The sequence below is a fragment of the Cetorhinus maximus genome, chromosome 29 (genome assembly GCF_964194155.1).
Source record: "Cetorhinus maximus chromosome 29, sCetMax3.hap1.1, whole genome shotgun sequence".
Taxonomy (NCBI): Eukaryota; Metazoa; Chordata; class Chondrichthyes; order Lamniformes; family Cetorhinidae; genus Cetorhinus; species Cetorhinus maximus.
Window position 1 is genome coordinate 528,948 of NC_135907.1, and position 72,089 is coordinate 601,036.

A 72,089-nucleotide genomic window follows, 5' to 3' on the forward strand; every position below is an offset into this window, starting at 1 on the left:
TCCTGATTTTGCTACCAAAGTGGATAACCTCACATTTATCCACATTATACTGCATCTGCCATGCATTTGCCCAGTCACTCAGCTTGTCCAAATCACACTGAAGCATCTCTGCATCCTCCTCACAGCTCACCCTCCCACCCAGCTTTGTGTCATCTGCAAATTTGGAGATATTACATTTAGTTCCCTCATCTAAATCATTAATATATATTGTGAATAACTGGGGTCCCAGCACCGATCCCTGCGGTACCCCACTAGTCACTGCCATTCGGAAAAAGACCCCTTTATTTTTACTCTTTGTTTCCTGCCTGCCAACCAGTTTTCTATCCATCTCAATACACTACCCCCAATCCCATGCGCTTTAATTTTACTCGCCAATCTCTTGTGTGGGATCCTGTCGAAAGCCTTCTGGAAGTCCAAATAAACTGCACCCACTGGCTCCCCCTCATCAACTCTACTAGTTACATTCTCGAAAAATTCCAGTAGATTTGTCAAGCATGATTTCCCTTTCGTAAATCCATGCTGACTCTGTCCGATTCTGCCACTGTTTTCCAAGTGCTCAGCTATTAAATCTTTTGCCATGGACTCTAGAATTTTCTCCACTACCGACGTCAGGTTGACTGGTCTATAATTCCCTGTTTTCTCTCTACCTCCCTTTTTAAATAGTGAGGTTACATTAGCTACCCTCCAATCTGTAGGTACTGTTCCAGAGTGGAACGTGTTCCACACGCCTGCAGAATGTGCTCCACACGCTTACAGAATGGGCTCCACACACACACACACACACACACGCCTGCTTGCTTTATTTAATTCTTAGATACAAAAAAGTTTTTTTTGTTTTAAAACGTGAAATCTTGTGGCGTCATTCCGTTGGTTGTTTGGTGGGTTTTTGCGTTTCTCTCTAAACTTTAACAGTCCCTGACAGGATCGTAACTAAATTGGGAGCTTTTAGCGGGATTTCAAATCCACAGACTGACCTGAGAGCGCTGGCCTTGCTGAAGTTTAAGCGAACAGGATTTCATGGTGACTTTTACTGTACTTATTGAGAAGTAGAATGGCATTGTGAATTGCTTGGGCTTTTCTTGAGTGGGATGATTTGTCCATGGGTACCTTGCAACAGTTAACAAAGCTGAGGTTAATAACATTAACAGAAACGACTGCGGGATTAACAACATTTAAATCTTAAGGAGGCAGCTTTGAACTTGTTTCTCCTGAAGGAGAATCTTCAACGTTTAAACCTTAGGAATGGAGTTAAGATAGAAAAACACCTGGAATAGAGCCAGAGGAAGATGGTGGAACCTGGGAGTTGGCTGATTTTGCCACTACAGAGGACAGTGAGGTTCAGAAGCTGAAGTCTGAACAGACTGTTTTAAAAACTGAGCCTGCAATTTTACACATGAATAACAATGAAACATTTGAAATGGGTTATAATTTTGTATTATAATTATTGTAAGATGAAAACTTTCCATAAACACCATATAAAGTAATATTTTACATCTTAAAAGTGGATATGGATTCAGCAATGTGCTACTTCTGCGAAGGACTCGCGAATTTATTTGGATGATGGAGGGATGATTATTGTGTGTCTTGCATGTGGTAGGACAGTTGTTAAGATATACAATATACTTGTAAGTTGTAATATTTTAATTGGATAAATTGGAACACGTGACGAGAGTTCATTTTCTTTCGGAGATTGGGGGAGGGGGTGGGGGGGTGGTGGGGGTGGGGCACGGGAATATCTCCTTCATAGTTTATATGTTTTTTATATGTTTTAGAATATAACTTTTGGTTTTGGGAATTAAAGTTTTAACATTAGAAAATGGGGACATCTGATTGAGAAACTGGTAATAAATTTGATGTAAATGCAACTCAGACAAGCCTATGTTTATTGCACTTAACAAGTAAACTGTGTTTTTCTTCCTATGTCAGAGATGATGGTGGAAAAAAACGTAAAACAATGTAATCCATGGCATCCACATCTGCAGTAGGTAGTGTCTGCAGCTCAAGGAACTTTGGCTCAGAGTTGACGAGTTGGAGTCTGAGCTTCAGACAGGGAGGGGGAAAGTTACCTGACACTGTTCCAGGAGGCAGTCACACCCCTTAGGCTAGCTACTTCAGATTTGGTCTCTGGTCAGTTGCAGGAGGGTGTGACTACGAGTGTGGCAGGTACAGGGATGTAGAAGATAGCGCATGAGGAGCCCCAACCCTAGTAATCATCCAGCAGTTTTGAGCCTGCGTGGATAGGGCCGCTGGCGCAGGAGGCCATTCATGTGGGAGGGAGTGCAGTAAAAAGGAATGTTGTTTTAGTAGGGGACAGGGGTAGGTACTGTTCTCTGCAGTCAAGAGTGAAAGTCCCAAAGGCTGTGTTGCCTGCCCAGTGCCAGTGTTAAACACATCTCCTTGAGGCTGGAGAGGAACTTAGAGTGGGAGGGGAAGGATCCAGCGATCAACCTGGCTACCAACAACATGGGTAGAACTAAGAAAGAGACTCTGCTAAGGAATTAGCAGTGGGCAGGTGTCCAGCTAGTTTAGATTTAAGCATGTAAAGGATGGTAAATGTTCTGTGCAGACTCTCCAGAGATTGTTGTTCATTTGTACATTCGCTTTTAAAGGGAGATAGTGTGGGAAAAGATTTTGGAGAATTGGATAGATATTAGATGGAGCAGATGTTTGAGAGGTATTAGCTTTTAATGTTGGCCATATCATTGTCAGAATTTTTGCTGAACCTAGAGTTTCCTGTGTCCCTATCTAATCATCAATTTGACTGATAGATTGTCTTTTAGTACGCAGCTTAGATGACTGAAGTAATTCATATCTATATTATATTAGAAAGCTTGTGTCTGTCTGGATTCTAGTTTACAAAACCTCCTTTCCTCTTGTGATATTTTTGTTACACTTGAATGTCAATTTTTACCATCGTAAATCACTCTATCCACATTTTGAATGTCAACAGCCCGTGTAAATTAGTCACACTGTTATTACAGCCTCCCACTAGGGGCAGAATTTTCCTTTGGCGAGCTGGGGGTGGGGCCCGCTTGCTGACGCGAGAATGACATGGGCCTCCCGATGTCATCCCGCCCCATTTAAATATTTAGGAAGGCGGGCAGATCAGCCGTCCGCCCATTGACCTGTCAATGGCTAATTGAGGCCATTGGCAGGATAATTAAGCCAATTAAAGGCCCTGCCTGTCCAACCTTAAGGCTGGCGGACAGGCCAGGAGCCCCGGCGGGTAGGAGAAAGAACATGAAACCTCATCCACCGACGGGATGAGATTTCATGTCTGTTTTAAAAAACTTCAATAAACTTTATGTGATATTTATTGACATGTCCCATCTCGTGTGACATTGTCACATGAGGGGGACATGTTAATAATTTTTTTTATATTTAATGGCCATATTTAATGGCTGCCTCTGCAAAGAGCTAGTACTCTTTAAGGGATAGGGAGCTGCTGCAAAGTCATAGCTGCCAAGGAGAGGAAACATGCTGCCCCCAGATTCACCGACGCCTCCCTCAAGCGCCTTCTGGACACAGTGGAGGCCCGCTGCCATGTCCTCTAGCCCTGCCCTGGGCAAAGGCCAGCAAGCAAAGTGGCATGGGAGGTGGTGGTCAGTGCCAGGGCCCTGCAAAAGAAAACAGCCACTGAGTGCCGAAAGATAATGAATAATCTCCTTCATCCTGCCAGGGCAAGTCACCCTTCTCATCACTCTCAACTCACACTCACAAACCAGTCACACATCCACAGGGATCTCACTCACTGCCAGTTCAAGGGACATCGCCATTCACTCTCTCACACACACCTTCATTGTACTCACCACCCACCCACACATGCCAGGCATAATTATCATCTGGCCTGGCAGGAATCCTGCTTACACTCTGTCCATTGCTATTCATGCAGGACAAGCTGGCACACAACAAGAGGGAGAGGTCGTGGACTGGTGGAGGAATGCCCGACATCAAGGCCCTCACGGACTTTGAAAATAGAGTCGTCCAGCTGGCCGGCGAGGATTTGGACTGTTCCTGTGCTGACGGTGAGGTCGATGCTGCTCTACCAAGTGAGGATCCAGCAGCGCAACATCCATCAGGCAACCACACCGTGAGTGATGTGTCCTGTTTCACAGGCCACTACCATGCACTAATTATCTCTCCCTGCTTTCACAGGCACATCTGGGAAACAGCCGATGCAGCCCACAACCCAGGGCCTCGACCCAAGCCCCAAAGACACCTCAGAAGAGGAATCTGCTGAAACCCTCATTGAAGTCCCATCACAGCGCTCACCCACACTCTCCACCAGAGACACGGTGGGACCTAGTTCTGGATTAGCCTCGGGGCCACAATCTGAGTACATCGCACTGTCTGATCCACAGCAGGCGGCTGCAGGGACTTCCCAGGTCCCCGGCACTCGGAGGGCTGCTGGAGGCCAGAAATTTGCTGAGTCCGAGTCAGATGATGAGCCTCTGGACTCGGTCATCCCTCAGTTGCTGGAGCTGTAAAGGCAAACTCGGGAACATCAGGAAGGGATGTCCGCTGCACTCCTCAGATTGCAAGGCACGATGGAGGAGTCCGTCTGCCTTCAGTCTGAGGTGATAGCGCTGGTATACCAACACACTGAGGTCAACACTGGTAGGATGGCGGCTGCCATGGAGACCTTGGTCCAGGACATTGGTCCTGCACTGCTGCGCGGGCTGAACTCCGTCGCTGATGCCATAGTTGGCCTCCAACAGTGTCAACACGAGAGGGGTGCTGGGCAGCTCAGTCTCACTCCAGCTTCCCCTTCTCCTCAAGGGGTCAGCCAGGGGTCCTCGGGCACCCATAGGGAGGAGGATCAGCAGATGCAAACCCTGGGGCCATCCACCCAGCTGACCCAGGGCATGTCCGGCCCATCTGAATCCCCTCTTCCTCTGACCCCAGCAAATTCAGCTCAACAGGCCGAGGCGGGTGCCACTGCCACACAGCAGGACCCCGAAAGCTGGCCAGGACCCTCCAGGTCTTGGCCCTCCAGAGGATGTCCATCAAGGTCATCACAGACTGGGCGTAGCAGTCATCAGGCTGCCTCCACCTCTGCTGTGGATGTCAGGGGAGCACTAAGACTTAGCCGCAGGGTTAGGAAGGTTAAGAAGATGCAGTTGCACAACCTGGGCTCGGATGTTAATCACTTAATGTTCACTTTGTTGATTAGCTCCCAAGAATGTCTCCCTGCCTATGGTTCTTATGGGTAGTGTTTGTGTCACTCAGATGTGAAACCTTGGTCCCTGCACAAGAGAAAGGCAGGCGTCTCAGTCCAGGGCCTCCTCCCTGTGCTTTGTGCAATTTTCTGATGGTGTGCCTTCACTGTCACTGGTCACATCAGTCATGCTGCACCTTGACGGGGCTTGTCATTGCTGCCAGAATGTCCCGGGCCAGCGGCACAGAGTTCCGTCATTCTCTCTGTATGCTCTCAGCACCTCTGAGGTGTGCTGGCCCCCCCGATCCCGTCAGCATCTGTGTCCGGTGACAGTGTGGTCCTGAAGGGTTCACTCATGAAAGATGCCATAGGATCAGGAGAAGTTAAAGTTTCCCTGCTGCATCTCCATGATATGACCCTGTTCACAGAGCGCAAGCGAGCTACCATCAGCCAGACAGGAGTCAGACATAAACTATGGAAGGATCTATGGAAGGTCCCCACTGTCGTCATCATCCTCCTGGAACGTAGCGACTATGGGCACCCACTGCATCTCCATGTGCACTGCTATCAGCCAGACGGGAGTCAAATGTTCACAAATGCAACGTAAGGATCTATGGTGTCGCCTTACTGCATGTCGTCATCATCCTCTATGGATCTAGCAGCTATGAGAGCCTCCCGGTTGTGAAGGATGCAACAGGCGACAATGATGTGTGACTATAGTCCACCCTCTGCGGACTATATTGCAGGGTTCCACCTCACCGGTCCAGGCACCGGAACCTCATTTTCAACATTTCACTCTTCGCTCCACCAAGGTGCAAGTTGCAGTGTGAACCTCATTATACCTTTGCTCTGCTGCGCTCTGAGGCCGCCACATGGGTATCATCAGTCACACCCTCTGCAGGTAGCCCTTGACCCCGAGGAGCCAGCCTTGCAGCCTGTCTGGACCCTGGGAGACATTAGGGATCTGAGACCTACTGAGAATGTAGGAGTCGTGGACACTCCCTGCGAACCATGCACAGACCTGCAGGATGTGTTTGTGGTGGTCACACACTAGCTGAACATTCAGCGAGTGGAAGCCCTTGCGGTTGACATAGTTGACCACTTGTTGCCACAGAGATCTGAGCGCCACATGAGTGTAGTCGATGGCACCCTGCACCTGTGGGAAACCTGAGATCTGGGCAAATCCCAGCGCTCTTGCTTCCTGGCTTTCCTAATCCCGGGCGAAATGCACAAAGTTGTGTGCCCTCGCAAAGATGGCGTTCATGATCTCATGGATGCATTTGTGGGTGGAGGCTTGTGAGATCCCACAGAGGTCACTGTGGAGCCCTGAAAGGAGCCATTGACATAACAACTGAGCACTGCCGTCACTTTCACGGCCACTGGTAGTGGATGCCTTTCATGTCCCTGTGGCACCAAATCCTGCAGCAAGTGGCAGATGTGACCGACCAGTTCCCTAGACATGTACAGTCTTCAGCAACACTGGTTCTTGGTCATCTGCAGGAATGAAAGGTGGCATCTATAGACCATGGGCCTATCTAGGCGCCGACCAGCGATGGCACACTGTGGCTCTTCACCGGCATGTGCGGGAGTTCCAACTGCCCCTTCTTCCTGAGGGAGCTGCTCCTCTCTGTGCCCAGACAGGCACCTCCATCGCTTTCTTCTCCTTCATCTTCACTCTCTGTACACCACGAGGCACACAGCTAGGTCACCAAGCTCCATGCTCCTGATGTACTGCTCTTGCAAGATGAACGAGAGATACACATGGGTTAGCTTGGGTGTACTAAGAACCTCTCTTGGTTAAGTCTGAAGGCCCCTCAACACATCCCAGGGAGTATTGGCAAACACTTGGATGGCCAGAGTTCAGTGCGCTGCATGGCTGCCTGAAACCCCACCCACCTCCGCCCCACTCCACCTGACCGATTGGCAGCAGCTTTGCCCATTGGACTGCAGGCTGTGCTCTCAGCTCAGGCACAGGTATTCTCCTAACCCACACTGCAAGGCTGCACTGTTAGCTTGAACCATGGGGGAGACTGCTCCAAACCGGGATGATGACATTGCAAGGGGCTGTGGGCGTCTCCAGCAGTGACTGCTCCATGGCCCAGCTTTAGGAAGGAGATTGTACAATGTGCCCAGTCGTTCAGTTGTTCTGCAGTCCACTAAAATGCTCATTAGTTTGCAGCCTGTGCCCAAGGGGTGAAAAGCTCTGGAGCACTTGGTGTGACTTGCGCTTGAATACCACTGCATTGCTTGAGTGGACATTTAAGCTAGAGGCCCTACTCCAATCATGTCAATGTGGCTGTCTCAGCTGCAGAGGAATGGTCACTTTATACGAGGTTTCCCTAATGCATGGTCACTTAACTCCCTGCCCACCCCTCCCCCCACCAACATGTGCTTGTGCACTACCATCAACCACAGTGCAGCCCTTGTCCCCCCGACCTCCACTCGCCTCAACCCCAGTGCAGCCGTCGCCCCGGCACTGCACTGTCAGCCAGCCGGGAAAATGCGACTTGCCTGTGCCCTCGCCTGAATATGCGGCGCCTCAACCTTAAAGTCCAACAGGCGACCCCAGCGATCACTGTACAACGTAACAGACTTAACCAAGAGATCAGTGCTGGGACCTTTGCTGTTTGTAGTATACATAAATGGTTTGGAGGAAAATGTAACTGGGCTAATTAGTAAGTTTGCAGATGATACTAAGGTTAGAGGAGTTGCAAATAGTGAAGAGGATTGTCAAAGGATACAACGGGATATAGATCGGTTGGAGACTTGGGTGGAGAATGGCAGATGGACAAATGCGAGGAAATGCATTTTGGAAGGTCTAGTACAGGCAGGAATTATACAGTAAATGCAGAACCTTTAAGTGCATTGACGGGCAGAGGGATCTGTGTGTACAGGTCCACAGGTCACTGAAAATGGCAACGCAGGTGGATAAGGTAGTCAGGAAGGCATATGGCATGCTTGCCTTCATCTGCAGGGGTATTGAGTATAAAAGCTGGGAAGTCATGCTGCAGCTGTATAGAACCTTGGTTAGGCCACACTTGGAATATTGCGTGCAATTCTGGTCACCACATTACCAGAAGGATATGGAGGCGTTGGAGAGGGTGCAGAGGAGGTTTACCAGGATGTTGCCTGGTCTGGAGGTTATTAGTTATGAGGAGAGGTTGGAGAAACTCGGATTGTTCTCACAGAGCGACGGAGATTGAGGGGCGACTTGATAGAAGTTTACAAAATTATGAGTGGCATTGACAGAGTAGATAGTCAGAAGCTTTTTCCCAGGGTGGAAGAGTCAATTACTAGGGGACATAGATTTAAGGTGAGAGGAGAAAACTATAGAGGAGATGTGCGGGGCAAGTTTTTTACGCAGAGGGTAGTGAGTGTCTGGAATTCGCTGCCAGAGGAGGTGGTGGAAGCAGGTACGATAGTGGTGTTTAAGAGGCAGCTTGACAAATACATGAATAGGATGGGAATAGAGGGATACGGACCCCGGAAGTGCAAAATGTTTTAGTTTGACAGGCAATATGATCGGCGCAGGCTTGGAGGGCCGAAGGGCCTTTTCCTGTGCTGTACTTTTCTTTGTTCTTTGTTCTTTATTACTGTGCACTCACCTCCGGGTTCCCCTTGGAGTGGAGCCTGCCAGGTGCACGTCTTATAAATGCTGTTGTGAAACACGGTGTGCAATCACACCGACATGCTCGGATGACCCAACCTGAGGGGATGATTCCAGTGAGCAGGGTTTATAATGATATGCAGATGGATAACAATGAAGTTCCGACATTCGCCTGTGGGAAACGCGGCCCACCATTGACGGGCAGAGTGCACAATTTCAAACTGGTTTCACGATGTTGTGAAAGTGATTGTTGGCCTTCCCGCCACATTGTCTGCTCACACCCGCCATGACGCTTGACTCCAATGTGCACGGAAAATTCTGTCTGGAGAGACAGTGTAAAATAAAGGGTCCACCTCTAAAGGAGGTGCAGGAGCACAGGGAGCTGCGTGTATATGTGCAGAAGTCATTAAAGGTGGCAGGACAGGTTAAGAGAGCAGTTAAGCGCAAAGTATCCTAGGCTTTCTTAATAGGGCATAGAGTACAAGAGCAAGGCATTTACTTAGTTTAATTTTTATTAATTTATTCATTGTTTTATCCCATTTTTTATCCCTTTTTCTGTCCTTTTTCCCCAGCCACCGCCCACCCTACCCCCAAATGGACCATCTGTTTCTTGTTCCATGTTGTTCTTTCACAGAGTGCTGGCTATTCACACATTCTGCTTTCTTACTTTTATGTCACTATCAGCACCTTCTTTAGCCCTTACCACTACCATTAATATTCTCTTTTTGTCCATGACATCTTTGTCAATCTCTCCTTAGTCCCCACCTATCGCTGACCTTTTATCCAGCTTCACCCCCACCTTAAACAGCATAAATTTATATTATCATAGCAAGGAGGTTATATTGAACTTGTATAAGACACTAGTTCAATTCTGGGTTCCACACTTTAGGAAGGATGTGAACGCATTGGAGTGAGTGCAGAAAAAATTCATGAGAATGGTTCCAGGGAGGAGGAACTTCAGTTATGAGGATAGATTGGAGAAGTTGGGACTGTTTTCCTTGGAGAAAAGAAGGCTGAGAGTGGATTTGACAGAGGTATTCAGAATCATGAGGTACCTGGAGAGATTAGATAGGGAAAAACTATTCCCACTTGTGAAAGGATTGAGATCGTGAGGGCACAGATTTAAAGCAATTGGTGAAAGAAACAGAAGTGATGTGAGGAAAAGTTTCTTCACAGAGCAAGTAGTCAGGGTCTGGAATTCACTGCCTGAGAGTGTGGTGGATGCAGGTTCAATCGAGACATTCAAGAGGGAATTGGATTATTATCTGAAAAGGAAGAGTGTGCAGGGTTACAGGGAGAAGGCAGTAGGTGAGTAGCTGATTCGGAGAGCCAGTACAGACACAATGACTCGAATAGCAATTCTGTGATTCTGTGATTTGAACACAAGGATGAAATGGGAGCAGTCAGCAAACTGTCAACCAGTTAATCTGTTTTCAGTGTGGTCAAATGGGAGAGAACCAGGACATCTAGAAAAATGCCCATTATTCTTCAAGTAGGGCCACGTGATATTCATTGTTGCCCCAATCCACACAGAACCACAACTGAACATCTCACCAGAAGGCTGAAAGCCCTAGCGATGCTGCACTCCCTCAGTACTACACTGGATTGTCAGCCTAGTGCATGAGGCTAAGTCTTTGACTGAGCCTTGATGACTAGCCTGTAACTGGCATTGCATCACCTTCTGATACAAAATTAGCAAAACAGCCAATCCTTTTCCTTCTGTCAGGGAACTGGTCCTCCCCGGTCAACCTTACAGATAATGGGGCGGGGTCACACAGCGCTCGATGTGAGTGGGCAGCCAGCTATTGTCCCATGAGTCCCAGAAAAAGATTGAATAAACAGTACCTTCTTACACGTGAAAAAGAAAAATCCATTTTGAGAAAAACTTTTTCATTGGAATCCCCCAAAATTTCTCATTCCACATGTGGCGTCCCCATGGAGTTGAGATTATATTCGCTCTTTGTGAACGTTTTAAAAAGCCTGGTGCACAAGCTACTGTTGTTTCTCTGTGATTAACTCTTATCACAATGGGGAACTCCCTGCTCTTTGAAGATTGGCCTTGTGGTGTGTTACAGATCACTCTGTAACACCAAGTTTTCGGACACTGCATTGGAGGTTTTGTGGACAGGGTGGAAAGATGGAGAAATGCCCCCTATTGTGCAGAGGAGGGACCACGCCCTCCAGGCACCCAGTCAAAGTGTAGTGGGAGCAGATTACCATGAAGGCCAATGTCAGGGTAAAGTCCTAGGGACCTTGCCGCAGTGCCACAAGAAGTTCAATGACCTGACATGATAGGTCAAGGTCAGTCAGTGTGGCTTCGAATGCCATGCCCTATCACTAGCCTCAACCACTGCTCAAGTCGCCAGGTCTAGGAGAGACGGAGGTGTAGTGGTAATGTTACTAGACTTGTAATCCAGAGGCCCAGGCTAATGTGGACATGGATTCAAATCCCATCAGGCAGCTGGTGGAATTTAAATTCAGTTAATAAATCTGGAATATAAAGCTAGTCTCAATAATGGTGACCATGACAACTATTATCGAATGTCATAAAAAACCCATCTGGTTCACTAATGTCCCTTTAGGGAAGGAAATCTGCCGTCCTTACCTGATCTGGCCTAAATGTGACTCCAGACCCACAGCAATGTGGTTGATTCTTAACTGCCCTCTGAAATGACCTAGCAAGCCATTTAGTTCAAGGGAAATTAGGGATGGGCAACAAAGCTGGCCTTGCCAGCGATGCCTGCATCCCAGGAAGGAATTAAAAATAATCTCATTAGTCACTACCACCCATCTCTATCAATCACCTCACCCTCACACACACACCTGCACACACTTCCGGTTATCCAACTATGGCAGGTGCCTCACCTAAACAGATTGCACACACTCACTGACACACTTCCCACTCTCATTCAGCACAAGGTGAAGCTCAACTGGAGGCACAAGAGCAAACCAGAGGGGGACAGGGGTTGCCTGCATGTCCTAACCTGCCTGGAGACAATGATGTTGGCCATTAATTGGGAAGGCTATTGCTGTGACCAGGGACCTGTCTGAAACCATTGAAGGTAATCCTCCACACATCCCGCCCCCGCCAGCCCTCATACCACGCTCTTTCCTGATTTATAAGCTGCAGAAGGTGTAAGCATGCAGCTCTTAACTTTCACCCCTTACCTTTGTGCCTTTCCCCTTTCAGATACCCCAGAAGTACAGCCTGGCTTGGGCCAAGACATGAGTGATCTTGGAGACACAGCACTGTCGCCTATGCTGGATCCACCAGGTCAGATACTGACACTGTGCGTGTCTGGAAGTTAGATTAGAGGCAGAATCTGCATGTGGTGAGCCACTGGGCACAAATGTGTTGCAGCCAAGACAGGTGGCAAGGGTAGCCCAGGTGCCAACTCACCTGAGGGTGAGGTTGCACACGGGTACTGCTGCAGAAGATTCAGATGAGGGCTTTGAAGGGGAAGCCTATGGAAGAATACTGATAGGTATACAGAACAAAATGCTTGGTGCATTGATTGTGGGGCTTGAATCCAAACCCTCCTTGCCCAAGTGTGTGTGCTGCCAACTGAGAGATGGCTTCACATGTCAGGAAAGAGAGCGACAGAATCTCTCCATGCATTATTGGGATGGTGATTGTTGTTTGGATTAAAGTATTTGACTGGTCTGAGTTTTCAACTCCTTTATTTTACTGATATGTATTCTTCACATTGTGAACTCTATACAGCCATCAAATATATCAGGAGAAAGTTTCGAAATGATCAGAGCTGTTAAAAAACATACATGTTTTCAGAAAGAAAGACTTGCATTTATATAGCGCCATTCACAACTTCAGAATGAAAATCCAGAACATTTTCTAGCCAATTAAGTGTAATCATAGTTGTAATGTAGGAAACGTGGAACATAATAAGCTCAAGAAATTTCCTAACTCGAGCTACCTGCCTTGGTGACAAAATTCCGGCCCCAAGCCCTTGGACTGGGGCTTAAACCTACAACCTTCTGACTCAGAGACAAGAGAGCTACCAACTGAGCCACGACTGACGCTTTGCTGACATGAAGTTCCTGTTTAGTCAACAAGGTAAAGGTTAAAGCATAGGTCAGCAGGAGTACATTTTCCATTGAGTTAAAAATTATCTTCATAATCTGTCATTGGTTTACAACAAAGTTAGTAAATGAAACTTTCTATAACATTATAGACAGCGGAAAATATGCTCAGAACGTTTATAGTATAACTTACAGTCTTGCTTCTCATAGGATGAATTGAATCCTGTCCGCCAAAGAATTTTGTGAGATTAGGGCTCATTCCCATTTTCCCACAAAAATAAAAGTTAAAATAGCTTTGACCTTTTTTTGTAACAGCTTGCAGAGATCCCTTTAAGGATCACTGCTTCGGAATGCTTATTACCAGTGTATGAATGAGTACAGCATCATAATACTCTGATTTGTACATCATCAGTGCTGTACCCCTATCCTCACATACCCTGCTGAAATAGGCAGCTTCCCTGCCATCCTGCTCAGGACTCTACCCAGGATGCTGGCAGCCATAGTGGCAGCATGAACAGGGCAGTCCAGGACCTGACTTCATTTTGAGGCCGTTAGCATCCCATTTAAGGTGGATGGAGGCAGTTAAAATCTGGCCCTTTCCGTTGTGGGCTAATGTATAACAGAATTATGTAGAACAATTGAAGCAGCTGAGCAGAATCTTCAATGTTGCCCAAGCTGATTAACAGCATGTGTCACTGCTCATGGAGGCCTGAATGGAACTTATTACTTGCACGAAGCAGCTTTGCAGCTGTGTCACCAAAGGAGTCATCAATATAAGATCGTCACTAATAAACCCGAGGGAGAGATTAGACTGTGGAACTCACTGGTACGTGGAGTGTCACCTGAGGCGAATACCATAGATGAATTTAAAGAGAAGCTAGTTAAGTACATGAGGGAGAAAGATATAGAAGGATATGCTGATAGGGTGAGGTGCAGATGTGTGCGATGAGGCTTCTGTGGTGCATAAAAAGTGGCACAGACCAGTTGGGATGAATGTCCTGTTTCTGTGCTGTAAGTTCTGCATAATTCTAGGAACATAGGAAGGAGTAGGCCATTCAGCCCCTCGAGCCTGCTCCACCATTCAATTAGATCATGGCTGATCATGCACCTCAGCGCCATTTTCCCGCACTATCTCCATATCCCTTGATGTCATTAGTCTCCAGAAATCTCTCTATTTCTGTTTTGAACATGCTCAATGATTGAGCTTCCACAGCCCTCTGGGGTAGAGAATGCCAAAGATTCACCACCCTCTGAGTGAAGAAATTCCCCCTTATCTCAGTCTTAAATGGCCTGTCCCTTATCCTGAGATTATGTCCCCTGGTTTTAAACTCACCAGCCAGGGGAAATAGCTTATCTACATCCACCCATTCGATGTAAATATAGCACAGATTGAACGGTGCAGTACTTCGAGGGGAATTAATTCATGAGTTGATCAGATAAACATTCACAGAGAGATGGACTTGCATTCAGGGTAATCACAGCCTGTTTCTATTTGTTGACAATACTTTTTTTGCTTCTTTTATCATGTCCCCAGTTGTTGGTTTGAAGCCTGTTTTGTTGCAGTTATCTGCCCCCTTCTACCTTATTCCTAACTCCTCATTATTAATATTTGAGATGTCAGCTTTGGCTTAGTGTTTAGTACTCTTGCCTCTTGAGTTACAGGAACAGGAAGAAGCCATTCAATGAGATCATGGTTGAACCGCTACCTGACTCTATATACTCACCTTTGTCACATATCCCTTCATACCCTTGTTTAACAAAAGTCTATCTCAATTTTAAAACAAACTATTGAACTAGCAGAAGTTGCTGTTTGCAGAACAGAGTTCCACACTTTTACCACCCTTTGCATGTAGAAGTGTTTCCTAATTTCACTCCTGAAATGTCTGGCTCTAATTTTTAAACTCTGTCCCCTAGTTCTAGATTCCCCAACCAGTGGAAATCGTTTCTCATAATCTACTCTATCGGCTCCCCTTAATATCTTGAAAACTTCCAATCAAATCACTCCTTAACCTTCCAAATTCCAGGGAATTTAGTCATAGTTTGTTTAACCTCTCCTCATAGCTTGTCATTTAGGGCTGGATTTTCACAGAGTTGGGAAGACTTTGTGGACTTTAAAAAATGTTGAATGGAACCTGGCTGTGGAAGTCCCACCTTTATTTCTGACAAATCCCATTTTTGCCAGTGAATGCCTGGCTGAGTTCCAAAAGCTATAATTAACTCAGCGGAAGGCTCTGAGTACACAGTTTAAAGTTTAAAGAGGCTGTTAAAGGTTTAGTTGTTTTTGATGTGGAGTCAGAATAGGTTTGTTTGTTTTTATAAGAGATTAATCAATTGAGGTTTAAAAGATTTGAATGGGTTTCATGAATAGGAGCTTCTTCAATATCAAGTATGTATGAATGAGAGCTGTATTAGATTGTTAGGACTTTTTCTCTAATCTCCACATGGCTCTGATGGTCTGCCCATGGTGAATAGTGGATGAATGGCTATGGAGATGGCATGGGGAGTGGGTAGGAGGCATGAATTGGCATGAAGGGGCCAACGGAGGTATGAAGAGCATGCGGGTGGGTGTGGTCATGGGTTGGCATGGGAATAGAAAGGAGGGGTGGCATGGGGTGTGAGGGCTGAGGGGTAGAGGGTCTAACAGCTCCTAAAACAACTGGGACAAAGTCCCAGAGAATTGAGACAAGCCTTCTAACCAGCTCACCTCAGCACTTGCCCACCCCATGGCCACTGAAGACCTGCTTCCAGGGATGGCAGATCCGACTCTATCCCAACACACCTCCCTGCAGTGAAAATCAGATCTAATGGGGCCCTTCAACTGAGACAGTCTGCTGAGGTGGGAAATTTCCCGACTCGAGCTACCCACCCCGGTAGTGAAAATCTGGCCCTTACAGTCCAGGCATCATTCTGGTAAATCTACGCTGCACTCCCTCCAAGGCTGGTATATCCTTCCAAAGGTGTGGTGATCAGACCAGCTCACAGTGACTCCGGGTGTAGTCTAACCAGGGCAGGATTTCTAGTCCTCTAGATATAACCACCAGTATTCCATTAGTGTTTTTGATTAGTTTCTGTACCTGTTCATGATATTTTAGTAATTATTTGGAAGTTACATAGACAGTTTGCGCATCCAGTGTCACAAAAACTGAAAATTCTACTGCGAGATGCTGGAGTGGTTGAGAAAGAATATGATGACCTTATTGAGCAAATCACTGCTCAGTATGAAATGTTGTATTAAATATTGCAAGGCCCCACCGCGTCCTGTTGTGAGCTCGCCACTAGCCAGGGAAAATAATAATGCAGTGGCAATGGACTTAAAAGTATGGGATAAGGATAGAGGTATTTTTTTGCTACACTTCATTGATATGGCGAGCAGATTTAGCCTTTCCGCTGTACTACTCAGTAAGGACAAACGGACCCTTATCGATAAGCTCATGGAGAAATGGGTGGGATAATATTCATTCAACGAAAAGTGTCACTGAAAAAAGACTAAGTGAAGACCTAGCTAGCATAAAAGAAATGTTAGATCTCTCGGGTACGATGGGCTGACACAAGTCACCAACTATCAGACTGTTTAACGCAAAGAAATGCCTGCTCCAAGAAACTACTAAATGTATTGGCAGAGGGGTGCCTTATTTTATAATGATCAAATGGAAAACCCATTTAGATATATAACTTTTTAGTAATTGTTTACATTTTTGGTAAAGGAATTGTGGGATCCATAATTGTGAAAATACAAGACTTTATTTCCGTCTGTTTGATTCGAAAAGAATGTTCTTGAATTTTTCAAAAGCTTTAATTTGAAAGAAAAAGAGGGGAACCTGTCAATGTATCAGCAATTACATTGTCAAAGTCCAATAATAATCTTCTTGTTCACTGGCAATTACATTGTTAAGATAACTGCTTGTTAAAACAGGTGATGGGTATTGGTTCAACTCTCACAATAGTATGAATGGGTACAGCTGTAACACTCTAGAGTTGAAGGGACTGGAAAAGTCTGCCGTACTGAAGAGCTATCTTGAGAATAGACCAGCTTGAGGTAAAAGACTAGTTTTGGACTTATTCTTCCACGACAAGCACTTATTGTGATTGACATCGGCGCCTTAAACCCGCTCCACCATTCGATAAGTTCATGGCTAATCTGATTGTGGCCTTAACTCCACTTTCCTGCCCCCCACCCCAATAACCCTTGACACCCTTGATGATCAAGAATTTGGCTAACTCAGCCTTGAATATATTCAGTGACCCAGTCTCCACTGCTGCCTGAGCAAGAGAATTCCACAGACTAACGACCCTCTGAGAGAAAAAAATTCTCCTCATCTCCCTCTTAAATGGGAGATCCCTAATTTTTAAACTGTGCCCCCTAGTTCTAGACTGTCCCATCAGGGGAAATATCCTCTAAGCATCTACCTGGTCAAGTCCCTCAGGATCTTATATATTTCAATAAGATCACCTCACATTCTTCTAAATTCCAATGAATGCAGGCCAAATCTGATCAACATTACCTCATAAGATAACTTCTCCATCCCAGGAATAAGTTGAGCAAACCTTCTCGGAACTGCTCCCAATGCATTTATATCCTTTCTTAAGTAAGGAGACCAAAATTACTCTCATTCTGTCTCCTTCTGTTCAGCCAATTCCCTAGCCAGGTCAATACGAATATCTGAACAAGGAGTAGGATTAGGCCATTCAGTCCATCGAGCCTGCTCCGCCATTTAATAAGATCATAGCTTATCTGATAGTAACCTGAGATCTGCATCCCACCTACCCCCGATAACCTATCACCCTCTTGTTTACCAAGAACCTATCCACCTCTGCCTTAAAAACATTCAAAGACTCTGCTTCCACCACCTTTTAGGGAAGAGAGTTCCAAAGACTCATGACCCTCTGAGTGAAACAATGTCGCCTCGTCTCTGTTTTAAATGAGCGACCCTTTATTTTTAAACAGTGACCCTTAGTTCTAGATTCTCCCACAAGAGGAAACATCCTCTCCACATCCACCCTGTTAAGACCCCTCAGGATCTTATATGTTTCAATCAAGTTGCCTCTTACTCTTCTAAACTCCAGCAGATACAAGCCTAGCCTGTCCAATCTTTCCTTATAAGGCAACCTTCCCATTCCAGATCTTAGTCTAGTAAATCTTCTCTAAACTGCTTCCAACACATTTACATCCTTCCTTAAATAAGGTGACCAATACTGTACGCAGAAGATATGTAGTTGGCAGGATAATTTTCCTTCATTTCAATGAGTTTCAAATTTAGCTAACAGTCTCTTACAAGGGAGTTTAAACAAGTGCCTTCTGGAAGTCCATGTAAATAACATCCATAGATATTCACCTGAGAACTACTTCATTCACTTCTTCAAAGAATTCAATCAGATTCATCAGGCAATACCTACTCTTTATAAAACCAAGATAAAAGCAAAATACTGCGGATGCTGGAAATCTGAAACAAAAACAAAAATAGCTGGAAAAACTCAGCAGGTCTGACAGCATCTGCGGAGACGAATACAGTTAACATTTCGAGAATGTATGACTCCTCATCAGAACTAATTTACAACTAAGTTTAACAACTTTATAAATCCAGCCTAGTTCTCTCTGATGAGCTGAAATTTTTTAAGGCTGTTCACTGAGCCTATGCCTAATTATAGACTCCAGCAATTTCCTGAAAACTGATGTGAGACTAACTAGTCTGGAATTCCCTGCTTTCCCTCTAGCCCCTCTTAATTAACAAATTGACATGCACAGCTTTTAAATCTAAAAGAATAGTCCCTGAATTGAGAAAACTTTGGAAAATTATATCTAGGCCAACTATAACGTTCTCACCTAATTTTTTTAATGCCTGGAGTGGAAACCACCTGACCATCTGATGACTTAGTGCCCCTTAGTGCCATTACTTTCTCCATTCTGTTCTGACAGGAATTAGAGAGTAGTGGCGAACATTTGTTTGAATGGACGGGAGGAAGCTATACAATGCATTTCCTCAGGGTGCTAGGACCACTGCTTTTCTTGATGTACATATTAATGACCTAGACTTGGGTGTACAGGGCACAATTTCAAAATTTGTGGATGACACAAAACTTCCAAGTATTGTGAACTATGAGGAGGATAGTGATAGTCTTCAAGAGGACATCGACAGGCTGGTGGAATTGGCAGACACATGGCAGATGAAACTTAATCTGGCTAGTTTGGAAGCGATACATTTTGGTAGGAAGAACATGATGAGGTAATATAAAATAAAGGGTCCAATTCTAAAGGGGGTACAGGAACAGGCCTGGGATCTATGTGCACGGATCATTGAATGCGGCAGGGCAGGTTAAGAAAGTGGTTAAAAAGACATAGGGGATCCTGGGTTTTATAATTAGAGCCACAGAGTACAAAAGCAAGGAGTGATGAACTTTTACAAAACACTGGTTTGGCCTCAACTGGAGTATTGTGTCCAATCCTAGGTACTGCACTTTAGAAAGGATGTAAAAGCTTTAGAGAGGGTACAAGAATGGTTCCAGGCATGAGGAACTTCAGTTAAGTGGATAGATTGGAGAAGCTAGGATTGTTCCCCAAAGAAAAGGTTGAAGGAAGATTTGAAAAAAAAGTTGTTCAGAATCATGAGGGATCTGGATAGAGTTGATGGAGAGAAACTGTTCCCATTAGTGGAAGGGTCAAGAACCAGAGGGCACCGAATTAAGGTGACTGGCAAATGATTTGGCTCATAATGTGTCACTGTGTTGCAGGGTAGTGCTTTCCACTGTGAATCACACCCCTTCCCTCAACAACCACTGCGTAATGTTACTGTGTGGTTTGTGTTAAGTGAGTGATAGGCCCGGATTTTTTCTCCCAAGTCAGGTGTGCAGAGTCAGGAAATTTTCCAGCTCCCCGTATCCACAGGAAAACATGCCCTGAATTGCAGGATCTTTGTTCCAGTTGGGGGGCAGGGTGTGGATGTGTGGTGGAGTTGGGCCCACAACCCCTGGAAACAGTTCAGAGGTGGACACAAAGGCTGCTGACAGGCTGGTTAAAAGATCCGCCTCATTTCCCTGGGACTTCATTCCACTTGTGTTGTTCAATATTAGACCCTCTAGCCCTCTCACCTCCTCACCCCCATGCCAAACCATGCCCCCACTCACACTAATAACCCTCATACCCAACATGCCAACCCATGCCCATCCACTCATCCCCAGGGGCCCTTATAGAACCTATGCCAACTTAGCGCCAACTCATGACCCCACCAACCTTATGACAACTCACCCAGTATCCAGCACCTCAGGAGCCAAGCTGAGATGAAATAAAATAAAGTTCTAAGTATCAATTGCAGACTTCATTAAAAAAAAGCACCCTCACTGATAAAAGCCCATTGAATACATTTAAATCTCCTCAAGTACCTAATCCCATATAAAAACAAACATTTGTATTAATAGCCAAAAAAAAGGATAGCTGGTAGACTGGGTCTGCAGCAGGTGGGAAAAACACACTTGACCTCATCCTCACCAACCTGCCTGCTGCAGGTGCATCTGTCCATGACAGTATCGGTAGGAGTGACCACCACACAGTCCTTGTGGAGACGAAGTTCCGCCTTCACATTGAGGACACCCTCCATCATGTTGTGTGGCACCACCACCGTGCTAAATGGGATAGATTTCAAACAGATCTGGCAACTCAAGACTGGGCATCCATGAGGCGCTGTGGGCCATCAGCAGCAGCAGAATTGTACTCAGACACAATCTGTAACCTCATGGCCCAGCATATCCCCCACTCTACCATTACCATCAAGCCAGGGGATCAACCCTGGTTCAATGAAGAGTGCAAGAGGACATGCCAGGCATACCTAAAAATGAGGTGTCAACCTGGTGAAGCTATAACACAGGACTACTTGCAGCATTGCAGCAAGTGATAGAGAGAGCCAAGCGATCCTACAACCAACGGATCAGACCTAAGCTCTGCAGTCCTGCCACATCCAGTCGTGAATGGTGGTGGGCAATTAAACAACTCACTGGAGGAGGAGGCTGCACAAATATTTCCATCCTCAATGATGGGGGAGCCCAGCATATCAGTGCAAAAGATAAGGCTGAAGCATTTGCTAAAATCTTCAGCCAGAAGTCCCGAGTGGATGATCTATCTCAGCCTTGTCCGGAGGTCCCCAGCATCACAGATGCCAGTCTTCAGCCAATTCAATTCACTCCACGTGATATCAATAAACGGTTGAGGCACTGGATACTACAAAGGCAATGGGCCCTGACAATATTCCAGCAATAGTACTGAAGACTTGTGCTCCAGAACTTGCCGCACCTCTAGCCAAGCGGTTCCAGTACAGCAACAACACTGGCATCTACCTGGCTAAGTGGAAAATTGTCCAGGTATGTCCTGGACACAAAAATTAGGACAAATCCAACCCGGCCACTTACAGCCCCATCAGTCTACTGTCAATCACCAGTAAAGTAATGGAAGGGGTCATTAACAGTGCTACCAAGTGGCACTTGCTTAGCAATACCCTGCTTATTGACGCCCAGCTTGGGTTCTGCCTGGGCCACTCAGCTCCTGACCTCATTACAGCCTTGGTTCAAACATGGACAAAAGAGCTGAACTCCCAAGGTGAGGTGAAAGTTACTGCGCTTGACATCAAGGCCGCATTTGACCGAGTGTGGCATCAAGGAGCCCTAGCAAAACTGGAGTCAGTGGGAATTGGCAGAAAACTCTCCACTGGTTGGAGTCAAACTTAGCACAAAGGAAGATGGTTGTGGTTGTTTGAGGTCAGTCATCTCAACTCCAGGACATCCCTGCAGGAGTTCCTCATGGTAGTGTCCTTGGCCCAACCATCTTCAGCTGCTTCATCAATGACCTTCCTTCCATCACAAGGTCAGAACTGGGGATGTTCGCTGATGATTGCACAATGTTCAGCACCATTCGCAACTCTTCAGATACTGAAGCAGTCCATGTCCAAATGCAGCAAGACCTGGACAATATCCTGGCTTGGCTGACAAGTGGCAAGTAACATTCACGCCACACAAGTGTTAGGCAATAACCATCTCCAACAAGAGATAATCTAATCATCCCCCTTGATGTTCAATGGCATTACCATCACTGAATCCCCAACTATAAACGTCCTGGGAGTTACCATTGACCAGAAACTGAACTGGACTAGTCATATAAATACTGTGGCTACAAGAACAGGTCAGAAGCTAGGAGTTGTGCAACGAGTAACTCATCTCCTGACACCCCAAAGCCTGTCTACCATCTACAAGGTACGAGTCAGGAGTGTGATGGAATGCTCCCCACTTGCCTGGATGAGCGCAGCTCCCACAACACAAGAAGCTTGACACCATCCAGTACAAAGCGGCCTGCTTGATTGGCACCACATCCACAAACATTCACTCCCTCCACCATCGTCACACAGCAGTGTGTGTACCATTTACGAGATGCACTGCAGGAATCCACCAACGCTTCTTCGACAGCACCTTCCAAACCCACGACCACCACCACCTAGAAGGACAAGTGCAGCAGGCACATGGGAACACCACCACCTGCAAGTTCCCCTCCAAGTCACTCACCATCCTGACTTGGAAATATATTACCGTTCCTTCACTGTCACTGGGTCAAAATCCTGGAACTCCCTCCCTAACAGCACTGTGGGTGTACCTACACCACATGGACTGCAGCGGTTCAAGAAGGCAGCTCACCACCACCTTCTCAAGGGCAATTAGGGATGGGCAATAAACGCTGGCCCAGCCAGCGAAGGCACATCCCATGAATGAATTTTTAAAAATCAAAGATAACTAATCCCTTAATCACTTCTTTTAGCTGTCAATCAAACTGCATACTTACAGCACCCGCCCCCCACCCACCCACCACAGTGACAATAATAGTTTGTGGAAGCAATTAAGCAGTAATAATTCTACAATGATAGCACTTAGGGCAATGTGAACAAATTGCTATCGAAACTACAAGCACCAAATTTATTTAACTCAGAGACACAGGCAGACATTTTTTTTCCCAAAATTTCTAGGACTGGATATTTTAAAACATATCTTTTTCACCTTTTACAAGCATTTACATCTACTCTAAAAAATCATTACTTGCAAACTTGGATAAGGCCTTTGCTTCAGTGAAAATGGGGTCTGTTTGAACTTAGCAATGAGTTGAAATAGCCCTGCTGAGTTCAGGTTTTCCTGAGTGAGTTACATCCCGGCCCTGTTCCCCTACCAATGAAAATCGGATCTTTCAGAAGTGGGAGAGGGGCTTCTGGATTCGCGTTCCAGGAGTCATTTTGGATAAACCGCAAAGTCTCCACCCTCTGCGAAAATCTAGGCCATAACTTTGTAATGTTACTTTGCAATCACCAGGGACTAGATCAAGCCATTTCCTGAAAGACTTCTACAAGCAGGAAACTCATCCTCTTAATGATATCTGCAGTCCAGGATAGCCTCAATGCTGGGTCTCAGAAACTAAAAGACAGTATAGAAAACCTGTACCACCCCCGCAGGATCTAATACGACCTACGGCGGTGTTTTTACTTCTCTCTATTGCTGCAGAATGCAGCATCAAACTTCCTGAATTGAGACTGTGTCTAACCTTCAGGATCAGGAAACACCTGCCAGAGGCTATTCTAGTCAGCCCCCTAACAGGCCTAGATACCATATCTGCTTGTGCAGCTCAGGGCTATATCAGGACCAGCAATTAGTAATTACCTACATGTCGCCTTTCACTCTGTGCCGATGGAGGACACACAGATTCCCACTGGCTGATGCACAAAACTATGTAAAAGCAAACAGCAGCTTTCCTGGTGTAGCGCATGCGGTGGTCACAGAGTGATGTCTAAATGCAGTTTCATGAGAGATGTTTTGCATTCTCTTTCCGCTTATGAAGACAGAGCCCCTCAATGAGTTGTTGCACTGTACTCCGAACAACATGTGATTCTCTCAACATTATACAGCAGTCTGGCTGCACCCGAGGAGGGACAGCTGGATAAATAGTACTGCACTTACAATCGGAACATTCTATGATCAGGATTTGTGCCTTATTATCTTCAAACTATCATCAAACAGGGAATAGAATGATATCTGGATCCCCAGCTCTTTTCCTCTCCCTACATGAAATGCAAGGCATTAGGGGGAGATGGTAGTATAATGGTAATGTCACTACTAGTAACCTGGGGACACTGGTTCAAACCCCAGTATGGCAGCTGGTGGAATTTGCATTTAATTAATTAATAATTCTTGACTGGAAAGCTAGTCTCAGTAATGGTGACCATGCACTACCATCGATGTTGTTAAAAACCCATCGGCTTCGCTAATGCCCCTTTAGGGAAGGAAATCTGTTGTTCTTACCTGGTCTGGCCTACATGTGACTCCAGACCCACAGCAATGGGGTTGACCTGTAACTGCCCTCTGAAATAGCTGAGCAAGCTACTCAGTTGTAGCAATTAAGGATGAGCAACGAATGCTGGCCTTGCCAGTTACACCCACTCCCTGTGAAAGAATTTTTAAAATTTTAATGTTTCATGTGTTGCCAAGCTGCAGACAAGAGAAGGCAGCTTCCAGTTTGCTGCCAGTCAGTTCGAGACTAACCACATTATATACAACACTCAAATCGAAAAAGAAAGCATGTAATGCAGGAATATTAGCATTTCAAAGAGGCCGGGGCCCTATATTTGTCGCTATTAGTGTGTCAAGATCAGACAGGTGTCTTTTGAACCTATTTACAGACATATTTATAATTCAGCCTGACGTTACAATGGAGTTCGGATAATTGTCCATTTAAGTAAGTGGGTTGAATTTTCAGTCTTTTCACCTGGAGGAAGCAGGATGGGAGCTCCCGCTAACAGCTGGTAAGGACCAATTGTTGCCATTGCCATGTCTGCACCAATGTTGACCAGGGCATTATCACAGAGCAGTCCCAGCTTCAGATGTTAGGCCTATTTAAGATGGAAATTGTGGACTATCCATCTCAGACTGCTGTTTTTGGATTGAACTGAGCCAAGAATGTCCTGTTGGTAAGCTGATTCATGATATTAGCCAGAGACCACCCGACAGTAAGTTCCTTTTTCTTTCTGAGGAGCCCAGAGGCCCAGGAGTGCATTACCTGGTTCCACATTCCAACTTTGGCTATTCTGACCCCCACCCCTCCAAACATCAGGCCTCACAAGGGGCACTTTCACCTCAACCCTCCAGAAATTAGAGTAATCTCCAGGACATGGCACAAAGTGTTTTTATGAGTTTTTGTTTAACGTGACTGATAAACTTTATCATGGGTGTTATGGTGTCTGATGGATGGTTGCCAAAGGAAGGATTACTTACCTCATAAAGTTATCATAATTCTTTCGATCAGGTCATCATTCACACATAATCAAGAACAACTTGCTTCTATTTGGTCCCTTTAATATTGTGAAATGTCCTAAGGCACTTTATAAGAGAATTATCAAACAAAATTGGACACAAAGCCGCATAAGATGTTAGGATTGATAACTAAATGCTTGGTTAAAGTCGTCAGTTTTAATGAGTGTCTAAAAGGAGAAAAGAAAAGTAAAAAGAAAGAGAAGCTTGGGGTGGGATATACACCTGAGAGTTCCTTCATCATACAGAATTTGAGTATTACTAACAAAAGAGACAGGTTGTTGAAGCTTTTCATCTTGCACTCATCAGAACAGATGCAAGAATATCAGATTTCAAAAGGAAGAACAATTTGGGGTGCTGATTAGTTGGCAAGTGGACTCTGGTCAGGGCGTTGCCATGGAGAATGCACCAGGGAACAGTTGTCCCATGTTTTTGTTTAATTTAAAAAGGCGCAATGCCCGGACATATTCTTCCTGTTAGGAGAGGACAGGGCTCTGCAGGTGAATATATGTAGCTTCTCGCATGTGTAAGTGTGAGCCCGACTGACTATCTTACATTGGTTGTTAGTGTAATTCTTAGCAGACTTGGGATTTTTCAATAACCCCTGTCCAATCGCAGAACCACATCTAATGTTGGACTATGTTCTGAATTTTGCAAGCACAGGCTGGTTGAGCACGATCAGGACTCTGTGTGCTGTGAACAGCGGAAGGGATATGCTGTTTGATACAATCCACAGTCAATCAATATCACAAAAGTAGGTTAGCTGGTCACTATCACATTACTCTTTGTGATAGTTTGCTGTTTGAAAATTGGCTGCCACATATCCTACAACAGTGACTACATTTCTAAAGTACTTTGGTTGTAAAGTGCTTTGAGATGACCTGAGATGCTATATAAATTCCAGCTCTTTCTTTCTTATGACTAGCTTTCCAGGCCCAGTTGGGATATTTGTTTCATGTTTAAGAGGTTTAATGGGTAGTCCTTTCAATGAGGGTTATAAGGAGCTTATCGATTATGCAGGTCTATGAGACCTGATCAGCACGGAGTAAGGGATTGGGTACAGGACATCGCCCAATGATATCGCAAGGCAAAGATAACCAGAGAGCACAGATTACATTGAGGATAATCATCAAAAGAACTAGAGGGGACATGATGAGGAAAAACATTTTTACACAAGTGGTTGACATTAAGAATGCACTGCCTAATAGGGCAGTGGATACTAATTCAATAGTAGTGTTCAGAAGGGAATTGGATAAAGACTTGAAAGAGAAAAATTTTACGGGATTTGGAGAGTGAATGGGGAGTGGGAGTAACTGAATTGCTCTTTGAAAGAGTCAGTGCAGACTCAATGGCTCTCCCTCTGTGCTATTCTGTTTCGATATCCCCAGAATCAATCCAGATGGAACTAGTCCACACCATTTGTGAAGAATACTTTCATTTGAAGAATGGGGAAGACCTTACAAGTTAAGTAATTGGTTACTACAAGCCCTAATACTCTTATTCTGATTTGTTAGGCTGGAATTTCTGTGGCAAAGCACTGCCTGTGGTATTGGGATAGGTTTTCTGGTCTAACACATACTTATCGATATCAGAGCAGGCATGCTCCATCATGCCTTCATGCACTGGCAGCTGTCAATACAGGTGTTTTACAAAGTGAGCCCCACCTCCCGGGCCAGCGAGTGAACCCAGGTGTTTTTCTGGGCTATTTGAAATATTTTCAGTGAGGATCAGGCAAAAGGTACCACCCAGGAATCAGCACTGGCTCCTTTCTACCAAGACCAGGAGGCTGTGTGCTGCCACAGCCTTTTAAAGTATTGCCTGGAAGTGAGGCTGAGGCCTACTGGTTACTTGCAGCAGCAACAGCCAAATGACCACCATCACACATTGGGCTGAATCTTCCAAGGAGTGGCAATCACTATCGGAGTACCACTTTGCTCTGATATTTACCTATCTTGCACTGGAGCTCCACGTTTCTCACCTGGGCTTCCGAACCAGGCCTCTTCAGAAGTGTACATTCTCCTAGAGTCTTTCCTTCTTAGTGCAGGATGTCGGGGGAGGTGAAGCCAATCCCCCCTTTTACAGCAGTAGCTGCTGTATCCTAGTTCTGGTTCCCAAGGTGATCAAGCTTGGCCTCTGTAGATGTTGGACTTCCAACCGTCTTGTGAGTTCTGAGCTCGATAAGGCTGCCACCTGATCTTTGTGAACCCCTTTCTTTGTGACCTATATCACATGATGATCCAGAATGCATTTTGAAGCAAGTTCCATCTCACCAAGCCTCCAGATTTGACAATGTCCATCCTGATGGCTTAACTGTTAAGCAGTTGCTATTACAAAGGGAACAGACTGACCTAGGCAATCCCGGGTAATTGAGTGATACTGCTTGGATACTTCCATTGTTCTGGCCAGTACCCAAAACTCATACCTCTGGGATGTGGCCAACATGTCTGCTATTTCCACTATTCTGACTAACCTCCATGTTAACACGAATCCAGATGTTGACAATCGAGATGTGACGAGCTTTGATGGAACTTGGGCAAACTCTAACAGGAATGTAAATTTCCCAGAATGAAACGTGGACTCCAGGATTTAAATTACAAGGCGGTTACGCAATTAGGGTTTTATTCCATTGAATTTAGAAGGATTTGAATGAAGTTTTCAAGATATGAAGGGGAACTGATCGGGTTGATAGATAGAAACTGGTTGGGAACCAGACGGACTGGGGGCAGAATCTAAAGAGCCAGACCTTTCAGGCGTGACATTTGGAAACATTTCTACACACAAAGGGTGGTAGGAGTTTGGAACTGTGTTCCACAAATGGCAGTTGATGCTAGATCAGTTGTTAATTTTAAATCTGAGGTTGATAGATTTTTTGTCAATCAAAGATATTAAGGGATATGGGGAAAAGGCAGATTATGACATTAGATAGTAGATCAGCCATGATCTCACTGAATGTCAAGTGACCTCATGTTCCTGTGTTCCTCGACAGGAAGTGACACAAATTATGACATCATGGATTCGCTTCCAAATATTCCAGAATGCACCAGACTCAGAAAAAGGCTGCCACAAATTCTGCAGTGAAACTAAGTGGAAGAATTAGCTACAAAAGCTACAAAAGATGTTGGAAATCTGAAGTAAAAACTGAAAATGCTAGAAATACTCAGCAGGCCAGGCAGCATCTGTAGGGAGAGAAACAGGGGGGCTGGATTTAATGGCCTTCGACAGGGCGAGGGAGGCAGAACAGAAAGTGAGTGGTTTGCTCATTCCCACCCTGCCCCTTTCCCCGCCACCTCAACATGGTGAATCAAGCATCGGACGGCTTCCCGGTGGGAAGGCATCCAATTAGCGGTGCGAGGGGCGACTCTAGTGCCTAGTCGGGCATCTAGGCTGGGACGTTGGGTGGGAGAGGGGTTATGTTGTCAATAGGAAGGATGGCCCGTCCCCTCTCAATGTCTCCTTATTTCTTATGACAAGCTCAAAACAGCGAATAAATGAAGCCCAAAAAGATACAAACGGTGCCACCTTCAGTAGTAGACTCTGCTGCTTTATGCAGCCCAATGGCAGGCCTCTTCTTCCTCCCTTGCCCCACTTCATACCTGCTCTAAAACACTCCCAAACTCTTTCCCATCCAATGCCCGAAAAATGGAATGGGCAATGAAAAATTGCAGGCAATTGGCTCTTTAACAAGCTCAATAGCTTGTTGATTGGTTATTCAAAAATAGTGGGCAGGCTGCAGTTTTCGGTGCCCGCTTGCCTTCAACAAGTTGCCAGGAGATTGGCGTGGTGATGTCAGACTGCCGACCTGATGTCAGCATGTCGTATTTTATGTACAAGTGGGTGTGTGGCCCGCCTGATTTGCAGCCATAAAATTCAGTCCAGAGTTAATGTTTCGGCCCTGAACTGATGAAAGGTCATCAATCTGAAACATTAACTCTGTTTCTGTTTCCACATGTGCTGCCTGAGTGAAAGAATAAGTCGTCTGCTTTGTTCGATAGATTACTGGTTAATAAATTAATTGGTTGGTCAGTCAGTTGACTGGTTTTTGGTTGATTAGTTAGTTGGTCATTGACCTGTTAGGTGATTGACAGGTCAATCTGTCAAAGCTAGATGGATATTTATATAAGGTGGTTAGTCATCTGCCTACTATTCTGGTTCCTTCCCTTTGCATACCAGCTCATTTGCATTGATGTGATTTTTGTAAGTTAGATCAGAGCAGCTCTGTAACTAATTTTGAAAGTTTGTTTTTTTCCTTTGCCCTTTATCAGCGTTTATGATCTTCACTGACAAACTCCCACAATTTGGTTTTCCTGCTGTGTTTGAAACTGATCAAACCTGCCCACAGGGTAATGTGTGCCAGGCAGCTATCAAATTGAAGGCCAGGCATGAGAGTCATTGAGGTCTATGGCACAGAAAAAGGCCCTTCAGCCCATCGAGTCTGCACCGGTCAAACAAGTACCTAACTAATCGAATCCCATTTTCTGGCACGAGACCCATAACCTTGTATGCTTTGAAGGAAATAGGGAGAGTACAGGGCCAACATATTCCAGTAAAGATAAAGGGTGGGACCAACAAATCCAGGGAACCCTGGATGCCGAGGGATATACAGAATTGGATAAAGAGAAAAAAGGAGGCTTATGGCAGATACCGAGGGCTCAAAACAGCGGAAGCCCTAGAGGAGTATAGAATGTGTAGGGGGGGAACTTAAAAAGAAGAGTTTTCAGATAATCAATGGCAGCTTATTGCTAACATGTCAGAAGTGGTGAGATTTCAGGTGAAGATGGCAGAATATCACCACCATTGTGCTTTAGTGGCACAAATATCTCCAGTTAACTACAGTCTCCACGTGATAACATTCATGAACAAAAGTGAAGAGCCCATGATAAATAAAGTGGATCAAAGATTCAGTTCTATGCCCTGGACTTCAAGCATCAGCTATAAGATGCTGCTTCCTTGGCTCTTGTGACCAAGTCCGTCACTCACTCCCAAGGAGATGCCTTGATGGTTCAGCACAGAAGGTCTCAAGGCCCCAGGTTCAATTCCTGGTTGGACCTGGATTAAGTGACTAGTGCGGCTGGGAGTGCAGGCCACAGAATCACAGAATTGTTACGGTGCAGGAGGCCATTTGGCCCATCGTATCTGCACCGGCTCTGAATGAGCAACTCACCTGGTGCCTTCCCCCCGCCTTCTCCCTGTAACCCTGCACATTCTTCCTTTTCAGATAACAGTCTAACTCCCTATTGAATACTTCAATTAAACCAGCCTCCACCACATTCTCAGGCAGTGCATTCCAAACCCAAACCAATCACTACGTAAAAAAGTTTCTCCTCATATCGATATTGTTTCTTTTACTAATTACTTTAAATCTGTGCCCTCTCATTCTCGATCCTTTCACAAGTGGGAACAGTTTCTCCCTATCTACCTGTCCAGACCCTTCATGATTTTGAATACCTCTATGAAATCTCCCCTCAATCTTTTTTTCTCTAAGGAAAATGGACCTAACTTCTCCAATCTATCTTCGCAACTGAAGTTCCTCATCCCTGGAACCATTCTTGTGAATTTTTTCCGCACTCACTCCAATGCCTTCACATCCTTCCTAAAGTGCGGTGCCCAGAACTGGATGGAGTATTCCATCTGAGGCAAAAATAGTGACTATAAAAAGTCAACATAATCTCCTTGCTCTTGTACTCTATACTCCTATTAATAAAGCCTAGGATACTGTATGCTTTAACAACTGAGCTTTCAATCTGCCCAACACCTTCAATGATTTATGCACATGTACACCCAGGTCCCTCTGCTCCTGCACCTCCTTTAGAGTAGTACCCTTTATTTTACATTATCTCTCCATGTTCTTCCTACCAAAATGAATCAGCTCCCACATCTCTGCATTCAACTTAATCTGCTAACTGTTCCTGCCACCATTCCACCATCTTGTCTATGTCTTTTGAAGTTCTATAATTGGCCTCAGCATCCTGCTAAAGAAAACCCATGAGAGCCTTTGCTGCTGATCATGGCCTCCAGCTGGATTTGCATGTGCCTGAGTGTTGCTTTAAGGAGAGAATTGGGTTGAACTATGATGGTCCTACTGTGGGATAAGCTGCTGACACGTGACGAAGGATTGTCCACTAATTTGCAAATATTCTACTCACAAAAATAAGTGTCCTATGTAGGAACATGGGAGCAGGAGTAGGCCATTCAGCCCATCGAGCCTACTCCACCATTCAATATGATAATGGATGATCATCCACTTCAATGCCTTTTTCCCACACTACCCCCATATCTCTTTATGACATTATATTTAGAAATCTGTCAATCTCTGCTTTAAACCTACTCACTGACTGAACTTCCACAGCCTCTGGGGTAGAGAATTCCAAACATTCGCAACCCTCTGAGTAAAAAACAATCTCCTCATCTCGGTCCTAAGTGGCTTCCCCCTTATTTTGAAATTGTGTCCCCTGGTTCTAGACTCCAACCAGGGGGAACATCTTACCTGCATCTCCCCTGTCTATTCCTTTAAGTATTTTGTAGGCTTCAATGAGATCTCCTCTCTTTCTTCAAAACTCTAGAGAATACAGGCCCAGCTTCCCCAATCTCTCTTCACAGGACAGTCCTGCCATACCGGGAACAAGTCTGGTGAACCTTTGTCGCACTCTCTCTATGCAATAATATCCTTCCAAAGGGAAGGGGACCAAAACTGCACACAGTACTCCAACAGCAGACTAACCAAGGTTCTACACAATTGAAGCAAAATTTCGCCACTCCTGTATTCAAATCATCTTGTGATAAAGGCTAACATACATTAGCCTTCCGAATTTCTCGCTGCACCTGCATGTTAGCTTTCAGTGACTTACTGACGAGGACACCCAGGTCCCTTTGTACATCTACACTCTCCAATCTCTTACCGTTTAAGAAATACTCTGAACACCTGTTCCTCCTACCAAAGTGATAACCTCACATTTTTCCACATTATATTCCATCTGCCAAGTTCTTGCCGACTCACTAGGTCTTTCCTTGAAGCTGCTTTGTATCTTCCTCAAACACACATTCCCATTGAGCTTTGTGTCATCCACAAACTTGGAAATATTACATTTGATCCCCACATCCAAATCATTGATATATACTGTGAACAGTGGTGACCAAGTACTGATCCTTCTTGTACCTCACTAGTCACAGCCAGGCAACACGAGAGTGACCCATTTATTCCTACTCTCTGTTTTCTGTCTGTTAACCAATCCTTTATCCTCACCAGTATATTATCTCCTATCCCAAGTGCTTTAATTTTATTTTTACAACCTCTTGTGGGGAACTTTATCAAAAGCCTTCTGAAAATCCAAGTATACTACATCCACCAACTCTACTTTATCAATTCTGTCCTCAAAATACTCCAAAAGATTTATCAAATATGATTTCCCATTCATAAATCCATGTTGACTATGCCCAATCAGAAATAAATGGGCCATTATTATCCAAATGTCCATTTATCACATCCTTTATAATAGGTTCTATCATTTTCCCTACTACTGATGTAAGGCTAACAGGTCTGTAGTTCCCTGTTTTCTCTCTCCCTCCCATCTTAAATAGTGGGGTGACATTTGCTTCCAATCTGCAGGAACCATTCCAGAATCTATAGAATTTTGGAGATGATCATCCACCATCCCCAAAGCTACCTTTTTCAACACTCTTGGATGTAGAATATCAGGCCCTGGGGACTTATCAATCTTAAGCCCCGTTAATTTCTCCAATACAACCTTCTTACTAATACTAATTTCCTTCAATTCCTCATTGTCCCTCGTTCCTTGGATCTCTAATTCTGGGAGATTTCTTGTATCTTCCTCAGTGAAGACAGACACAAAGTAATCATTTAGTTTCTCTGCCATTTCTCTATTCCCCATTATAAATTCTCCTGACTCTGTCTGTAATGGATCCATATTTGTCTTAGCCAAATGCTTCCTTTTTACATACCTATAGAAGCTTTTACAGTCCATTTTCACGTTATTTTGCTAATTTACTTTCTGTGGTAATCTGAGGTGCAATACACCTTTAAGAGAATGTAAGCAAATTGACTTAGTGATTGTATTACCCAATTGCTGTGTAGTGCGGGCTACATTGTTAATCAGTAGTTTTAGAATGGATTTTGGTTTGAGAAGCACACGGGTTAGTGCTCCATTACTTATGTGAATAAACAGCAAGTGCTTCATTTTACAATGGCCTCTTCATCCACATCACCTTGGGGATTGCCAACTCACTCATCAGTAGATAGGTGTGCAACTGTGTTTGCTGAATAATCGACCCGATAGAAGGAACATAGCAACTGGCAACGAGGCAAAACACGACCAATCGACAACACCAAGGAAAGTCGCAATACTTAAACAGAAGCAAATCAGCCATACCATGCAGGTAATTGTAAGTACAGCCTTCGTCATGGCCGTCGGAGTTATCTCCCTCCAGTATGCCACACTTTGGCCGTATCGAACCGTTTGATCAGACCACCGATGATGACTAGTCATGGTACATTGAACGCCTTGCGTTTTTCTTTTTGGCCAACGACGTATCAGGGGAGGAGAAGAGGTGAGCGACCCTCTTATCGATGTGTGGCAGTAAAACATCTGGCCTAATTCGTAGTCTAATGGCACCCAAAGCCCCAGATTCCAAGAGCTTTGATGAGTTGGTAAATCTTGTGAAAAACCACTTTCAGCCAAAACCCTCGGTAACAATGCAGTGTTTTAAATTTAATTCGAGGTGTGGCGCCCCTGGAGAGACAGTCGCTTGCTATGTAGCAGCCTTAAAACAACTGACAGAGCACTGTGAGTTCGGGGTGTTGATTAACAACATGTTAAGAGACCGATTAGTATGTGGGATTAATGAAGATGCCATTCAAAAAAGGGTGTTGTGGGAAATGAATTTAGGCTTCAGCAAAGTGCTGGAGTTGGCGCTCGCAATAAAGAGCACGGTCAGGGATTCGGAAGCAATCAAAGGAGCACAAAAAGGCTCCGTCCATCGCATCAGGAGGGAAGCACCAGTTAGAAATGGCGCGAAAGCGCAGGGCTGTGCAGAAAGGCAGGAAACAACCACCATTAACAGACCAGCAAAAAGCAATGGTTTAACAGAGAAAACTTACAATAATAATGGCAGAAATGGAACCAGACAGTCTGCAAACGAACAACAATTTAAAAGAATTGAATGTTTTTACTGCCATCACAATGGGCACATTGTGCAATATTGTAAAGACAGATTGAGACAAACCTTAAGTAAAAAGGTAGAAATTGTGAAATCAACATAATAGAGAAACCAGAAGAAACAGAGTCAGATATTTACTCACTATACAACTTAAAAATGGGTAAAACAGAGCCGCTCTACGTGACAGTGAAAGTCAACGAGAAACCCATCCGAATGGAGGCGGATACAGGGGCACCCAGTTATAGGGGAGTATACGTTCAAATATCTAAATGGAGGAGATCACCCATTATATCTGGAAAATTCAGATGCTAAATTAAAGACGGATACTGGTGAAGACATAAGAGTAAGAGGTATATGCAAGGTTCCAGTACAGTATGGAAATCAGTCTGTTTATCTACCCCTAATAGTGGTAGCAAGGGAGGGTCCAAGTCTACTTGGTCGGAACTGGCTTATGGAATTAAAGTTGGAGTGGACCAAGATTTTTCAACTTAGGATGAAAGATTTGCAATAATTATTACAGAAATATGTCTCCGTTTTCAGGGAGGAGCTCAGGGGCTGCAAGCTAAAATCCACATGGATCCTGAGGCAACCCCCAGATTCATGAAGTCCAGGCCAGCACCCCTTGCATTGTGAGAAAAAGTTAATGTTGAATTAGACAGGCTGGAAAGGCTGGGAGTCTCACAACCTGTTCAATTTTCCCAATGGGCAGCGCCCATAGTTCCAGTACTAAAGCCTGACCAGAGTGTGCGAATATGTGGGGACTACAAGTTGACCGTTAACAAAGTGGCCAGGCAGGCATCCTATACCGAAAACTGATGAGCCAAGCTTACCAGCTAGTCGAAGTAGCAAAGTCATCTCGGGACTTTGTGACTATCAACACACATAGGGGTTTATAATAATATACTAATTTACCCTTCGGGGTCCCATCAACATGTGCCATTTTCCAACGGACTATGGAAAATTTACTTCAAGGACTGCCCCATGTTGTGGTTTATCTCAATGATGTCCTAGTAACAGAGCTAACTGCTGAAGAACACCTGGCTAACCTGGAAGAGGTGTTGAAGCATTCTCACAAGGAGGAGTACATTTGAAGTTACAAAGGAAGTTAAGGATTATATAAGGTTAAAAGGAAAGGCCTGTAAAGTTTCCAGAAATAGTAGTAAACCTGAGACTTGGGAGCCTTCTAGAACACAGCAAAGGAGAACCTAGAAACTGATAAAGAAAGGGAGAATATTTCCAGAATTTTCTATATAAATGTAAGCCTTTTTTTATTTGTTGTATGTCTCTATATATCCCTTCTGTAGGAAAAATATGGCCATTTTCTGGGGCAAAGTGCTAAAGGCACTATTACCTATTTATATCTTCTTCAAGCAAACCTTGACAATGAATATCAACAAGTTATTCAATGTATGAGAGCCAAGCCTTCTTTTTTGTCCTTGGGATGTGAGCATCGCTGTCAAGGCAAACATTTATTGTCCATCCCTAATTGCCCTTGAGAGGGTCGTGGTCATGAGTTGCCTACAACTGAGTGGCTTTGCTCGGCCATTTCAGAGGGCAGTTAAGAGTCAGCCACATGGCTGTGGGTCTGGGGGTCACATGTAGGCCAGACCAGGTAAGGATGGCAGATTTCCCCCCCACCCCGCCCCTGAGGGACATTGGTGAACCAGATGGGTTTTATGAATGTGATTAGCATTTTATTCCAAATTTATTAATTGAATTTAAATTTCCCCAGCTGCCATGGTGGGATTTGAACTCATCTCTGCAGAGCATTAGTCTGGGCACCTGGATTACTAGTCCAATAACATAATCAGTATGCTTCCATTCCCCTCCAATTCCACCAGAAGCTGACATTCACACTACCTGCCCACTTTTAGACTGAATGTTCCAACTGTTTATCAACAGCTTGTTCATTGAAGGTGGGCCTCAGAGATGGCCCCTTGTTTCAACAACCTCTTATAGCATCTAGGCAGGTGAGGTTTGGGTTACTGAAGAGGAGTAATGGGCCTGGTTGCCATCTAGCTTGCCCATTATGACAGTAGCCAGAAGGTGCCAAAACAGATAGAAATTAGTGTTGACCTGGATGCAGTTCGGTAAAGAGTGAAGTGATCCAAAACTTGACAAGAAGTGTAATTCCTTTCCCACCAGGGAAGCGGAGGGTGAGAGGTCATTACCTGTGGAGAACACTGGGTCAGGGTTGAATAGTGGCGAGGGAAGATTGGATGGATACTCTGGAGTTTTTGCTTGATTGCACTTGAAGCTCAGTTAATGTTCATACAGAATTTTCCTTCAGTAGATTAAGTGAGGAGGTCTTGTCGTACAGTGGGGAGCATCATTCCTTCTGAGCCAGAAGCTCAGGGTTCAAGTCCCACTTCAGGACTTAATGGCCATGGAAGTGTATTCATAATGTGGCCAAACAGGTTGATTATCAGCCTGTAAATCCTTCCAATACGCCTGATGGCAGGCAGTAAGAGTGCGGGAGAGTTCCCTGGTCAGCCAGACTGCAGAAGGCAATGGCAAACCACTGCAGCACTTTGCCAAGCATAATCATGGACCAATCTAATGGAGGTCCATGGTTGCCAATGGTACTTGAAGGAGGAGATTAAGTGAATAAATTCGAGGCCATGATGGGGTCAATTGTACATGGCCTGTAGAGGGATTTGGCTGTTTGAATTGCCTCTGCTTTCTATTGTTCTAAAGGATTTGGTGAGCCAGTGACCAATTCTTGCAAGTTCAAAAGTTGTGCTCACTGAGGAAAGAATGTTTCAGTGAGGATTATTGGGTTCATGTTGCATAAATCATTTAAAATTGATTCTCTGTTTGAGTGGTGTTCTGGGGTAGTGCCAGTCAGTGGGCTGCTGCACGTGCCCTGCTTCTTTGTCGGGGGCAGTCTTACCCTTCCTTGAGGCCACTCCTCCACTCTTGCCTCCAGTTGTCAGTGGAATACCCTTATGTTCCTATCTGAGAACACCATACACCTGTTTGAGTTGCCACTTTGAGGCCACAGCTGGCTAGTTGTGTGCCAGGTGCAGGGAAATGCCTGAAACTGCCCAAATATTAATTTCACTTCTGGCCCCTGGCCAGTTCATCAACTGCTCTGTTTTACGTGAGCTCCCTTAGCGATGGGGAAAGGACAGAGTTGTCCCACAGTTTACCACAGTGTCCTCAACACACACTGCCAACAAGGAACCACATCGGATATTTTGCCCAAGTGTAATGCAGATGCCCTGTGGCAATGAAAGAATAAAATGCAAAAAAAGAGAGTTTCTCATTCATTTAACCTGTGGCCTAGTCTGGTGTATTCCCCACTGAATGCTAGAGGGGAAGTCCCATGTCACTGCTAAAGTGTCTACAGTACAACCACAAAGCGTACCAGAGGGATTGACTGGGATGTGTCACGGGCACAGATGAAGTGACAAGGAGAAAAGAAACAAGTCACGCCCTACTGAGCCTTTCCTTTTGGGGTTTATGGCAGAGTGAGTAAACTGCTGTGTGCAGCCAGACAAGTGCCAGCCCATGACAGAGGTTCACCTTGTACCTCCACTGCAAGTGTAAGCAAAATAAGGTGCTGATAAAATCAGGTGATTTGGCCAAAGGATGACTTCATTCCCATGGAGATGTACAGTCTAATGAACTCTACAATAGGTGGCCGCAAAGATAGTGGATGCATCAGTGTTGAAGTTCCAAAATGTCCCAGATTCTGGAATGGTCCCTGTGGAATTGGAAGGTGGCAAATGTAACACCACTGATTAGGAAAGGATAGAGAGAAGAAAGCAGGGAGCTACAGGCCAGTTAAGCCTGACATCAGCTATCAGCAACAGAATTGTATTCAACCACAATCTGTAACTTCATGACCCAGCATGTCCCTTACTCGATCATTACCATTAAGCCAGGCATTGATCCTTGTCAAAATGACTATTTATTTACTGGGCTGAAACCACTGTTTGAGTTTAAAAGATTGAACAGCAGTATTTCAGTATTTAGTTTAAAACTAAACTAAAAAAACCTAAGCTTCTAAGATGGTTGAACATTTGCATAACTGTACCCTACAACCTCTGAAGCTATTGAAACTGAGTCAGGCTGCCTAGAAGAAAGCATCAGAGGCAATCACCTTAGAGGAGTATGAATGGTCCATCTCATGACCATTCACAAAATATCTAGAATGCAGCTGTGTATTCTGTTGGGGGTGGACTAAGCCATTAGACCCAATCACATTGGACAATGGACCCTGGCTGAGAAAGGAACTCTTCCAGCCATAATCTAATCATATCTAAACCATGGACCTGGAATCAACTTGCTATGACCATGTTTGTGTAGCAGTTGGTGAGGGGGTCATATGATGAGCTAACTAACTCTCTTTGTGTTTAAGAAACTGTTTTTTTCTCCAGGATAGTCAGAACAGAAGAAGAATAGACGCAGAAGAAGATGATCCTTGAGTGAGCACTTTCTCTCTCTCTCTCTCTCTCTCTCTCCTCTCTCCATCCATCCTGCAAGCTTGAGCCCTGCCTGTTTGATCAGCAATACACCATAGGCAGCATCTAAAAAACCAACCCAGTAGCTGCTAACTCCAGGAAACCAAATAGAAATTGTCCGTCAACATGTCTAAATTGTTCTGTCACAGAATTTAGAAAGACTCTTGAGCCCAGTCTGAAACTACTCAAGGTATCAATGAATATTTAACTGGTATTTTTTGGATACTTAAATTAATCTGTTGTCCCACTTTGAAACTTACTCGTGTGTGAACTCTTGAATGTTTGTGCGTGAGAGAGTCGGAGCATTTTGATTATTTTTATTTAGATTGGGGATGAAGTACAATAAACATTATTCTCTTCTTTTAAAAAACTTACACAAAAACTTGCCTGTGTGAATCTTTTACAGTCACAGCACTTTAAACAGTTAAACACTTGCTGAATTGGCAAACGTATTTTAAAACAACTTTTGTGGACAATCGAAGAGTGGAAACAGATCGGAGCCATCCTACCACTTCCCACCTGACCGTAACACCCTGGTTCAATGAGGAGTGCAGGATGACATGCCAGGAGCAGCAACAGATGTGGTAGAAGGGCCTGGTGCATTAGGATTAATGTGGGACTGAGTACAGTGCCGCCCACACAGTGATGTAAGAGGGCACATGACCTAGACCCAGGGTCAGCGTGATGTTGGCCAGATGGAGATAGCTCTGTGTTTGTACCCTTTCCTGTATATTTGTATATAGTTACAAGCAGTTAACAAAGACTTGCTGTCAACAAAGAGAAGACTACAAAGACTTCTTTAACAGATATGTTCTGTAACCAAAACCATCCTATCATGGTGGTAGTGTTGAGATCAAAAGCCCTCATCCTCACAGAAATGCTGAAAGACTAAGAGAAATGACATCTTCAATGGATTCTGAACTGAAAGAAGCTCCCAACTAAAGCTACAGACACTGAGAAAATTCGCCAGAAAAAGCTCCAGAGAGAAGAGCCTGGAAGATTAAGGCAGAAGTTTTACTGCCGCAGAAAACTCCACAGAACCTCTTTTGGAAGTCCAGTGTCAGCATACAGAGTTCATAGCCTGCAAGGGTGAGCTAAACTTTTTTCACTTCCTGGCTTTAGCCAATCCTGAGAAGCCCCTTTTACTAATTCAGTCAGAAGCTCCATTTGAATGAAACCCGTCGCTAATCCCGATCCCCAACTCCGAGTCTCAACACGTGACCTCCATGTTGAACAGAAGAAAATCAAATTAATAATTAACTTACTCAACTTTTGGAAAACTCGCCACCACCTGAATCCTTGCACAGCATGCCTGTGGTTCATTCAAACATCTCGCTACTCACAATGCTACTTTGCTGATTAAATCAAGCTGCCAGAGCACCAATTCATGCAACCATTGTAAATAATTCTCCCCAAAGCGCACCACTGCCATTTTGCGAAGCCTGCCAAAACCAGCAAGTCCGGGAAATCCATTGTTCTGCAGTGAATGGTGACACTATCTTGGAAGCCTGTAAGCTCTTAAAACTGTACCCACACTTTTCAAATCTTCAGCATGGATCGCAATTCCACACTTACAACTCCACTGAGACTCACCCAAGGCTCAGACCCGTCACAAAATTGGAGCCTTTAGAGGAAAAGATTTCTAAGATATAGCATCACTTCAGGTTTAAATTTTTAAAAATCAGAAGCGGAATAAGTGGAACGAAGAAACACACTTCTTTACTCAACAGGGCCAGTTGAAGATGACATCATTGCACGATAGGATATTGATGAGTCATCCACCAAATTTGAAGAGGTTTTAAAATCCTTTGGCATTTATTTCAACTTGAGATCTAACAAAATATTGGAAAGAGCTAAATTCAATAAGAGAGTCCGACTGCCTGGGGAACCTGTCGATTCCTTCATAAACAATCTCTACTGGATGGCGGAGTGGTGTGAAATTCTGAACTCATCCGAGACAAAATCATGGTGGGTGTTGCAGACGATTCACTCTCTGACCTCCTACAAGCTACAGATGATCTTACCTTAGACAAGGCAATCCAGCGAGCTAGACTGTCTGAGCTACGTGCACAACACAGGAGAGAATACAACATGGGGCAGAAGCCAACCCTCAGCCCAGCTTATCAGGTCACAAAGACAAGGGACAGTCCAAGTCAGGGAAAGCAATTCCTGAGCCACCCAGCAGAGCAGGTTTGCCAGTGCTGCAGTGCAAAGTGCCATCACCGGAGAGATGAGTGTCCTGTGAGTACGACCCAATGCTTCCACTGCAACAGACAGGGACACTTTGGTAAACTGTGCAGGTTAAAACTCCAGCCCCACACCGAGAGCCCAAAGGTAATCCTCGAGATCCAGACCGAAAACCATGAAGACACACAGCCATGCTTCTTAGGTGAGATCAAAGATTGTGGTTCTTCATTTTGGTATGCTGGCATCCTGGTAAATGGTCATCCAACAAATCTTAAATTAGATTCAGATGCCAGCATGACAGTCTTGTCAGACAAGGAACCACGACTCAATGACCTCTGGCTTTGAGTAACGGACACTCCACTTTACAGCGCAGGAGGAATCCGATCATTGCCATAATCCTGGAGCCACTGAGGTCTGGCAGCAAACAGATCTTTGAGCTGATGGAGATAGCTCCATGCCTGTACCCTTCACTGTATATTTGTATGCAGTTACAAATAGCTAATAAAGGCTTGATGTTAACTTACAGAAAACTACGAAGACTTCTTTAACAGACACATTCTATAACAACACCATCCCAACACCAGACACGCCTAAAAATGAGGTGCTAACTTGGTGAAGCTACAACACAGGACTGCATGAATGCCAAACAGTGGAAGCAGCAAGTGATAGACAGGGCTAAGCGATCCCACAACCAATGGATCAGATCAAAGCTCTGCAGTCCTGCCACATCCGATCTCTGAAAATAAATCCAAAAGCCTTGTGAAAATCAAAATGACTCTTAGAAAAGCTTGCATAATATTACATAGATTTTACAGCAGAGAAACAGGCCATTCAGCCCATCTGAACTGTGCCAGTGTTTATGCTCCACGTGAGCTCCTTCCCACCTCTCTTCATCACACCTTGACCACACATCCTTCCACGAACCTGAGACTCTTCAGATCTGAAAGGAACAGCACGAGAGACGATCTTATAAAGGCTTATGAAGTGTTGAGTGGACTGGATAAGGTTAAACCTGATCACAATTTCAAGATAAAACTCATTGTCAGACAGGGGCATATATTTCCTCACAGTTGAAAAGGCTGGTGGAAGTGGATCCAATTGTAACCTACAAGGAATTGGATGAATACTTGAAATTTAAATCTTTTCAGTAGGACCGGGAAAATGAGATTGTCTTGTAGTGCAGTGAGTTGCGTCCCTGCCCCTGAGCCAGAAGCCCCAGGTTCAAGTCTCACCCCAGGACTGGATGTCCAAGGAAAAGTGGCCAAACAGGTTAAATATCAACCTGCAAATCCTTTCAACACACGCCGATGGCAGGTGGTAAGAGTGGGAGAGATCCCTGGTGAGCCATGCGATGGAAAGAAAGTTGGAGTCTCCACCATCACTATCCATAGCTCCAGACTACAACATGCATGGAAGAGTGTATGTTGCCACAGCAACTCAGACTACCTGAGTGAACTGCAACACATGGGAAAAGAACAAAGGGAGGGGGCCTAATTGGATAGCCTGTTCAAAGAGCTGGCACAGGCATGATGGGCTGAATGGTCTCCTTCTGTCATGCATTACTTTATGTTGTGTTGCATTCTATGATTCTGCAGTGGCCTTAATTGTCTTCTCGATAACAAAAGACAGGTTTTTCTGCTTTTACAACTCTTTATTTGTTGGCAATTAGTGTGCACCTGGACCTAGAATCGCACTTAGAAAAGTTTTAAAAGCTGATTCAAACTGTTATAATGATGCACCAAACTGGGTTTAGCAAGAGTTGCACTGAGAGTTGACACAGCTGGTGTATTAACTGCCATTTTAACTGGAACTATTCCAAAATGTGACCTCAATGCAAGATCAGAGTTCCAGACAAAGGTAAAAAGGGAAAGGCTACAGGACACAAGTGTCGATAGTAGGGTAGATATTTCAGTGCAGCCATGGCGGAATCCACCTCTGCTGGGGGTTGGCCCCATCGCATCCCCATTGGGGTTGGAGTGGACATTTGAGAGAAAGTTGCTGGTGTTTCCAGCTACCTCCCAAGTGCCTGGGCAGCAGTTTGGGGACGAGTCTCGGGGCATTCTCAGGCTGCGCTCTGAATTCTGACCAGGTTGGCTCCCTGTTAGGCTAACAGTTTTGTTTGTGTGACGGGGTAGGGGGTCACTATGTCTACACAGGCTCTACCGATGTAGATGGCAGGTGTTCTTTCATATACGTCTGCTGCTAAGGAACAGAAGCAGTGGGAGTCTGACTGAGTCCTTGTACAGTAAACTGCTGCCTACACAGAATGTACAGTAATGTGTGAGTAAACGTGTGATTGTAACTGTAATTACTTGTCAACATGAATAAAGTTCAATGCATTTCTAGGTATATTAGTCAAATTCTCTTAAACAGCTATTCTTATCTAGTTAGAATCACTGAAAAATGGAAGTGAAGCAATTCTATAGTTTTGCTCAGTACTTAAAGGGCAAGTCCTACGTGAAGATCAGAGTTCAAGATAAAGATCAAAGCTTAAAGGGCACAAATGTAGACACAGGGTTGAAATTCCATTATTGATGAGGCTGCAGGGTCACGATTCAGGGTGGAACCCTACTCCACCAGGTTCCTGCCCACTAGATTGGGTAGAGTCGTAGAGGGGATTTACCAGAATGGCATCAAGGATGAAGGACTTCATGGAGAGACCAGAGAAGCTGCAATTGTTCTCCTAACATCAGAGAAGAGATTTAATAGAAATGTTCAAAATCATGAAGAATTTTTATCAAGTAAATAATGAGAAGTTATTTCCCCTGGTGGGTGGGTTGCTCACACAGATTTAAGAGCCAGTGGGGAGATGGGGAGATATGTTTTTAAAGTAAAGAGTTATGAATTAATTGGAATGTGGTGCCTGAAGAGGAGGTTGAAGCAGATTCAATAGTAACTTTCAAAAGGGAATTGAAGAAATACTCAAAAAGGAAGAAAAATTGCAACCTATTGATGAAGAGCAAGGAAGTGGAATTAATCGGATAGTTCTCTCAGAGTTGGCACAGGCTTGATGGGCTGAATGGCCTACCTTTGCAACACCTTGAGAATTCCTAACATGTGCTGCCAGAATTAAACAATAACTCCAACTGAGGGCTGCAGTGTTTTTTAAAAGTTTAGCATAGCTTCATTGTTTATGTACTCTGTTCCTCTTTAAAAGCCAAGGATCCCATCCGTTTCTTTTAACAGATTTTTCAACTAAGCGGGAATTATTCCTAAAACCCTGAACAGGTTTGAGACATCCGAAGCATTGGATGGTCCGAATGGTGTGTTTGCACTCATTCGACAGACTCAAAGACAGCACCTTCGGCAGTGCAGCATTCCCTCAGTTACTGCACTGGAGTGTTAGCCAAGATTTTATGCTGAAGTTATGGAGTGGGCCTTTAATCCCTGACCTGCTGACTCCAAAGCAAGAGCGCTACCAACTGAGGTTTTAAACTCTTGCAGATAGTAAAAGATATTTGATCCATCAGCCTGGACCAATTTTTGAGCCTCTGTCTCAAAGGTGAAAGGACAATGTATGTGGTATGACTTTCTGCTGCTTTATAACTTTACCCAGTAAAAAGGCCTTGGCAAACAGCTTGGAGGACATGACAATAAAGCTATAACGGCACAAAGACAAGAATGCAATAACTAATTAGCTCTGATGATGATAATCAGCGATTAGGACCAAAACTGTGTGCTAAATCCAGACTTTCAAACAGCCATGTCTTACTAGTACATTACCCATGTAGCACCTGTTTTGATCCTTTGGCCAGTAAAGATTAAAATGAAACAGAGAAAAGGAGGCTAATGATGAATGTTGGCATCGTGTTTTATTATGGAGCTGAACATAAAATATTCGGGGGAGAACTGAAAAAGGAAATGAAAGAGGAAAAGAGATTGTAAGAGAATAGACTGGCAGGTAACACAAATGGGAGCCCAAAAGCGTTAAATAAAGTATAAATAGTAACAGGGTAGTTAAAGCAAGGGCTGGGCTGAGTAGGGACCAACACGAAGATCTTCTTGTGGAGGCACAAGAGAAAAGTCCGGATGGGATGCATGTTAGCTAGCTAAGGGAAGTAAGAGTGGAATTGTGGATGTACTGGCCACAGTTTTCCTATCAGTTTTCCTATCCTGCTTGGATGTGGGACTTGTGCCAGAAGAATGGAGGATTGCAACTGTTACACCTCTGTTCAAAAGAGGGGTGAGGGATAAACCCAACAACTACAGAGCAATCGTCCTAATATTGATGGTGGGGAAACATCTAGAGATATAAATTTGGGGCAAAATTAATTGACATCTTGAAAAGTATGGGCTACTAAATGGATTTGTTAAAGGCAAATCATTTTGCCAATTTGACTGAGTTCTTTGATGAAGTAACTAAGAGAGCTGATGAGGGTGATACAGTTGATGTTAAGTATATGGACTTTCAAAAGGTGTTTGATATAATACATGTAAAAGACTTGCTCATACAATTGAAGCCCATGGGGTTAAAGGGAAGTAGCTGTATTGATCAAAAACTGGCCAAGAGACAGAAAGCAGAGGGGAGTGGGCAGTGGTGTTCCCCAGGGGTTGGGAGATTTATTCAATTGGTAGTAATGATGAAAGGCTGTAGTTACTTGGAAAGATGAGAGAATGTTCACCTTAGAGAAAAGATGATTAAAGGGAGATTTGACAGAGGTTTTCAAAATCATGAAGGACTTAGATACAGTAAATAAGGAGAAACTGTGTCTGGTGGCAGAAGGGTCAGAGGACAGAGGTTTAAGGCGATTGGCTAAAGAACCAGAGGTGAGGTGAGGAAATGTTGTTTTTACACAGCAAGGTGTTGTGATCTGGAGCGTGCTGTCTGAAAGGGCAGTAAAAGCAGATTCAGTAGTAACTTTCAAAATAGAATTGAATGAATACTTGAGAAGGAAAGATTTGCAGCGCTATGGAGAAAGAGCAGAAAGTGGGATCATAATTGGATAGCTCTTTCAAAGAACTAACACAGGCACAATCGAAAGTGAAGGACTTGCATTTCTGTGGCACCTTTCACAGCCTAAGGACGTCCCAAAGTGTTTAACAGCCAATGAATTATTTTTAAAGTGTTGTCCCTGTCATGATGCTGGAAATATGGGAGCCAATTTGCACACAGCAAGCTCCCACAAACAGCAATGTGTTAATGACCAGATCATCTGTTTTCTCAGAGCTGTTGATTGAGGGATAAATATTGACCCAGGACCTGGGGAAGAACTACCCAACCATACCCTCAGAGGCAAGAGGGTTAGCATTCAGCTTCAGCTGATACCTGATTGTAGTTTTTCAAATTACCAATTGATAACTTGTGGCTTTCCCACTATCATCTGGTGCGTGTGGCACGGTTCTAATGTTTAAGTGTTAAGGTTAAGAGTGCAGACGGCTATGTCCCCTGCCCAGTGCCAGGGTTCGAGACCTCTGCTCAGGGCTGGGGAGGAAATTACAGTGGGAGGGGGAGGATCCAGTTGTCGTGGCCCATGTAGGTACCAATGACATAGGTAGAACTAGGAAAGAGGTTCGGCAAAGTCAGTATGAGAAGCAGAACCTCAAAGGTAATAATCTTTGGATTATTATCTGAGACACGTGCAAATTGGCATAAGGTAAATAATATTAGAGAGATGAATGTGTGGCTTAAAGACTGGTGTAGGAGAAGTGGGTTCCAGTTTGTGGGGCACTGGCATCAGTACTGGGGAAAGTGGAGGCTGTACCATTGGGACGGTTTACATCTGAATAATGCTGGGGTGAGTGTCCTCACAAATCGCATAACTAGGGAAGTAGAGTGGGCTTTAAACTAAACAAGACGGGTGAGGAATCAAGCTTGGGTAGAGGTAGTAGGTGTAGACTCCAGTCAGGAGTGCAAAATAGTAATATGAGAAATGAAGATCAGAGAATGGCAGGAAGAGACGGAGAGAATAAGCCTAACAATACATCAACAGTCAAAACTAAATGTTACACAGGTAACAAAAAGACAAAACTGAAGGCTCTCTATCTGAATGCAAGTAACACAACAAAGTAAATGAATTGATGGCCCACACTGAAGTAAATAAATATAATCTGATAACAATTACGGAGACGTGGCTGCAGGATGACAAAGATTGGGTCCTTAATATTGAGGGCTACATGACATTCAAGAAGAATGAAAGCGAGGTAAAGGTGGAGGGGTAGCACTGTTAATCAAAGAGGGAATTGGTGTAATGGTTAGAGATGACCTTGCTTCAGGAGATCAGGATGTAGAATCGGTTTGGGTAGAGATGAGGAATAGTAGGGGGGGAACAGTCATTAGTGGGAGTGTCGACAGGCTCCCTAACAGTAGTCACAGTGTAGGACAATGTATTCAAGAGAAAATATTGGGTCCTTGTGATAAAGGGACGGCAATAATCATGGGTGATTTTAATCTACAGATAAACTGGAAAAATCAGATTGGCAGCAGTAGCCTGGATGAGTTCTTAGAATGCTTTTGAGATAGTTTCTTAGAGAGGCAAGGTTTGATCAGGGATAGTCAGCATGGCTTTGTCAGAGGGAGGTCATGCCTAACAAATTTGATTGAATTTTTTGAGGAGGTGACCAGGTGTGTAGATGAGGGTAGTGCAATTGATGTAGTTTATATGGATTTCAGCAAAGCCTTTGACAAGGTCCCACATGGGAGACTTATAAAGAAGGCAAATGCACATGGGTTACAGGGTAATTTGAAAAGGTGGATTCAAAATTGGTTTAGTTGTAGGAGACAGAGGGTGGTGACAGAAGGCTGCTTAAGTGACTAGAAGCCCGTGTCCAGTGGCGTACCACAGGGATCTGTGCTCGGTCCCCTATTATTCGTCATTTATATAAATGACATAGATGACTATGTGGGGGGTAGGATTAGTAAGTTTGCGGATGACACAAAGATTGGCTGGGTGGTTAACAGTGAGGTTCAGTGTTTTGGGCTACAGGAAGATATAGACGGGATGGTCAAATGGGCAGATAAGTGGCAGATGGAATTTAACCCTGAAAAGTGTGAGGTAATACACTTTGGAAGGAGTAATTTGACAAGGAAGTATTCAATGAACAACATGACACTCGGAAGTTTTGAGGAACAAAGGGACCTTGGCGTGTGTGTCCATAGATCACTGAAGGCAGAGGGTCATTAGTGGGGTGGTGAAAAAGGCATATGGGACACTTGCCTTTATCAATCGAGGCATAGATTACAAAAGTAGGGAGGTCATGTTTGTGTTGTATAGAACCTTGGTGAGGCCACAGCTGGAGTACTATGTGCAGTTCTGGTCGCCACATTATAGGAAGGATGTGATTACATTGGAGGGAGTGCAGAGGAGATTCACCAGGATGTTGCTTGGGATGAAAAATTTAAGTTATGAAGAGAGGTTGGATAGACTTGGGTTGTTTTCCTTGGAGCAGAGAAGACTGAGGGGTGACCTGATCAAGGTGTACAAGATTATGAGGGGCATGGACAGGGTGGATAGGGAGCAGCTGTTCCCCTTGGTTGAAGGGTCAGTCACAAGGGGACATAAGTTCAAGGTGAGGGGCAGGAGGTTTAGGGGGGATGTGAGGAAAAACTTTTTTACCCAGGGGGTGGTGACAGTATGGAATGCGCTGCCTGGGAGGGTGGTGGAGGCGGGTTGCCTCACATCCTTTAAAAAGTACCTGGATGAGCACTTGGCACGTCATAACATTCAAGGCTATGGGCCAAGTGCTGGTCAATGGGATTAGGTAGGTAGGTCAGGTGTTTCTCACGTGTCGGTGCAGACTTGATGGGCCGAAGGGCCTTTTCTGCACTGTGTGATTCTGTGAACAGTATGTTCTGGAACCAACCAGAGAGCAGGTTATATTAGAGTTTCTACAGACATTTAAAAAGGAAAAGAGTAAGTAAAGTGAGTGTTGGTCCTCTAGAGAGTGTCAGTGGGGAGTTAATAGTAGATAATAAGGAAATGGCGGAAGAAATGAACAAATATTTTCCTTCTGTTTTCACTATGGAGGATTCAAAAAACATTCCAGTAATGGCTGCAAATCAGGAGGTGTAAAGAAGAGAGGAACTTGGTGAAGCTGAAATCACTAGGGAAATGGCACTGAGCAAATTGATGAAATTGTGGGTGGCAAGTCTCTGGGTCCCAATGGACTACATCCTAGGGTCTTGAAAGAGGTGACTAACGAGGTAGTCGATGTACTGCTGTTAATCTTCCAAAATTCGCTAAATTCGGAAAGGTTCCATCAATTGGAAAGTAGCAAATATAACCCCTCTATTCAAGAAGGGAGGGGGGCAGAAAACAGGAAACTATAGGCCAGTTTGTTTGACATCTGTCGTGGGGAAGTTATTAGAATCGATCATTAAGGAGGTTATAGCTAGGCACTTAGAAGAGCTCAAGGCAATCGGGAAGAGCCAGCATGTTTTTGTGAAAGAAAAGTCATGTTTAACCAATTTATTGGAGTTTTTTGAAGGAGCAACATGCAGAGTGGATAAAGGGAACCCTGTAGACGTACTGCACGTGGATTTCCAGAAGGCATTTGATAAGGTGCCACATGAAAGATTAGTTTGGAAAATAAAAATGCACAGTGTGGGGGTAATGTATTAGCAAGGATAGAAGATTGGCTGGCTGGCAGAAAGCAGAGAGTTTGCATAAATGGGCCTTTTTCTGATTGGCAGAATGTGACGAGTGGAGTCCCACAGGGGTCTGCACTGGAGCCTCAACTTTTTACGATTTACATCAATGACTTAGATGAGGGAAGTGAAGACATGGCAGCTAAATTTACAGATGACAAAGTAAAGTATGTTTGTGAAGATGACATGAGGAGGTGGCAAAATAAAAATAAAAATATCTGGAAAAACTCAGCAGGTCTGGCAGCATCTGCGGAGAGGAACACAGTTAACGTTTCAAGTCCGTATGACTCTTCAACAGAACTAAGTAATAGAAGAGAGGTGAAATATAAGCTGGTTTAAGGGGGGGTGGGACAAGTAGAGCTGGATAGAGGGCCAGTGATAGGTGGAGATAACCAAAAGATGTCATAGACAAAAGGGCAAAGGGGTGTTAAAGGTGGTGATATTATCTAAGGAATGTGCTAATTAAGGGTAGAAAGCAGGACGAGCAAGGTACAGATAGCCCTAGTGGGGGTGGGGGGAAGGAATCGAAATAGGCTAAAAGGTAGAGATAAAACAATGGATGGAAATACATTTAAAAATAATGGAAATAGGTAGGAAAAGAAAAATCTATATAAATTATTGGAAAAAAGAAAGGGGGGATCGGAAAGGGGGTGGGGATGGAGGAGAGATTTCATGATCAAAAGTGTTGAACTCAATATTCAGTCTGGAAGGCTGTAAAGTGCCTAGTCGGAAGATGAGGTGCTGTTCCTCCAGTTTGCGTTGAGCTTCACTGGAGCAATGCAGCAAGCCAAGGACGGACATGTGGGCATGAGAGCAGGTTGGAATGTTGAAATGGCAAGTGACTGGGATGTCTGGGTAATGCTTGCGGACAGGCCGAAGGTGTTCTCTAAAGCGGTCACCCAGTCTGCGTTTGGTCTCTCCAATGTAGAGGAAACCGCATTGGGAGCAGCGAATGCAGTAGACTAAATTGAGGGAAGTGCAAGTGAAATGCTGCTTCACTTGAAAGGAGTATTTGGGCCCTTGGGCGGTGAGGAGAGGGGAAGTAAAGGGGCAAGTGTTGCACCTTCTGCGGTTGCATGGAAAGGTGCCGTGGGAGGAGGTTGAGGTGTAGGGGTTGATGGAGGAGCTATCTTGACTCCATTCTCTCTCCCCTTGACCAGTCCCTTCCCATGGAATCCGTGATTCCTCTGACGCCCTACATCATATCAACAATTTCCAGTTCCCTGGCCCCAATCGCCTCCTCTTCACCATGGACATCCAATGCCTCTACACCTCCATCCCCCATCAGGATGGTCTGATGGCTCTCCGCTTCTTCCTTGAACAGAGGCCCAAACAATCCCCATCCACCACTACTCTCCTCCGTCTTGCTGAACTTATTCTCACACTGAACAATTTCTCCCTAAACTCCTCTCACTTCCTCCAAATAAAAGGTGTGGCTATGGGTACCCGCATGGGCCCCGGTTATGCCTGTCCCTTTATGGATTATGTGGAACATTCCTTGTTCCAGTCCTACTCCAGTCCCCTCCCACAACTCTTTCTCCGGTACATCGATGATTAATTCAGTGCTGCTTCATGCTCTCGTCGGGACCTGGAAAAATTTATTAATTTTGCTTCCAATTTCCACCCCTCCATTATTTTCACATGGTCCATCTCTGACACTTCCCTTCCCTTCCTTGACCTCTCTGTCTCAATTTCTGGTGATAGACTGTCCACCAATATTCATTACAAGCCTACTGACTCCCACAGCTACCTCGACTACAGCTCCTCACACCCCGCTTCCTGTAAGGACTCCATCCCATTCTGTCAGTTCCTTCGTCTCCGTCGCATCTGTTCTGATGATGCCACTTTCAAAAACAGTTCCTTGACATGACCTCCTTCTTCCTTAACCAGACGTTTTCCACCCACGGTGGTTGACAGGGCCCTCAACCGTGTCCGGCCCATCTCCCACGCATCCGCCCTCACACCTTCCTCTCCCTCCCAGAACCATGATAGGGTCCCCCTTGTCCTCAGTTATCACCCCACCAGCCTCCGCATTCAAAGGATCATCCTCCACCATTTCAGCTTATATTTCACCTCTCTTCTATTGTTACTTAGTTCTGTTGAAGAGTCATACGGACTCGAAACGTTAACTGTGTTCCTCTCCGCAGATGCTGCCAGACCTGCTGAGTTTTTCCAGGTATTTTTATTTTTATTTTTGTTTTGGATTTCCAGCATCCGCAGTTTTTTGCTTTTATTTATATAAGGAGGTTGCATGCGGATATAGATAGGTTGAGTGAGTGGGCAAAGATCTGGCAAATGGAATTTAATGTGGGAAAATGTGAAGTTGTTCACTTTGACAGGAAGAACAAAAAAGGAGAGTATTACTTAAATGGAGAATGGCTGCATAATTCTGAGGTTTTTGTACATGAGTCACAAAAAATTAGTATGCAGGTACAGCAAGTAATTAAGAAGGCTAATGGAATGCTATCCTTTATTACGAGAAGGATTGAACATAAAAGTAAGGATGTTATGCATCAGTTACACAGGGCATTGGTGAGACTGCACCTCGAATACTGTGTGCAGTTTTGGCCTCCTTATTTAAGGAAGGATGTAAATGCATTGGAGGTGGTTCAGAGGAGGTTTACTAGATTGATACATGGAATGAGTGGGTTGTTTTATGAGGAAAGGTTGGACAGACTGGGCTTGTTTCCACTGGAGTTTAGAAGAGTGAGAGGTGATTTGATTGAAGTTTACAAGATCCTGAACGGCCTTGACAAGGTGGACGTGGAAAGGATGTTTCCTCTTGTGGGTGAGTCCAGAACTAGGAAGGCACTGTTTTAAAATTAGGGGACGCCCTTTTAGGATAGAGATGGGGAGAAATTTTTTTCTCTCAGAGGGTTGTGAGACTTTGGAACTCTCTGCCTCAGAAGGTGGTGGAGACGGAGTCACTGAATATTTTTAAGGCAGAGGTAGATAGATTCTTGTTAGGCAAGGGAATCAAAGGTTATCGGGGTTAGATGGGAATGTGGAAATCGAAACACAAGATGATCAGCCATGATCTTATTGAATGATGGGGCAGGCTCGAGGGGCCGAATGGTCTACTCCTGTTCCTGTTTTTTATATCCTTATGTTCTTAAGGTGGAACTGTGCACTAGCTCCGTTCCTTTAGAGTCGCTGCTGAGCTGGTGTACATGGAGAGGTGGCCAATCAAGATTCATTTGGCATCAAATTAAAAGCTAATTCTGTTGCTCAGGGGAACTTTTCTAGAACCCTGAGAATGACCCAAAGAGATTCGGGCCCACCAGATTCCCATGAGATTTCCAATAAAACCCTGCAGCCATGTTCACAAGAAAATTGCACTGAATGTCAGAAGGTTCAGGATTAAAGCCCTCACTCATTTTCATAGAATCATTGAATTGTCGAATGATACAGCACAAAAGGACGTCACTTGTGTCAGCCGTGACTCAGTCGGTAGCACTCGCACCTCAAGTCCCTATCCAGAGACTTGGGAATAGAATTTTAGGCTGATGTTCCAGTGAGGTATTGAGGGAGTGCTACGTGGTCAAAGGCGCCAACTTTCAGATAAGCTGTTAAACCGAAGCCTCATCTGCCTCTCAGGTGGATGTAAAAGATCCTACAGTAATTATTTCAAAGTAGAGAGGGGAGTTCTCCCCAGAGTCCTGGCCAAATTTTACCCCTGAACCCTCATCTCTAATAACAAATGATCTGGTCATTATGACCCACACACTGAAAAGAAATGAAGCCCATTCTAAGCTGGCGTCTTTATACCTTGAAAAAGTAACCCCCAACCATTGTGGGATCTTGCTGTGCTGCATTTCCTTCATTACAACAGTGCCAATTCTTCAAGATGACGCCAATAGCTGTAAGGTCCTGAGGTCATGAAATATGCTACATAAATGCATAGGAACATAGGAAATTGTACAGGAGTAGGCCATTTGCTTGTTGAGCCTGCTCCACCATTCAAACAGCTCATGGCTGACCATCCAGCCTTACGCCATTTTTCCCCAGTATCCCTATCTCTCTTGATGTCATGAGTCTCCAGAAATCTATCGATTTTTGCCTTGAACAGGCTCAATGATTGAACTTCCACAGCCCTCTGGGGTAGAGATTTCCAAAGATTCACCACCCTCTGAGTGAAGAAATTCCCCCTCATCTCAGTCCTAAATGGCCTGCCCCTTATCCTGAGACTATGTGCCCTGGTTCTAGACTCACCATCCAGGGGAAACATCCTATGTACAGCTACCCTGTCACGCCCTGTAAGTAATATGTAAATTTCAATGAGATACAAGTCTTTCTAGGAGCTTTTCTAGGGAACAGATTGTGATTCCTCAGAAAGATTCAGTAATTTCTTATGTTCTAATGAGGTGTGGCTTTTAATGTTACAAAAAACTCTGCTGCATATACCCCTCCTCACCCCCAACCCCTCCCGAGGGATCCATCTGGGATTAACTCATCTCAACACACGGGGTAAAAATAAATGGTTCAAAATCATAACAGTAAAACTAAAATCACTTTGAAATGGAAAAGAGTGCAATGGAAACAGAAAACAGGTTTTAATCTCGGTTTCTAGCCACTTTAGTTCGCAAAACCACCGAGTGTTCTTCTGGTGATGTTTACATTATGGCTCTTTTTAACCGAGAAACCTTGAGCAATAAGCATAGTGAGGAAAGTACAGTAGAGTCAAGCCCAATAATTAACAATAACTTGACTTTTATACACTCATGGACACGATTGCAGGGGCGCTAGCTAAATGTACGAGGGAAAAAGGAAGGAAGACAAGAGATAGAGACTGAGGTCATGGAGGGATTGGAACACAAGGAATGAGAATTTTAAATTTGAGGTGAATCCAGTTGTGGTCATCGAGTAATGGGTGAAAGGGACTTGTTTTGGATAAAACTCATTACTTTACATGCCTGGAAATTTCTGCCCTGCTGTTGAGGGGTTAATTTTAGTTTACAAAGGGGATATGAAGACACCTGTTCAGTGTGAGCTATTGTTTTAAAATGGGTCCCCGCACACCAGGTTGTCCAATGAATCGGTAAAACTCATAGTCGTCGCAGAGCAGTTAAACAGCTAACATATCACTGGAGGGCAGCAAAAGGGCATGAGCATGATCCTAAAGCAGAAAGAACTTCATGTATATAGCATCTTTCACAGCCTCAGGACATTCCAAAGCACTTTACTGCATTGTGTAGTTTTACAGCAAGGAGGTGATCACACGAGAGGAGATTTCCAAGGACATTGCAGGAATTGGAGAATTTTACTGTGGTTGGAGAGGCTGGGGTTGTTTTCATTGGAACAGAGGAGGCTGAGAGGAGATTTAATTGAGGTGTATAAAATTATGAGGGGCCTAGATGGAGTGAATATAAAGACCTATTCCCCTTAATAGTGAGGGCAATAAGGGGACATGAATTTAAGGACAGAAGTATTGGAGGGGAGTTGGGAAATGGTTTCACGCCAAGGGTGGTGGGTCTCTGGTACTCTGACTGAAAGGGTGGGTAGAGGCAGAAATATTTCATCACATTTTCACTGTAGATGTGCTTTAAAGTGCCAAAACATACAAGGCTAAGGACAAGGAGCTGAAAAGTGGGATTGGACTGAGTAACTTTTTCTTGGCCAGCACACAGAATGAGTGGAATTTAATGCCTCCTCCCAAGGCAAGTTTGGAGGCAGAGGGGGCGTTTAATCAGGTGGAGGATGCTGGGTGGGGACACCACCACCTACCCACCTCTGTCCCGATTAAATCTGGGACGTGAAGGCTCATGGCAGCCTTCTCACCCCGCATCTAACTGAGGCCCTTAAGCGGGCAATTGATGCCCACTTAAGGGCCTCACTTATTGCCGCTAGAATTCACCCTGTGGCAGGTATGACAGTTGCCATGCAGGGAACCCAAGCTCTGGCGTGCTTGCTTGCGGGCTTCCTGGGGTGGGGGTGGGTCTCTTGTTGTCAGGCACTCAGTGTCTGATTGAGGGACTTGATATTGGGAAAGGTGGAGTTGGGCCTGCTGAGAGTCACATCCCTGTCTTTGTCCCTGACCTTCTCTCCGCCCCCTCCTGTGACCCCAGCCCCCCCTCACTCACCTGGGCCTCTCACGGATCCTGGACCCCGGGTGGGTGAATTACCAGCAGCTACCGCCACTCCCTCCGTGGCAGGTTTTGAGAGACAGGATTTCTGCCCCAGGATTCATTGATCCCAGGGAAGGCCTGGCACTGGCCACTGGGGTCTTAATACGGCAAGCTACCCCCAAAGAATGTGACCTGGGACTCTCACCAGCTCTCCAGGTAGTGGGCAAGATCCCCTGTCACCTGGATTAAATTCCACCTCATGGACCAAATTGTCTCCATCTGGGCTTTAAATGTCCTGTGCTTCTATAATTTTCTAAGTATATTTAAACTGTAGTTACTGTTGCAAAGTATGAAATATGGCAGCCAATTTGCACAAAGCAAGCTCCCACAAACAGCAAGGTGATCATTTGTTTTAGTGATAAATGTCGGCCAGGACACAGGGGAGAACTCACCTTTGATGTAATGCTATGAGATCTGTTAGGTCCACTCGGGAGGGCCTTGTTTGAATTTATCATCTGAAAGACAGTACTTCTGACAATGTGCACTCCCTCAGTGCTACACTGGAACATTCATTTCAATTTTCTGCTTGAGTCTCTGGAATGGGACTTGATTCCTGGCCTTCTGAGTCATAGGCGAGAGTGCTAGCCACTGTGCCTTGGCTGACACCTGAACTATACACTGCAGTCCAGCAGAGTATTAGGCCATTCCGCCATCGTGCCTGTGCTGGCTCCTTAATGGAGCTGCCGAATTATTTCCACTCCCTGCTCTTTCCCTGGAGCCCAGGAAGATTTTCCTTTGCAATTATTTATTCAATTCTATTTGAAAATTACTGTTGATTCTGCTTACACCATTATTTCAGGAAGTGCATTCCAGATTATAACAAACTCTCTCTCTCACTCGTAGGAACAGGAGGAGGCCATTCAGCCCCTCGTGCATGTTCTGCCATTCAATGAGATCATGATTGATCTCTACCTAACTCCATCCACCTGCCTTTGCTTCATATTTCTGAATAAATATGGCTCACCAAAATCTATCGATCTCAGATCTAAAATGATGAATTGAGTTCTACATTTCTATCGCTCTTGGTGTGAATGCGTTTTTGAACTTCTCTCCTGGCTCTGGCTCTGTTTTTCAGGTCCATGTCTCCATGTTCCGGTCTCCCACCAATGGAAAATGTTTCTCTCCACCTAAAGCTTTTCAATTCCTTCCAAATTCTTAAAATCCTCAAATAAATCACTCTTAGCCTTCAATATTCCAAGGAATACAAGTCGCGATTTCACCAATGTTCCACTTAAGGAAGTCATAGCTATTTGTGCTGCAGCACTATGTCAAGGTGATCTAGATCTGCCACCATTACCTGAATCAACATTCATTGAATTTATGAACTCGGCAACTTGCACAGATGAGTTCAGAATATGTAACATCTCCTCATAATGTAACTTCTGGAGCTTTGGCAGCTTTGGGTAAAGCCACTAGCCTAGACAGATTCAGGTTAATGTTATGGGGGAATTGATTCAAATCCCACCACAGTAGCTGGTACGATTTGAATTTAATTAATTTTTTAAAAATCTGGAATTGAAAGCTAGCCTTAATTGTGACTGTGAAATGATTATCGATGGTTGTAAAAACCCATCTGGTTCACTATGACTTTTAAGGAAGGAAATCCGCCATCCTTATAGTTCTGAAGAAGAAACGTTAACTCCGTCTTCCTCTCTGCAGATGCTGTCAGACCTGCTGAGTTTTTCCGGCAATTTTTGTTTTTGTTTCAGATTTCCAGCATCCGCAGTATTTTGCTTTTAATCTGTCATCCTTACCTGGTCAAGTGTACATGTGACTCCAGACCCACAGCAATGTGGTTGAAATGGCCTAGCAAGCCCACATCCCAAGTGAAGTCCTCAGGGGCTGAAGGGAGGGCGAGGTCCTGCAAGGGCCTAGTGAGTTCCGCATAATTAGGGACAATACCCCCTCATGCCAAGAAAATGAGTCAGATCCTTTTTAGCGCAGGGGAGGGGAAGGGAGATAATGCTGTCGACATGGCGTTTGGATAGGAGTCGAGCGGGGCCGTCAAGAACATGGCCCAAATACTCAGCATGGGATCGGCAAAACTGTAACTTATGGCCTTTACGGGCTAAGGCTTTCAAAAGGGTAAGGGAGTCGTCGAGACAAGTCTGCTCAGATGGACAGCAAAGAAGCAAGTCATCGACGTACTGGAGGAGAGTAGAACCTCCGGGGAAAGACACATCGGCGAGATCAGCCTGCAGGGCACGGGAGAAAATGGTCGGGCTCTCCGTATATCCCTGGGGCAACCGAGTCCATTTGTACTGAGTACCATAAAAGATGAAAGCGAAGAGAAACTGAGAGGGTGTATGGGTATGGAGAAAAAAGCTCCACAGAGGTCAATAACAGTATAACAAGTGGAGTTAGGGGGAACACAGGTAAGAATAGTAGCCAGGTTAGCTACTACTGGATAGGCAGGGATCACACAAGCGTTTACCGCCCGCAAGTCCTGGACAAAACGCCAGGTATTCTTGCTTGGCTTCCGCACAGGGAGTATAGGAGTGTTGCAGGGGCTAACAGTGGGGACAACAACACCGATTTAAAAGGTCTTGAAGGACAGGCTTTATGCCTTCTGTCGCTTCGGGATTAAGAAGGTATTGAGCTTTCCGAGGGAGGGGTTTAGAGGGATCCAAACACACCTGATAAGGTTCTGCTGATAATACCCGACCAACATCATCAGGAAGCCTTTGCCCACAAGGTATCAGGGATAGTTATCAAGGCATTGAGGGAACCAGTGATTACACTACCTAGAGCATGGTGCTGAAAATAGGCAGGATACTCAAGGGGCATAGAGGGAAAAAATTGGATAGCCTGATCATAGATATTCAGGTAACCGTCCATCAATTCCACAGATGATTGGGGATCCGTGCACTGAAGGCGGTACACCATAGGACCAAGGTCCCTGGCCTGAAAACCAACGGAGACACAGAGGGTAACATGAGGCACAACATCCCGGGCATGAAAAAGCGGTAGGGCAGGTGGAGGAAGGGACATGGAGCCAGCAACTCCTTCAGGTCCGACGCAAAGGGAAGATATGGAAAGAACATAGCACTCACCCAGATGGCCTGTTACCTCACGGGCATACTGGTGATCCGAGCGGGCAGAGTAGTGCGCTGTACAGTGAAGATCCCGAAGCCAGTGTTGCAGGGGCGGCTGGATGGCTATTGTGGCGGAAACACGGCGATCGGTCAGAAGCCGAAGTAACACAGTCTTGAGTTTATCGAATAAATCGCAATGTCCGAAATTCCACCACCAAACATGAGGATGACGCGAAGTGTCTTCCTGTAGAAGGCCAATGACTGTGGAGTAAGTAGACTCGGGAACTTGAAGAGTGACAGAATTATTAGAGCAGTCTAAAGTGCAACCGAGTTTGCAGAGGAGATCATGACCCAAAAGATTGACCGGGACGTAGGCCCCAAGGAGGAATCGATGGGATCCTTTTCTTCCGTTCAGGTCAAAGGGCACTTCTTCGGAAACTGGCAGCGAAAGCGGTTGTCCCGAGACCCCAACGACGGGAATGGAATCCCTAGAGGGGGTGACATCAGGAGCCTCGACAGGCCGAAGGGTAGAATAAGTCGCTCCAGTATCAATAAGGAAATTCAAGAGATGGCCATTAACAGACAAAGGGATAGTGGGTTCCTCAATGGTAATGAGGGGTAAAAGGGTGTGGCAACTCTAATGTGTCATACCCCCAAATGGATTAGCTACCGAGTAGGGGATTGTTTGAGGGGCAGAGTGAGGGATCGGTTGAGGGGCAGAGTAAGGGATCGGTTGAGGGGCAGAGTGAGGGATCGGTTGAGGGGCAGAGTAAGGGATCGGTTGAGGGGCAGAGTAAGGGATCGGTTGAGGGGCAGAGTAAGGGATCGGTTGAGGGGCAGAGTAAGGGATCGGTTGAGGGGCAGAGTGAGGGATCGGTTGAGGGGCAGAGTGAGGGATCGGTTGAGGGGCAGAGTAAGGGATCGGTTGAGGGGCAGAGTAAGGGATCGGTTGAGGGGCAGAGTAAGGGATCGGTTGAGGGGCAGAGTAAGGGATCGGTTGAGGGGCAGAGTAAGGGATCGGTTGAGGGGCAGAGTAAGGGATCGGTTGAGGGGCAGAGTAAGGGATCGGTTGAGGGGCTGGGGCCGGCGCCTGCAGCGGAACCGCAGGTGGCCGAGGGCAGGTACGGGCCCAATGACCCTCCTGGCCACAGTTAAAACAAGTCAAGCGGCCGCCCCCTTTTGGTGTAGGCCTGGCGGCCTCTCCCTCTCCGTCGATTCCCCTGAGCACCCTGTTGCCAATTAGGCTGCCACATATTCTGAGGCCACATAACAGGTTGGGGTTGGTAATTATAAAAGTTGGGCGGCTGAGAGGCTAATTGAGGGGCAGCGTAAAATACAGGGGCCGGTGCCAGCGCGGGTGCTGCCAGTGGAGCTGCAGGCGGAGGCGCTGTGGGCGGAGGCGTCGCCACTGGAGGCGCTGCTACTGGTGCTGCTGGATTGTCTAACATCGGTGCTGTTTTCTTTGGGTGTTTCTGGCAAGCGGATCAATTGGTGCTCACAATGTTGGAGGGTGCTAATAATTTCTTGAAGATTTTCCTTACCTTCCCACCCAATGCAAGTAAGGGTAAAGGCTTTCTTAAGATCAGGCTGCAATCCCTGTACAAGAGCATTAACAAGAGCCGGAACAGAATCCTGAGGATTAACACCAGAACATTAAAAAAAAAATAGTACGAATCGTTCAACATAATTACAAACATCCTCGTCAGGCTTTTGCACTGTACTGTGGATTTTGTGCCAATCAACTACGTCAGGATAAGCCTTCCGCACGGTTGCACAAATGTGCTGCCAGAGTTGTGTCTCCTGATCCGCAGTAAGAGGGTCAGGGCCAGATGGCGGCCACTCACAGTTTTCCCGAATTGGTCGCCAACGCTGGGTACCCAGACAAGTATCAAGAACCATACCTATATCATTACAATTAGGGTTATGACATTTACGGAGAATTTAGAGTTTCTGTATAAACTTCTCAACTCCCTCTTTAGGTTCGGGGGTGGATTCAACAATTGCTCGTAATTCGGAAGGTGTCCATGGATGGTAAACTTGCGTCTGACCACCTGCAGGATTAGGGTATGCTCTCATGGGCATCTGCGTCGCAGCGCAAGACGGCGAAGGGTCGGTAGGGAGGGCTGGATCCGAGTTCCGTCTCCGTTGGGAGCGGGATCGGGTTTGTACACCGGTAGTACTATCAGGTTCTGACGCGCCCATAGGAGGCGGCAGAGCTGGCAGGGCAGCCGCAGCCGGGGGTGGAACCTGTTCATGATCATCATAAGGAGGAGGAGGCGACCGGTAGACAGGCCAGTCCCGATCGCTGAGCTCATCATCGGACGACAGAGGCGCTGGGGGCTACGTGGTTCGCTGCGGGACCAGGATCCTGGATTTCTCTTTATGATCAATTTGCTTTTGCTTTTTCTCACATTCCTGACTCCTTTTCCTCGACTCATCAGCCCGTGTCTGCGTTTTGTCCCTCCATTGGACATACGCAAGCCAACCCACTTTCGTCTTACCCGACTTCTCTACCTCCTTTAAAACATGTGCTAAGCACTCAATTCTATCCCGGTTAAAAGTTCCATCTGGTGGGAAGCTCTCTCCCTTACCTTGGGTCTACTTAACCCATTCAGAAACATGTTGGACATTTTCAGGTCCATAATGGACATACATATAAGCATTTGGGGTTTGCCTTGGAGGGGGAACCTGGGGTTTCTTTGATGCCATATTACCCATATTCTATCTAATAACTGAAAAAAAGGCCAGTCCTTGGCAGGTCCTCGACCCCCAATTTACGACTAAGATAGTTTCACCAATCAGTCCACTCACACGCTCAAGGGGTCCCGGACCCCAAGCCGCAAACACACACCCACACACTCAGTAACTACTCCAGGGGCTCTGACCCTGAGTATATAGTAAAACTAAACCTAAACTCCAGGAGCTCCAACCCCGAGTATACACTAAAACTAAACATAAACTCCACGGGCTCTAACCCCGAGTGCACACTAAAATTAAACCTAAACTCCAGGAGCTCCAACCCCGAGTATACACTAAAACTAAACCTAAACTCCAGGGGCTCCAACCCCGAGTGTACACCAAAACTAAACCTAAACTCCAGGATGTCCAACCCCGAGTGTACACTAAAACTAAACCTAAACTCCAGGATCTCCAACCCCGAGTGTACACTAAAACTAAACCTAAACTCCAGGGGCTCCAACCCCGAGTGTACACTAAAACTAAACCTAAACTCCAGGGGCTCCAACCCCGAGTGTACACTAAAACTAAACCTAAACTCCAGGGACTCCAACCCCGAGTATACACTAAAACTATACCTAAACTCCAGGGACTCCAACCTCAAATATATACTAAAACTAAACCTAAACTCCAGGGGCTCCGACCCCGAGTATACACTAAAACTAAACCTAAACTCCAGGGACTCCAACCCCGAGTATACACTAAAACTAAACCTAAACTCCAGGGGCTCCAACCCCAAGTATACACTAAAACTAAACCTAAACTCCAGGGGCTCGAAACCCGAGTGTACACTAAAACTAAACCTAAACTCCAGGGGCTCCAACCCCGAGTATACACTAAAACTAAACCTAAACTCCAGGGGCTCCGACCCCGAGTATACACTAAAACTAAATCTAAACGCCAGGGGCTCCAACCCTGAGTATACACTAAAACTAAACCTAAACTCCAGGGGCTCCGATCCCGAGTATACACTAAAACTAAACCTAAACTCCAGGGACTCCCACCCCGAGTATACACTAAAACTAAACCTAAACTCCAGGGGCTCCAAACCCGAGTTTTACTAAAACTAAACCTAAACTCCAGGGGCTCCGACCCCGAGTATACACTAAAACTAAACCTAAACTCCAGGGGCTCCGACCCCGAGTATACACTAAAACTAAACCTAAACTCCAGGGACTCCAACCCCGAGTTTGACTAAAATTAAACCTAAACTCCAGGGGCTCCAACCCCGAGTTTGACTACAACTAAACCTAAACTCCAGGGACTCCGACCCCGAGTATACACTAAAACTAAACCTAAACTCCAGGGGTTCCAACACCGAGTGTTCACTAAAACTAAACCTAAACTCCAGGGGCTCCGATCCCGAGTATACACTAAAACTAAACCTAAACTCCAGGGACTCCCACCCCGAGTATACACTAAAACTAAACCTAAACTCCAGGGGCTCCGACCCCGAGTATACACTAAAACTAAACCTAAACTCCAGGGGCTCCGACCCCGAGTATACACTAAAACTAAACATAAACTCCACGGGCTCTAACCCCGAGTGCACACTAAAATTAAACCTAAACTCCAGGAGCTCCAACCCCGAGTATACACTAAAACTAAACCTAAACTCCAGGGGCTCCAACCCCGAGTGTACACCAAAACTAAACCTAAACTCCAGGATGTCCAACCCCGAGTGTACACTAAAACTAAACCTAAACTCCAGGATCTCCAACCCCGAGTGTACACTAAAACTAAACCTAAACTCCAGGGGCTCCAACCCCGAGTGTACACTAAAACTAAACCTAAACTCCAGGGGCTCCAACCCCGAGTGTACACTAAAACTAAACCTAAACTCCAGGGACTCCAACCCCGAGTATACACTAAAACTATACCTAAACTCCAGGGACTCCAACCTCAAATATATACTAAAACTAAACCTAAACTCCAGGGGCTCCGACCCCGAGTATACACTAAAACTAAACCTAAACTCCAGGGACTCCAACCCCGAGTATACACTAAAACTAAACCTAAACTCCAGGGGCTCCAACCCCAAGTATACACTAAAACTAAACCTAAACTCCAGGGGCTCGAAACCCGAGTGTACACTAAAACTAAACCTAAACTCCAGGGGCTCCAACCCCGAGTATACACTAAAACTAAACCTAAACTCCAGGGGCTCCGACCCCGAGTATACACTAAAACTAAATCTAAACGCCAGGGGCTCCAACCCTGAGTATACACTAAAACTAAACCTAAACTCCAGGGGCTCCGATCCCGAGTATACACTAAAACTAAACCTAAACTCCAGGGACTCCCACCCCGAGTATACACTAAAACTAAACCTAAACTCCAGGGGCTCCAAACCCGAGTTTTACTAAAACTAAACCTAAACTCCAGGGGCTCCGACCCCGAGTATACACTAAAACTAAACCTAAACTCCAGGGGCTCCGACCCCGAGTATACACTAAAACTAAACCTAAACTCCAGGGACTCCAACCCCGAGTTTGACTAAAATTAAACCTAAACTCCAGGGGCTCCAACCCCGAGTTTGACTACAACTAAACCTAAACTCCAGGGACTCCGACCCCGAGTATACACTAAAACTAAACCTAAACTCCAGGGGTTCCAACACCGAGTGTTCACTAAAACTAAACCTAAACTCCAGGGGCTCCGATCCCGAGTATACACTAAAACTAAACCTAAACTCCAGGGACTCCCACCCCGAGTATACACTAAAACTAAACCTAAACTCCAGGGGCTCCAAACCCGAGTTTTACTAAAACTAAACCTAAACTCCAGGGGCTCCGACCCCGAGTATACACTAAAACTAAACCTAAACTCCAGGGGCTCCGACCCCGAGTATACACTAAAACTAAACCTAAACTCCAGGGGCTCCAACCCCGAGTTTGACTAAAACTAAACCTAAACTCCAGGGGCTCCAACCCCGAGTGTATACTAAAACTAAACCTAAACTCCAGGGGCTCCGATCCTGAGTATACACTAAAACTAAACCTAAACTCCAGGGGCTCCAACCCCGAGTTTAACTAAAACTAAACCTAAAGTCCAGGGGCTCCAACCCCGAGTTTGACTAAAACTAAACCTAAAGACCAGGGACTCCAACCCCGAGTTTGACTAAAACTAAACCTAAACTCCAGGGGCTCCAACCCCGAGTTTGACTAAAACTAAACCTAAACTCCAGGGTCTCTGACCCTGAGTATACACTAAAACTGAACCTGAACTCCAGGGGCTCTGACCCTGAGTATACACTAAAACTAAACCTAAACACCAGGGACTCCAACCCCGAGTATACACTAAAACTAAACCTAAACTCCAGGGACTCCAACCCCGAGTATACACTAAAACTAAACCTAAACTCCAGCGGATCCAACCCCGAGTGTACACTAAAACTAAACCTAAACTCCAGCGGAACCAACCCCGAGTGTACACTAAAACTAAACCTAAACACCAGGGGCTTCAACCCCGAGTGTACACTAAAATTAAACCTAAACTCCAGCGGCTCCAACCCCGAGTGTACACTAAAATTAACCCTAAACTCCAGCGGCTCCAACCCCGAGTTTTACGAAAACTAAACCTAAACTCCAGGGGCTCCAACCCCGAGTATACACTAAAACTAAACCTAAACACCAGGGGCTCCGACCCCGATTTTATACTCAAACTAAACCTAAACTCCAGGGACTCCAACGCCGAGTATACACTAAAACAAAACCTAAACACCAGGGGCTCCAACCCCGAGTATACACTAAAATTAAACCTAAACTCCAGGGGTTCCAACCCTGAGTATACACTAAAACTAAACCTAAACTCCAGGGGCTCCAACCCCGAGTATAAACTAAAACTAAACCTAAACTCCAGGGTCTCTGACCCTGAGTATACACTAAAACTAAACCTAAACTCCAGGGGCTCTGACCCCGAGTTTTACTAAAATTAAACCTAAACTCCAGGGGCTCCAACCCCGAGTATATACTAAAACTAAACCTAAACTCCAGGGTCTCCAACCCCGAGTTTAACTAAAACTAAACCTAAACTCCAGGGACTCCAACCCCGAGTATACACTAAAACTAAACCTAAACTCCAGGGACTCCAACCCCGAGTGTACACTAAAACTAAACCTAAACTCCAGGGACTCTGACCCTGAGTATACACTAAAACTAAACCTAAACACCAGGGGCTCCAACCTCGAGTTTGACTAAAACTAAACCTAAACTCCAGGGACTCCAACCCCGAGTTTGACTAAAACTAAACCTAAACTCCAGGGACTCCAACCCCGAGTTTGACTAAAACTAAACCTAAACTCCAGGGGCTCCAACCCCGAGTTTAACTAAAACTAAACCTAAACTCCAGGGACTCCAACCCCGAGTATACACTAAAACTAAACCTAAACTCCAGGAGCTCCAACCCCGAGTGTACACTAAAACTAAACCTAAACTCCAGGAGCTCCAACCCGGAGTGTACACTAAAACTAAACCTAAACTCCAGGGGCTTCAACCCCGAGTGTACACTAAAACTTAACCTAAACTCCAGGGACTCCAACCCCGAGTGTACACTAAAACTAAACCTAAACTCCAGTGACTCCAACCCCGAGTGTACACTAAAACTAAACCTAAACTCCAGGGACTCCGACCCCGAGTATACACTAAAACTAAACCTAAACTCCAGGGGCTCCAACCCCGAGTGTACACTAAAACTAAACCTAAACTCCAGGGACTCCAACCCCGAGTTTGACTAAAACTAAACCTAAACTCCAGGGGCTCCATCCCCGAGTGTACACTAAAACTAAACCTAAACTCCAGGGGCTCTGACCCTGAGTATACACTAAAACTAAACCTAAGCTCCAGGGACTCCAACCCCGAGTATACACTAAAACTAAACCTGAACTCCAGGGACTCCAACCCCGAGTTTGACTAAAACTAAACCTAAACTCCAGTGGCTCCAACCCCGAGTATACACTAAAACTAAACCTAAACACCAGGGGCTCCGACCCCGATTTTATACTCAAACTAAACCTAAACTCCAGGGACTCCAACGCCGAGTATACACTAAAACAAAACCTAAACACCAGGGGCTCCAACCCCGAGTATACACTAAAATTAAACCTAAACTCCAGGGGTTCCAACCCTGAGTATACACTAAAACTAAACCTAAACTCCAGGGGCTCCAACCCCGAGTATAAACTAAAACTAAACCTAAACTCCAGGGTCTCTGACCCTGAGTATACACTAAAACTAAACCTAAACTCCAGGGGCTCTGACCCCGAGTTTTACTAAAACTAAACCTAAACTCCAGGGGCTCCAACCCCGAGTATATACTAAAACTAAACCTAAACTCCAGGGTCTCCAACCCCGAGTTTAACTAAAACTAAACCTAAACTCCAGGGACTCCAACCCCGAGTATACACTAAAACTAAACCTAAACTCCAGGGACTCCAACCCCGAGTGTATACTAAAACTAAACCTAAACTCCAGGGACTCTGACCCTGAGTATACACTAAAACTAAACCTAAACACCAGGGGCTCCAACCCCGAGTTTGACTAAAACTAAACCTAAACTCCAGGGACTCCAACCCCGAGTTTGACTAAAACTAAACCTAAACTCCAGGGACTCCAACCCCGAGTTTGACTAAAACTAAACCTAAACTCCAGGGGCTCCAACCCCGAGTTTAACTAAAACTAAACCTAAACTCCAGGGACTCCAACCCCGAGTATACACTAAAACTAAACCTAAACTCCAGGAGCTCCAACCCCGAGTGTACACTAAAACTAAACCTAAACTCCAGGAGCTCCAACCCGGAGTGTACACTAAAACTAAACCTAAACTCCAGGGGCTTCAACCCCGAGTGTACACTAAAACTTAACCTAAACTCCAGGGACTCCAACCCCGAGTGTACACTAAAACTAAACCTAAACTCCAGTGACTCCAACCCCGAGTGTACACTAAAACTAAACCTAAACTCCAGGGACTCCGACCCCGAGTATACACTAAAACTAAACCTAAACTCCAGGGGCTCCAACCCCGAGTGTACACTAAAACTAAACCTAAACTCCAGGGACTCCAACCCCGAGTTTGACTAAAACTAAACCTAAACTCCAGGGGCTCCATCCCCGAGTGTACACTAAAACTAAACCTAAACTCCAGGGGCTCTGACCCTGAGTATACACTAAAACTAAACCTAAGCTCCAGGGACTCCAACCCCGAGTATACACTAAAACTAAACCTGAACTCCAGGGACTCCAACCCCGAGTTTGACTAAAACTAAACCTAAACTCCAGTGGCTCCAACCCCGAGTGTACACTAAAACTAAACCTAAACTCCAGGTGCTCTGACCCTGAGTATACACTAAAACTAAACCTAAACACCAGGGGCTCCAACCCCGAGTTTGACTAAAACTAAACCTAAACTCCAGGGACTCCAACCCCGAGTTTGACTAAAACTAAACCTAAACTCCAGGGACTCCAACCCCGAGTTTGACTAAACCTAAACCTAAACTCCAGGGGCTCCAACCCCGAGTGTACACTAAAACTAAACCTAAACTCCAGGGGCTCTGACCCTGAGTATACACTAAAACTAAACCTAAGCTCCAGGGACTCCAACCCCGAGTATACACTAAAACTAAACCTGAACTCCAGTGGCTCTGACCCTGAGTATACACTAAAACTAAACCTAAACTCCAGGGGCTCCAACCCCGAGTTTTACTAAAACTAAACCAAAACTCCAGGGGCTCCAACCCCGAGTATACACTAAAACTAAACCTAAACTCCAGGGGCTCTGACCCTGAGTTTGACTAAAACTAAACCTAAACTCCAGGGGCTCCAACCCCGAATTTAACTAAAACTAAACCTAAACTCCAGGGACTCCAACCGCGAGTATACACTAAAACTAAATCTAAACTCCAGGGGCTCCCACCCTGAGTTTATCTAAAACTAAACCTAAACTCCAGGGACTCCAACCCCGAGTTTACACTAAAACTAAACCTAAACTCCAGGGACTCCAACCCCGAGTTTACACTAAAACTAAACCTAAACTCCAGGGACTCTGACCCTGAGTATACACTAAAACTAAACCTAAACTCCAGGGGCTCTGACCCTGAGTATACACTAAAACTAAACCTAAACACCAGGGGCTCCAACCCCGAGTTTGACTAAAACTAAACCTAAACTCCAGGGACTCCAACCCCGAGTTTGACTAAAACTAAACCTAAACTCCAGGGACTCCAACCCCGAGTTTGACTAAAACTAAACCTAATCTCCAGGGGCTCCAACCCCGAGTGTACACTAAAACTAAACCTAAGCTCCAGGGGCTCCGACCCCGAGTATACACTAAAACTAAACCTAAACTCCAGGGGCTCCAACCCCGAGTTTGACTAAAACTGAACCTAAACTCCAGGGACTTCAACCCCGAGTTTGACTAAAACTAAACCTAAACTCCAGGTGCTCCAACCCCGAGTTTGACTAAAACTAAACCTAAACTCCAGGGACTCCAACCCCGAGTATACACTAAAACTAAACCTAAACTCCAGGGACTCCAACCCCGAGTTTGACTAAAACTAAACCTAAACTCCAGGGACTCCAACCCCGAGTTTGACTAAAACTAAACCTAAACTCCAGGGACTCCAACCCCGAGTGTACACTAAAACTAAACCTAAACTCCAGGGACTCCAACCCCGTGTGTATACTAAATCTAAACCTAAACTCCAGGGGATCCAACCCCGAGTTTTGCTAAAACTAAACCTAAACTACAGGGGCTCTGACCCTGAGTATACACTAAAACTAAATCTTATCTCCAGGGACTCCAAACCCAAGTATATACTAAAACTAAACCTAAACTCCAGGGGCTCCAACCCCGAGTGTACACTAAAACTAAACCTAAACTCCAGGGGCTCTGACCCTGAGTATACACTAAAACTAAACCTAAGCTCCAGGGACTCCAACCCCGAGTATACACTAAAACTAAACCTGAACTCCAGGGGCTCTGACCCTGAGTATACACTAAAACTAAACCTAAACTCCAGGGGCTCCAACCCCGAGTTTTACTAAAACTAAACCAAAACTCCAGGGGCTCCAACCCCGAGTATACACTAAAACTAAACCTAAACTCCAGGGGCTCTGACCCTGAGTTTGACTAAAACTAAACCTAAACTCCAGGGGCTCCAACCCCGAGTTTAACTAAAACTAAACCTAAACTCCAGGGACTCCAACCCCGAGTATACACTAAAACTAAACCTAAACTCCAGGGACTCCAGCCCCGAGTGTACACTAAAACTAAACCTAAACTCCAGGGACTCTGACCCTGAGTATACACTAAAACTAAACCTAAACTCCAGGGGCTCTGACCCTGAGTATACACTAAAACTAAAGCTAAACACCAGGGGCTCCAACCCCGAGTTTGACTAAAACTAAACCTAAACTCCAGGGACTCCAACCCCGAGTTTGACTATAACTAAACCTAAACTCCAGGGACTCCAACCCTGAGTTTGACTAAAACTAAACCTAAACTCCAGGGGCTCCAACCCCGAGTGTACACTAAAACTAAACCTAAGCTCCAGGTGCTCCAACCCCGAGTATACACTAAAACTGAACCTGAACTCCAAGGGCTCTGACCCTGAGTATACACTAAAACTAAACCTAAACTGCAGCGGCTCCAACCCCGAGTTTGACTAAAACTAAACCTAAACTCCAGGGACTCCATCCCCGAGTTTGACTAAAACTAAACCTAAACTCCAGGTGCTCCAACCCCGAGTTTGACTAAAACTAAACCTAAACTCCAGGTGCTCCAACCCCGAGTTTGACTAAAACTAAACCTAAACTCCAGGGACTCCAACCCCGAGTTTTACTAAAACTAAACCTAAACTCCGGGGGCTCCAACCCCGAGTTTGACTAAAACTAAACCTAAACTCCAGGGACTCCAACCCCGAGTATACACTAAAACTAAACCTAAACTCCAGGGGCTCCAACCCTGAGTTTGACTAAAACTAAGCGAAAACTCCAGGGACTCCAACCCCGAGTTTGACTAAAACTAAACCTAAACTCCAGGGGCTCCAACCCCGAGTTTGACTAAAACTAAACCTAAACTCCAGGGGCTCCAACCCCGAGTTTGACTAAAACTAAACCTAAACTCCAGGGGCTCCGACCCCGAGTTTGACTAAAACTAAACCTAAACTCCAGGGACTCCAACCCCGAGTTTGACTAAAACTAAACCTAAACTCCTGGGGCTCCAACCCCGAATTTGACTATAACTAAACCTAAACTCCAGGGGCTCCAACCCCGAGTTTGACTAAAACTAAACCTAATCTCCAGGGGCTCCAACCTCGAGTATACACTAAAACTTAACCTAATCTCCAGGGCTCCAACCCCGAGTTTTACTAAAACTAAACCTGAACTCCAGGGGCTCCAACCCCGAGTTTGACTAAAACTAAACCTAAACTCCAGGGACTCCAACCCCGAGTTTGACTAAAACTAAACCTAAACTCCAGGTGCTCCAACCCCGAGTATACACTAAAACTAAACCTAAACTCCAGGGACTCCGACCCCGAGTTTGACTAAAACTAAACCTAAACTCCAGGGGCTCCAACCCCGAGTGTACACTAAAACTAAACCTAAACTCCAGGGACTCCGACCCCGAGTTTTACTAAAACTAAACCTAAACTCCAGGGGCTCCAACCCCGAGTGTACACTAAAACTAAACCTAAACTCCAGGGACTCCAACCCCCAGTGTACACTAAAACTAAACCTAAACTCCAGGGACTCCAACCCCGAGTGTGTACTAAAACTAAACCTAAACTCCAGGGGATCCAACCCCGAGTTTTGCTAAAACTAAACCTAAACTACAGGGGCTCCAACCCCGAGTATACACTAAAACTAAATCTAAACTCCAGGGACTCCAAACCCAAGTATATACTAAATCTAAACCTAAACTACAGGGGCTCCAACCCCGAGTTTTACTAAAACTAAACCTAAACTCCAGGGGCTCCAACCCTGAGTTTTACTAAAACTAAACCTGAACTCCAGGGGCTCTGACCCCCAGTGTACACTAAAACTAAACCTAAGCTCCAGGCGCTCCAACCCCGAGTGTACACTAATATTACACCTAAACTCCAGGGGCTCTGACCCTGAGTATATTCTAAAACTAAACCTTAACTCCAGGGGCTCTGACCCCGAATATACACTAAAACTATACCTAAACTCCAGGAGGTCCAACCCCGAGTATACACCAATACTAAACCTAAACTCCAGGGGCTCCAATGCCGAGTGTACTCTAAAACTAAACCTAAACTCCAGGGGCTCCAACCCTGAGTATATTCTGGCCAGAGCCGTCCTGGACTGCAACAACTAATCTCCTAAACACTTAAATAGATGACTTACCCTAAGAGTCAGCCTCAGGCAGGTGAAGGAAGATTGCGGGTGAACGAACCTCATAAGCCCAAATCGGGCTGCCGCAGACTGAGGAGCCCTTGAACCACGAGGTCCTAACGCTGGCCCTTCGTGACCCAACCCTAGGGGTTAGTTACCTCAGTGGGACCTCCAAGAAACTGCCGGAGATTAATCACACCAAAGCATCATTTCGTATGTAGAAACCCCATTTATTACTTGTGCACAAGGGAGACAGTACAATGAGATCTACTGTACAGTCTCATAGCAGAATACACGCAGACCTGT

The 72,089-nt window shown here is 45.2% G+C and overlaps 1 long non-coding RNA gene across 1 annotated transcript; it reads left to right on the forward strand.

Moving 5' to 3' along the window:
- Nucleotides 1-34,689: 34,689 nt before the first annotated feature.
- Nucleotides 34,690-41,481, forward strand: LOC144669481 (uncharacterized). Its single transcript, XR_013573674.1, has 2 exons — nucleotides 34,690-35,551; nucleotides 39,171-41,481. It is a non-coding gene; the product is annotated as an uncharacterized LOC144669481 (long non-coding RNA).
- Nucleotides 41,482-72,089: the final 30,608 nt, after the last annotated feature.